This window comes from Chenopodium quinoa, unplaced genomic scaffold (assembly GCF_001683475.1).
Source record: "Chenopodium quinoa cultivar QQ74 unplaced genomic scaffold, ASM168347v1, whole genome shotgun sequence".
Lineage (NCBI taxonomy): Eukaryota > Viridiplantae > Streptophyta > Magnoliopsida > Caryophyllales > Amaranthaceae > Chenopodium > Chenopodium quinoa.
The window spans coordinates 2355197-2425183 of NW_018743033.1; the positions used below are offsets into that span (position 1 = coordinate 2355197).

The window sequence follows — 69987 nt, forward strand, 5'->3', positions numbered from 1 at the left end:
CGCCTTGGTTTAAGTATAGAATTTCGGATCAAGTATGGACTCTTTGAAGTGCTTAAGGGAAGAATTATGAGAGAATAGGGTGGCTAGTGTTTAGGCTAAAGAGAGAAGAGAATAATTGTTGGTGCCTGGAGAAAGAGAATGATTGTTGGTGCCTCCTAACTGGAGAAATCAGGTTCGTATTTATAGAGAAAATGTGGGGTGAAACACAGAACCCTAGAAGTGAAAAGGCGCCACGGAGAAACCCTAGAAAAAAGCCGCGTCACGGCATGTATATCGCGTAACGGCATGTGTGCCGCGACACGGTGAAATACCGTGACACGGCGCAAAATACCGCGACATGGCGCAGAACACCGTGAAGCGGCATATCTGCCGTGACACGGTGCACGTGTTTTCCTGAAAACCGTCTAGATTCATTTTATTCTTTGCTTAATGACTAAGAACGTGATATTTTACGCACCGTTTTAGCTGTTCCGGATTAATTTCAGGCTTAGGGTTTTTACTATTTATTAATCGGGCTTAATTAATAAATAACATGAAATGAATTAAAAGGGTCTAGGCTAGGATATGAGTTGGACCGAGTTTGAATAAATGATTTGACTGATTTGTTGACTTAATATGTTTGACTGAACATGGATTTTAAGCACTCCCGAGATTAAATACTCGACCAGACCAATAATGACGGTGAAAGGTTGTTCATCATCGAGTTTGGTTTTGGAGAGACATTTTTAGGTGTCTACAACTACAAACTGAAACAACATGCTTTCAAGCAATATGGAGTAAGGAACAAGGACTTGAAAGGCTAAAAGTAAACGAGGACTCTACAAATATTGTAGCATTCTTTTGCAACATGATAAAGACATCAATTGACATCACAAATACACTTACCAAGATTAGAGAAGAGGCGAAAAATAGGAAAAGTTGTATCCTTTTGACAGCCTTGCCCCTTGCCATTCAAGATTCTCTTATAAACTCAGAGTATATTTCAATTACACCTGAGTTGGAAGTCTTTTGACAACTCCACCACCAGGCTACTAGGGGGCATGGACACTTAACCCGCTTAACATAGTCGTGTCGGACACATGATCTAGATACATGATACTTGTAAGAGATTAAGTTGATACAAAAATTAAACGATCACTTAAAATGTCATCTTAAAAATATTCATCTGTGTACAATGATTTTTATTTGAATTCTTTTTTTTTTCTTTTTTTTTTTTTGGTAATAGTAAAATTATTTCCTGAATACAAAGTAATGTGACATGAATTTTATTTGAATTATTTTCTTTTTAGTAAAGTTAATTCGTTGATAAAAAAAAGAAAAAAAAGAAAGAAAAGAAAGTCATATAAAATCTAAAAAAGGAATTCGTTGTCTTTTGAGTTTTTACTTATTAAAAATAAAAAATAGTAATGATAGTGAAACACCTCTATTTTGTAAAAAATATCTATTTTACCAGTACATTGGTTGTTAAATTACCATATTTTTTTTTCAAAAAAAAAATTACCATAATTTTGATCAAAATTATCCTGATATACCTCAAAAAAAAAAAAAAAAAAAAAAAAGGAGTTATCTTAGATGTTTTTTTTTTTGTTTATTTCAATTACACCCAAAGGGGGGAACCCACACTTTCTCGGCAATTTTTCTTTTTTTAAAAGGAACCCTCTCCGGCACTTGGGCAGTTTGAGCACCATCGAATAGCTTCACCGTCTTTTCGCACACACACTGACAGGAGTAACGTCCAAGGTACTCTCTTCTCTCTTTCGCTCTCATCAATTTTTTTGTGTGTCAATCTTTTTCAACTCATGTGTTATATGATTTCCTATATCCTCATCTGCGTTTTCTTATTTGATCATGAATTCATTATATTTTTGTTCTGAATTCTTCATATTTTCGACCTTTTTAATTGTCAAGTTATAATTTTTGTTCAACATTCTACTTGGGTTTTCCTTAACATGTAATTTGATTGTCATATTTGTATTTATCTGGATATTTAATAATGTTTTTGGGTATTTTGTGGCATAGTGCTGACTATTGCAGAGTGTAGCAAGAATTACATAGAGAATCTGGACTTTATTTCTCCTTATTGATTTGAGTTGTTGTTTAACCTAATCTTGTCTTCAATTGATTAAGCTTTGTGCTCGTGACCGGTAACTGAAATTTTAGAATTTCTTATACTTGTTACTTAAACAACCTCTTGCCTTCAAAATTTTGGAGGTAAGCCAAAGAAATATAGCAAATTGGGTACTTAAGTACTGTATGGATGGTGCATTGGGGAGATAGTATATGATAGTTGAATGATATTTAAATTGAAATTCAAATCGATGGTTAAGCCGAAGCATTAAGGCGAATTGGGGACCTAATTACTTATGGGGGGTGAGTTTTGGAGAGAGTGTATATGATAGTTGAATGGCCTCTTACTCCCTGAAGTAGTCTTTCTATTGAATTTCAGTTTGAAATTCAAGCTGAAGCATTAAGGCGAATTGGGGACCTGAGTGCTGCTGTGAGAGTATATGATAGCTTTGTCAAACCAATATGTTCCTTCAAATACTAAAACTTTAGGGAGCTATTAATCAGTGAACTTCTAAGTCTGCCCAAACTTTCTTACAAATGGTGGCTTTAGGTCACCGCTCTCCTAGGTGGCTTCAGGCCACTACTCTCCGGATTACCAAAAAATACCTAATGAGCCAATCCCTACTTCCCCTTTTTGTATGTGCACAACCCTATTACAATCAGCAAAAAGCCAGCTAGGCTAGCACAAAAAGCCAAGCTCTGCTACAAGTCTACCTAACCCCCTGCAGCAGTCATTTCGTTAGTGAGTGACTGCCACCAAGGTTGGTGTGCTGCTGATGCCCCACTCCCCTCTTGCCCCAATGGTCTGCAGTCCTTTCTTGTGTCTCCTCTCATAGGTGATGATACCATGGGGGTGCACCTTAGGAGTTGTTACATCTACCCTCCCAAGAAGACGCACCTTGTCCTCAAGGTGGAACTCAGGGAAGCACTCTGTGATGGCAGCAGGGTCTTCCCAAGTTGCTTCCATAGCAGGCAGATTCTGCCACTTAATGAGGATTTCTGTGGTCGATTTCTGATTGATGCAGGTGGATCGAATATCAAGAACCTCCTCAAGTTCTGCTAGTAACTCCAACTCTTTGGTCAGGTGTGTGGGAATGGTGTGACTTGTACATGGTTGCCAAGAGCCTGCTTGAGTTGAGATACATAGAATACTGGGTGGATACGGCAAGTGTTGGGAAGATCCAACTTGTATGCAACTTTGCCTACTCGTTGAGTTACCTGAAAAGGACCATAAAACCTTGGAGCTAGCTTCTCATACGGTCTTCGAGCTAGAGTTTGCTACTGGTACAGTTGCAACTTAAGATAGACCTTATCTCCCACCCAAAATTCTTCCTCCCTCCTCCTTTTATCAGCCTGATCTTTCATCTTCTGTTGGGCCCTCAAAAAATTCACTTGAAGATCCTCCAACATCCGATCTCTTTCCTGTAACCATTCTTCCAAGCTCTGAACTGGGGTTTGGCCTTTTCCAATCTTTAGCAACTTCGGGGCTCTCTGCCATAAACAACCTAGAAGGGTGAGAATCCGGTTGTAGCATGGACTGAAGTATTATATGAGAACTCATCCCAATGAAGCCCAAGTTTTCGGAATAAAGCAATGCAAATAAGTTTCAAGCGTCTTGTTAACATTCTCCGTCTGCCCATCGGTTTGGGGATGGTAGGCTGTACTTCGTTTGAGTATTGTACCCTGAACAATTCTCTCCAAAATATACTCATAAAAATATGATCCCGATCCGAGACTATAGAGACCGGAAACCCATGAAGGCGGACTATCTCCTTGATGAACACTTCAGCGACTGTTTTGGCATTAAAAGGGTGCTTAAGTCCCACAAAATGCACATACTTGGAGAGTCGATCGATCACAACCAAAATGCAGTCCACACCGAATGAACATGGAAGACCCTCAATGAAGTCCATAGCCATATCATCCCATATTGCCTCGGGTATAGGAAGTGGCTGTAACAACCCAACCGGTTGTTGTTGGGAATATTTACTTCGCTGACACAGTGCACATTCTCTAACATACTCACTGATATCTCGTTTCATACCCCACCAATACCACTCGGCAGCCATCCTAAGATAAGTTTTAGTCTCTCCTTGGTGCCCCCCGATTGGAGAGTCATGATACACCTTCATCAAATTCGGAATAAGAGCTGATGCGGCTTAAATTACTACCCTCCCTTTGAACTTCATTTGACCTCCTTCAATTACGAAGCCTTGGTAGTCTCCCTGTCCATTCATAAGGCCTTGTTTTATCTTCCTCAAGCTGGAATCCTCCTCTATCTCCCTTTCTACCATCTCCCAGTCCACCTCAAACCAAGTGGTTAAGGCATTTAGGTGACTATCTCCTTCTCCCCGCCGTGATAGAGCATCGGCCACCCGATTACTAGCACCCGACTTGTATCTAATCTCAAAATCGAACCCTATTAACTTCTTGACCCATCTTTGATATTCTGCTCCAATTTCACGTTGCTCCATAAGTATTTCAGACTTTGTTGATCCGTACTCACAATGAAATGTCTCCCAAGCAAGTAATGCTTCCATTTTTATGGCCAAGCAAAAGCCATTAATTCTTTTTCGTATATCAACTTAGCTTGTAGTTTGCTGTAAAAAGCAATTGGGCGGCCTTCCTGCATGTAAAAAGCAATTGGGCGGCCTTCCTGCATTAGTACGATCCCTAGACCGTAGCCGGAAGCATTAAAGTCAGGCATAGAGAGTATAGAGAGTACAGGGGCTCTGGTCATGGCTGTTTTCAGCTTTTCAAAAGCAGCAGTGGCTTCAGCACTCCACCCGAAATTATCTTTCTTGAGTTGCTCTGTGAGTGGCCTTGCAATTTGAGCATAACCGAGTATAAATTTTTTGTAATACCTGGTTAAACCCAAAAATCCTCGTAATTCACACAAATTGCGGGGCTTCGGCCAATCCACCATTGCTCTCACCTTATCCAAGTCTATCTCCACCTAAATATGCGACTTTTTGCTTGCCAAATTCACACTTCTTGAATTTAGCCTTCAATTGGAATTCGGCCAACTTAGACAGAACCACCCTCATTTGCTCTAGATGCGCCTCCTCACCAGTACTATAGACGAGTATATCGTCGAAAAATACGAGCGCAAACCTTCTTAGGAAAGGGCGAAAAATCCCGTTCATAAGGGCTTGGAATGTGGCCGGAGCGTTAGTTAAGAAGAACGGCATAACTAGAAATTCATAATGGCCTTCGTGCGTATGGAAGGCTGTTTTGTGTGTGTCTTCCTCCTTGACTCTAATCATGTGGTATCCTGACTTGAGGTCGAGTTTAGAAAAAACAGTAGCCCCATGTAGCTCATCGAGGAGCTCGTCTATCACTGGTATAGGGTATTTATCCGGGATGGTTTCTCGGTTCAACGCCCTATAGTCAACACAGAACCTCCTGTAACCGTCCTTTTTGACGAGTAGCACCGGCTGGAAAAGGGGCTGGTAGATGGTTTGATTAACATCTCTCTAATCAGCTTTTCAATCTCAATTTTCTGAAATTGCGAATACCGGTACGGCCTTATGCTTACCGGATTGCTACCCTCCTTGACGTGGATCGCATGTTCGTGTCCTCTCAAGGGTGGCAGGTGGCCTTAAAACCCCAGCAAACTCCCGCACTAACCTACACATCCACTTTGGCACCTCAGTCTGTCCTTCACCCTCTTTTTCCCTTCCTGCCTTCTCTTCTACCTTGTTCAACTCTAACCACAGTCCCCCTCCCTCATGTCTCAAGGTCTTGATCATGGCCTTCAGTGAAATTTGAGTATGCTCAAGGTGCGGATCCCCTACTAACGTCACAACCCTTTCCCCATATTAAAACTTCATCACATGAGTTCGCACCACTGCACTCCCAAGATTAAGTCAGCGTTGCCTAGCCGCAACGGTAAGAAGTCATCCTCCACCACATAGCCCCCTTTGAGAAATGCTCTCACGCCCCTGTATACCCCTTTTTTCGCAAACTGACTCCCCGTTCCCAAGTGACACGCCGAACTCCCTCTCACCAGAAGCTTTCACCCCCACTTTTCCCATCACCATGGTGGAGATGAATTTATGTGTGGCTCCCAGGTTCACCATAACTATCACCCCCGTATCCCCAATTTTCCCCTCAATTTTCATCGTTCTAGGGTTTGACAACCCAACCACCGAACACAAGGAGATTTCCGGCGCCACTTCTTCTGCCTCTCCGCCATGGCCACTACACTCTCCGACCTCATAATCCTCCGATTCTACCCTACCCAGCAAGAGAACGCTTAGTTCTTTGTTCTTACACCAGTGACCGATTTCCCATCGTTCATCGCACCTGAAGCATAGGCCCTTGGCCTTCTTTTCTTGGATTTCTGCGTCCTTCAACCGCCGCGGCCCATCTTCCTCCTTCAACCCGCTTATGAAGTGGCCCATCTTCAAGCTTTCTGGGACATCTTCCACTTGTGAGGCTGTTTCAATAAATTTCTTTCGGTACTCCATGACGGTGGTTTCTTGTTTCACCGCTAACCACTACTCGTGAAGAGAGCCGTGGTGGGCTGGCCGGAATTGTTTCAGCACCCGAGTTTTGAGATTGTCCCAACTCAGCACCGGTCGCCGCCTATTTTCCCATTGGAACCTCTTCAGAGTATCGCCGTCCATCGCTACTACGGCGGCCTCCATTATCTGCTTCTCATTTAACTGGTAGAACTCAAAGTATTTCTCACCACGGAGAATCCAGCCATCAGGGTCCTCACCCTCAAAGGCTGGCCACCACCACCGTCAAACTGCTGGCGGTTGTGGTTGTGGTTGTTTGCACTGTTGCCGTCGTTTTCACCATGGTTGCGTGGCTGGTTGTTGTTGGCCACCAAGACTCGAAGTTCCTTGAAGAACTTCGCCTAATTGTTGTTGTTGATAGTCATCTGATCTTCATAGTTCTTTCGGAACTGGTCGATTCGACCGTCGAGCTTGGCCACCGTCTCCTCAAGACTCTTAGAGATGAGGTTGTTGAGATTTTCCTCCTCAGACTTCATTCTCTCAGTTAATTCTCATATCCTCTGCCAACCCCTGTCATCCTTTCTTATAGCTGGTCCAACGCTGTGTTACTGTCATATTTTTTTATTTTTTTTAACGGTGGTCGTTAGTGCCGGAAAACACCAGAACCGGTGCTCTAATACCACTTGTGACGCTCGGCTACTACTCTCAGTCTATATTTCACACTAACTTTAGGAGAAACAGATCAAAATGAACAAATAGAAATGAGGGAAGTTGGGCTGCTTCTTGATTAATAAAGATGATAACTTTCTTACAAATGGTGGCTTTAGGTCACCGCTCTCCTAGGTGGCTTCAGGCCACTTCAGAATACCAAAAAATACCTAATGACCCAATCCCTACTTCCCCTTTTTTATATGTACACAACCCTATTACAATCAGCAAAAAGCCAGCTAGGCTAGCACAAAAAGCCAAGCTCTGCTACAAGTCTACCTAACCCCCTGCAGCAGTCACTTGGTTAGTGAGTGACTGCCCACCAAGGTTGGTGTGCTGCTGATGCCCCAACAGTTTGCAGTCCTTTCTTGTGTCTCCTCTCATAGGTGATGATACCATGGGGGTGCACCTTAGGAGTCGTTACATACTAGTATTATTCCTTACTTCTACTGTGAGGATTGTATTTTCTGTATACAATAATGTATCCTCATTTACTTTCTCTTGCATTATAAAGTTTCCGTTTCATTTCAACGCGCCAGCAAGGGAAGGTGTAACCAGTATGAGATGATTAAAACATCATATTCTCGAGGTCCTTCCCTGAATATTTTTAGTAACAAAGTAAACCCTTGTGTTGGACCTTTGTGGTTTTGTAATTGCTTACTTTTCTGCTAGATGCCAGTTTACTGTATTCCATGCCTCTTCCATCTTGCTCTTTTCTTTCCTTTTTTAAAGATTTTGGTGGTTGGTGTTTCTCTGTTTTTGTTCCAGTATGGCGACATAGATCAGTAGGTTTCAGTGGAATATTGTGGTCAATTATAGAGAATATTTAGAGTGTAAGCTTGTCTCTTAGTGTTTGTGCTGTACTTGGTTTGATATCCTTCTTTTCTAGTCAAAGAACGGCATAATTGAGTTATAGAATCTCTGTTTTAACATGTTTACATGTATGTTAGATGGATGAATTGAGCATTGAGTACAAGCTGCAAATGGAGGAGAATAATATTATCAAACGATAGTTTGTTGCACAAGCTTTGCTTGGCTTGAATGAGACCAGTGTTGTTGCTCTGAAACTAACTTAGAGGCAGTATTAAACATATTTTTCCATTTGATGTGGTTTTAATAATTTGGAGGAAATGATCTTGGAAGGATTTTGACTATAGCATCTTCAGATTTTGAAATATACCTGAGGCCAAATAATATCGTTTCCTCAGTATATACTATGTATTAAGCTTTTGGATTTATCTTGTATCGTTCTTAGTATTTGATTGTATATAATGGATATTGTTGAAGACATCAAAATGGCCTATTGACTAAGAAGATTCTGCAGTCTTTATATTGCAGAAGAACTTTGCGTAAGATTCTGCAGTATTTGATTTATCTTCATTCTTAGTATTTATGTTTCAGAACTTTGTGTAAGAACTTTCAGTCTTTTGAGCTTTTCCAGATTTTTTTCCCCTGATAATTTATCTTCTGCACATATTTGTATAAATCAGTTCTCTCTTTGGGACTAATCATCTTTAAGACCACTGAAGCAAGATGACATATATGCTATGATGAGGAAGAAGTGAAGCTGCTGAATTTTTCTTACTTATCTTAAACACTATTTAAGCGAATAACAGATGCACATATTCCTGTATTGATTGAGTGTTTATTGCTTGTTAGCTGATGTTGCATCTTACATGTTCCCGAGAATGGCTTGAATTTTGCTAATGTTGTGGAAGAGCTGCTGTTTTGACTTCTTCGGATATCTTTCTCAACATATCTGTCTTCTTTCCTAACTTGTTAGGTTGTTAAAAAGCATCACCTGCTTTCATATAATGACGGAAGCCATTAGCTCTGACATTAGCTCTGACAATAGCTCTGAAGTACATCCTGATGAGGAAACTAAGCTGATTTATCGCTGTAAGAAATGCCGTCAAATTGTTGCTTCACAAGAGAGTATAGTTTCACATGAGCAAGGTAAGGGAGAGGAAAGCTTTGGATGGAGAAAAAAGAAGGGTGAGTCCAATTCATTGCCTGAATGCTCTGCCATATTTGTCGAGCCTTTGAAGTGGATGCAAACAGGTAAGGCCGTAAGAGTATTGGCTTAAGTTTTGTCTTATTTTTTTCAATACAGTAATCATGAATCCCAAATTTATGAAGATCCTAAATAATTTTTACACCAGTTCAAGAAGGATATGTTTGGGAGAAGCTCTATTGCATGGGATGCAAGTCTCGATTAGGTTCTTTCAACTGGGCTGGCATGCAATGTAGCTGTGGTGCTTGGGTTAATCCTGCTTTTCAGATTCTAAAAAGCCGAATAGATGAATGCCGAATATGAGTTGTGTTCATGAACTATGTAGTTGATACTTTGATTTAGTTGAACATAATTGCTTTGAAGCATGTTTTGATGTGCCTGTTGGATATGCTTCGTATATATGTGTAAGGCTTTCACTGATGCGTTCTGGTGATATGATGTTAATGCTACCACTACTGTTTCTTATATATTTATCTTAGTACTAACAACTTTACAAGCTTCAAAATCCGCGATTCTACTTCCTATTAGTCGTGCTCATTTTTTGGGTGATGACTGGGACGACATATTGAGACAGTGCCTATGGTAACTCCCAGCAAAAATGGAAAAAAGGTTGCAACAAACCATTTGTGTCATGACCTTTAAGTCTTTTATACTTTTACTTCTAACACCATCTTCATTAATTTTAACCATGAACTTTATTAAAACCAAAATAAAAGGGATAAAATCGTGACCTATTAAACAATGCCTAATCTGTACACCTGGGTGTACCATGCATATGGTACAGCCGGGTAAATAAAAAAAAAAAAAGGCAGAAAAAACATCTTGTGTTTCACAAAGAACATATATGTGTTGGACAAAGAACATGTTTGTATTTGACAAAAACATGCATACCAAAGAACATAAAGATATAACAAAAAGAACTTGATAAAAACGTTATTAAAATTTCATGAAAAATTACATATTAACGGAAAAAATCTTTACCAATATCATTGCCCCCAAAAATAGTTTCCTCTCTCTCCAATAATTCAACTTCTCATAATAATTTTAGTTCTTTACCAATATCATTCAAATATTATTTTCTACTAAAAATAATTCAAGCTTAAAAAAAAGAGAAAAAAAAAATCAAGATTTCATTTTCAAATTTCAAAATAAAAATAACATAATTTATAATGTAAAGAACATATAGTTCATACCCAAAAAATACACTGATCAAACTCAAAGAACAGACGATAATAAAAGTAATTTAAATATTACATATGATAATAAAAATAAAATTTGTGCGTCACTATCTCAAAGAACATATGAGCCGAATTCGAAGAACATAATTTGTATTATTGAAACCCAAAAAACATGTATGTTTGATCAACATATATTAAATAACATAAGTTATAATATAAAGAACATATATTTATACCCAAATAACGCATTGATCACACTCAAAGAACATATTAAAGGTATGTTTATTGTCAAACACACGTATGTTCTTTTATCAAACACTGTATATTCTTTCCGCCTTTTTTTTTTGTTTACTAGGGTGCACCATGCGCATGGTGCACCGAGGTGTATTATCCTTTTTTCAATTTTCAAAGCCATATCATTTTCAAAGCCAATGGAATAGTGAGGTTTTTTTTTTACATACAGGTACAGTCTAGAATAGACTCGGTGCACAATAACTTGTTGTGCACCCAACCATCTTGTATATCATACGAAATGTGATTATATCATTACAAAAGTGATTAATTATATAATCCAAAATTGATTATGTAAATATATCATTCAAAAAGTGAATTTATCAATAAAAAAAGTATTAAACAGTAATTAAATCATTCGAAAAATAATTATATCATCCAAAAGATAATTATATCATCTCACTAAATTATTTAAAATATGATTATATCATTCAAATTATGACTCACAACAAGATAATTATATCATCCAAAAAAGTGATTATACCATTAAGAATATGACTATTTGAGAGTGTTAAATTTAAGGTCTACAATAATTTATTATAGACCGGATCCATACAAGACCTGTTGTACAAGTTATGTGTATTAATTGTTAATAATCCTAATAAGTTTACTTTTTTTTTTAGGAACTAACTAGTTAGTGACCTGGACGATGTCTTGGGGTTTTTTAGATGATTGTGGATATAGTGATTGAAACTTATGAGTTTTATTATCATTCCTCCGTATTACAGAGATTAAAAGAATCAAAAATTGAATATGACCATAAAAATCAAATCCACATTGTTCTTCTCGAGATTATTTGATAATTTAAAGAACCATATGTTTTTGTAAATCATATGTAGAAGAACATTATATTCCTAAATCGCAAAACTAATAGTTAGGCCCTCTTCAGTTCACCTTAAAAAAAATATTAAGTAAAAATAATTTCAGTTCAGCAAAAATAAGTTCAGTTTAGTAAAAATAATTCAACCTTAAGAAAAAAAAAATCAAGATTTCATTTTCAAATTTCAAAATAACATATGTTAAAATAATATAATTTATAATGTAAAGAACATATAGTTCATACCCAAAGAATACACTAATCAAACTCAAAGAACATATGATAATAAAAGTAATTTAAATATGACATATGATAATAAAAATAGAATTTGTGCATCACTATCTTAAAGAACATACAAGCCAAATTCGAAAAACATAATTTGTATTATTGAAACCCAAAAAACATGTATGTTTAATCAACATATGTTAAATAACATAAGTTATAATGTAAAGAACATATATTTATACCCAAAGAATACAGTGATCACACTCAAAGAACATATTAAAGGTATGTTCTTTGTCAAACACAAGTATATTTTTTATCAAACACTGTATGTTCTTTATCAAACACTGTATGTTCTTTCCGCCTTTTTTTTTTGTTTACCCGGGTACACCATGCATTATCCTATTTTCAATTTTCAAAGCCAATGCAATAGTGATTTTTTTTTTATTTTTTTTATTTTTTTTTTACATACAAGTTAGGTAAAGTGTATTAATTGTTAATAATCCTAACGCTTTTGTCAAAAAAAAAAAATCCTAATAAGTTTACTTTTTTTTTAGGAACTAACTAGTTAGTGACCCGGACGATGTCTCGGGGTTTTTTAGATGATTGTGGATATAGTGATTGAAATTTATGAGTTTTATTATCATTACTCCGTATTACACAGATTAAAAGAATCATTAATTGAATATGACCATAAAAATCAAATCCACAATGTTCTTCTGGAGATTATTTGATAATTTAAAGAACCATATGTTTTTGTAAATCATATGTAGAAGAACACTATATTCCTAAAATCGCAAAACTAATAGTTAGAGGGAGTAAATAAAAATATCGTTTGGACTCTTATCCTGCTACATGCACCATCTTTTTTTACTCCCTCCTTATTTGTCTCACACTCTCCCTACCCTACTAATACTCACTTTCTTTTTTTTTTTTTTTTTTTTTTACATCAGCAAAGTAACAGTTAAAGAACTAAATTAGAGAGAGTACAACGGCACGTATTTGCGATATCATTAGCCCGTTGCACTTGCTCCCTTGTAACCTTAATTATAGAGCATTTTCTGAAATTAAGAGCGATTACCCTAATATCTTCAATTAGCCAAGCTATCGAAATTTCCTTCCCTTGGTTACTTCTTAGATTTTCAAGCAGTAACACTGAATCGGAGAGAACAAGAACCTCCTCCTTTCCTTGCCTATTAGCCCACTTTAGAGCTTCAAGGCATGCCCATGCCTCACACTGTAGCGCCGAGAAAGCGGTCCCATACTTCCCTCCTCCATCGTTGGTGTCTGCTTGATTAGGGCAAATAAAAGCCCAGCCAATGCCCGCTCTAGTAGAAGCTTTATCCCAAGAGCCATCGACCTACAAAACAAAGTCAGCAAAACTGGTTTTCTGTATTCCTAGGTGTACATGGTTGAAACCAGGAGGTAAGGTGGGTTCTCTTCTCGCTTCTATTCCACCCATATCCCGGGTCTTATCCTCTTCATTGAACACCTCATGATCCTTGAGTGCTAAATTAACCAGTTCTACAACTGTTGCCGTTGTGACCCCAATTCCTTTAAACACTTTCGTGTTTCTTGCCGTCCATAGGCCCCATAAATTTTCAATGAACCAGATAATACGGGTACTATGTCTGCCATCCTCGCTATAAAACAGCAGGATAAAGTGCTGGATCCAACTTCGCAGGGACTGGAATCCAGTAATATCACAGCAAACAGTCATAGGACTATTATCCCAGACATACTTTGCCAGAGAGCAGAAACGGAACAAGTGTTGACTATCTTCCAACTCTAAACCACAAACATCACAGGTAGCATCTACTGCTATGCCCCTGTTAACAAGGTTTACCTTTACTGCTATGCCATCATAAAGGAGTTTCCATAGGAAGATCTTCCATTTTGGTTGAATGTTCAAACTCCAAATGAGTTTTGCAAATCTCTCATCCTTTGTAGAGAGGGGAGAGTCGTTCATCATTTGGTTTCTGGATAGAAAGTAGTATCCAGTTTTTACACTGTATCTCCCAGAAGGATGGTACTTCCAATATAGGAAATCATCCTTTAGATTCGAAGGTAATTCCATAGAGAGGATATTTCTTGAGCTATTCCAGTCAAAACACTGTCTAACCTTGCCCGGGTCCCAAGAGACACTGTCCCTGTTGATGAGGTCGCTTACCATCCATCTCAAAGAGGCCCCAAGAGTTTGGCTTGAGTTGGCAGTTGGGATCTTTCCTTTTACTCAGGGCATGCTAATAGCCTTTATGTTTTCTCCATTTCCGACCTTCCAGACAAACCCCTCTTTAAACACATCCACCACCTTTTGTAGCCCTGAACGTCCCATAGAGGGGATTCCGGCCCTTTTGAAGGCCCTAGAGGTGTTACAAATTCTACATGGTTGGAAGCTAGTATGTACCCTAGAGATGAGGAGCTGAGGGTTAAGGTGCATCCTCGAGGCTTGTTTGAAGAGTAGAGAATCGTTGAGTTTCGAGGTGCTTCTAATGCCTAGTCCCCCCATACTCTTAGGAAGTTGAATCACTTCCTTCCTTACCCAGTGCATTCCCTTGTCTCCATTGTTCGCCCACCAGAACCTAGCGATGAGGGAATCGATTTTATTTGTTATGCTTTGGGGAAGCTTGAGGCATTTCATGACATGGGCCGAAATACTAACCAAAATTGTATTAATGAGGACTAACTTTGCTGACTGTGAGAGATGCAAGGGAACCCAAGAGACAATTTTTTCAGTTACATTGTCGACGAGGTATTGGAAGGAAAGCTTTTTCTTACCTTGTATATCAATTGGTGCCCCCAGGTGTAGACCCACATTCTGGGTTTCGGGCATAGAAAGAATCCTTTTGAGAGAGTATTTAATCCCTTCCGGCATTCCCTGAGGAAACTTAACAAAAGATTTTTGGAGGTTTAACCTTTGTCCCGAAGCTTTACCAAATCTCTGGAGAATATCACTTACAGCCAAACATGAGTTTTCAGTAGCCTTGAAGAAAAGCATGGCATCATCCGCAAAGAAGAGATGATAGATAGCCGGTGATCTCCTTGAAACCTTCAGGCCTTTTATTTGGTTTATATCCTCAGCCAGGGTAAGCATTCTAGATAAAATGTCCATATTAAAGAGAAAGAGATAAGGGGAGAGGGGATCTCCCTGTCTTAATCCACACTTAGGGAGGAACGGGTTGGATGTGCACCTGTTAATGACTGTTTTGTAGCATACTGTTGAAACGCACTGAGAGATTAATCTTATCCACTTATTTGAAAACCCGTACAATTAAAGAACCTTAGTGAGAAAAGTCCAGTCAACCCTGTCGTAAGCCTTAGACATGTCAATCTTGACTGTTGTAAAGTTCGAGTTTTTCCTGGAATTTATTAGATGCATGAGCTCATGACTCAAAAGAATATTGTCTTCCATATATCTCCCTGGGATGAAAGCATGCTGGTAGTCCGAAATTATGCCAGGGAGGATTCTTTTGAGCCGGTTAACCAGGCACTTAGAAATACACTTGTAGACTGTATTGCAGAGACTTATCGGTCTAAACTGACTAGCAATTTCTGGAACCTTAACCTTTGGAATGAGGACGAGAAGTGTTTGGTTCCATTCTTTAAGCATATTACCCGATTTCATGAATTGTTGTACGCTTTCAACTACAAGTTGGCCCACTTCTTCCCAGTAGAGCTAGAAAAAATCAGCGGTAAACCCGTCCGGACCTAGAGATTTTGTTTTATGCAAATCGAACATAGCTTTCCTTATTTCTTGGGTAGTGAAGGGCCTGTCAAGCCAATCACTATCCGTCTTGTCTATAGGCTGGATATGAAGTTGCCGAAGTAATAAGTCCACATTCTCCTCGTGATTATCCTCCACCTTGGGATTGAAGATCTCTTTAACCGAGTTGAGAACCACTTCCTCCACTTCATTCTGCCCTTCGATCCAAACCTCTTCACTATTCTTTAAGGTAAGGATTTCCTTTTGCAGTTGCTTTTGTTTTGCCCTTCTATACATAAGACGAGTGGGGCAATCACCAAATTTGATCCACTTAGATTTCATTCGTTGTTTCCAATACTCAAAACTTACTTTGCATTCTGGGATGATGGAATTAATTTGGTCGATGTAGTATCTCCCTCCTTGTAGGGACTCAATGTTGTCTCCCACCATACCCAAATCCTTTAGAAATATTTCTCCAGTTTATGCCCCAAATTTTTTTGTTATCTAAACACCAACGTTGAAGGTACATTCTTACCTTACCTAGCTTTGTTGTGAGCCTGTACATAGGAGAACCCTGGACCTCTCTTCTCCAACAATCTTGAACAATTCCTTTAACTTCCGAGTAATGGAGACACCAATTCTCGATTTGGTACGGTCTGTTAGCTTTCCTAGACATAGGGTTGGAATAGTAGGTGATTGCAGTGTGATCTGAAACGAGAATTGGCTCATGAATTGGGAGAAAAAACTTTTATTATTATTATTATTATTATTATTATTATTATTATTATTATTATTATTATTATTATTAATCCAAAACAGACAAAGTCATACAATCTACAAAAAATTAGTGGGAAGTCGAGATACAATCTGGGCCCCCACTCCTCTAGCTATAGCAAATCCTTTATTATTTGGTTCGAATCTTGCTACAAACACTTTTCTAATAAATGATACATTATTAACATGTAATTGCTTATGTGGAAAGTTTATAAGTTTTCGATCAAGATGTTTCTCGTGTCCCTCGTTCGGGCTCTCGCTCAAATCGGAATCTTTATGCCTTGGTAGGCTTTCGACTCAATCTAATAGCCTACCTATCAAGCGAAAAAAAAAGAAAAAGTTTTCGCATGGGCTCATCATCTGATGCAGAACCGATGCGAGAAGGATAAGAAATATGGGGAAGAGGAGATTTTAAGCTTTCAAAAACCAGTAGAAAGGGGCGTAGCGAGTCGCTAAAGCGAAGTTTTTGGAAAGAATGCGGGGAAAAACTCTTTCCAAAGACAGTAATTAGTTTGAGTTAGCATAAAAGATTTGATTGAATGAATGCCATCCTTGGTTCTTTTCAAACAAATCCAATGTTGAGCCAAGCCTTTCCAGCCGGTAGTAGCCGAAGGCGAAGGCAATGAAATTGACTTGCTCTTTAGAGTAAGGTAATGCCAATTCACTTACTTGGAACAAGTCAGGAAAAAAAGACTTTTTTTAGAAGAAAGGAAAGAAGGAAGAGAAGAAGGATTAGTAGTTGCCTAGCCGAGGAACTTGAGGCCGACATACAGGATGCGATCCCAAAGTTCAAGACGCTGTCTAGGTTAAGTCTGGAGAGAGGGCTTGATGAACACCACCTCCTGGTTAGTAATTGGGCACACGTTTATGGCATCGGCTTCTTTTTTTGACGTATCAGATTGGGCTTTTCTTCTACACCCGAAGTTTCCATTTATGCAAGTATGTTCACATCAATACCCAAAGTGGCCCTATACATTTAATGATAACCGAACCCAAGCAAGGAGCTTCAATCTTGTCTATTTCCAAAAGCATAGCTTTAGCTATTACAACCCTTAAATGGTCGGGTATGGCGTGCAAAGGAGATGCTACCCCTAAGGGGTTGATATGGCCCTAATTGACACTCTTTGCTACTAGGATGTCTTTTTGTTTCGCCGCGAAGCGGCATTATGACCTCGAAAATAGTGGTGGAGGCTGAGATGAAGACAGGAAGAGAAGACAGTTGTTGAGGAAGGAAGGTGTGATGACGAAGACAGAGATGGTGGTGGTGGTGGCAAGGACTTCGTGTTGATCGGAGGGAAGATGGTGGTTGTGATGGTGGTGGAAGCCATTTTAGATCTGAGCTTTTATGTTGATAAAACTGAAGTATTTCAGATTTTTATGTCTTTCAATTCATTGATATGGTTAATAGACATTTTTCTCAAACCATCAAAATTGTTCAAAGTGATAATGGTACTGAGTTCAATTGTTTGTTTGATTATTATATGGCCACTGGACAAAGGAAAGGCAATGCTTCCAATTTAATTTCAACAAGCACAATCTTCCCAGCTTTAGAAACTGTGTTAGCAGACCAATTATTCATTTCATGTTAAGCTTTAATGATTAATTGTTGACGATTGTGGTTCATAAAAGATCTAAAGTTAAACAGCGTAACACATAAATCTTTCCAAAAAGAACTTAGGTACATGTCAAAAAAAAAAGTTGACTGCCTCTTTCTCATAATAGGATCGTCTTAGAGAAGACAAATGAAGACTTATGAAAATTAATCAGTTGGCTAGAAATTAATTTTACTGAACTGAAATTATTTTTTCTGAACTGAAATTATTTTTACTGATTTTCTATTATATATATTCTATTTAATTTTACTAAACTAAACTTATTTTTATTGAACTAAATTTATTTTTACTAAACTAAATTTTTTTTTTAAGAAAATAATGGTTAACCCCCAGCGGATGGGGTGATTATGGGGTTTGGGTGAAAAGCGACATCGTTTTATTCATAGAGGTTAGAAACACAAAACCTATAAATTCTCAACTTCAACCTAAAATCAGTAAACCCTAAAAGATATTCTCTCACCTCAATTTTCCATCAATGGCAGCTTGCCGAAGCTGCAAATCCAAGGCACTCGTCACCGATTCCGTCACCGGCGGAACAGTATGCTCATCTTGCGGTATTGTCCAAGATTTCGACGACTACCAGCATACTTTCGGCGGTGTTTCCGGCCCTCAAGGCACCTTTGTTCGTGTCGGAACTTCCGGTACCGGTACCGATTACTCTTACAAGGAAAGAAAGCTCTATGAATCCAATCAGATGATTGAGGACATCACATTTCGCCTCAGCTTCGGCGATACCCGAACCCGGGAAGTCAAATCCATGATTGAGAAGGTAACTGATGGTGAATTTGGATTAGGTAATTGGTTTTCTGTTCTTATTGGTGCTTGTTGTTACATTGTTATGCGTCAGAATAATAAAGCATTGCCAATTTCCGAGGTTATTGGGGCTGTGGGTTGTGAATTGTATGAAATGGGGAAAATGGTGAACAGGGTAGTTGATTTTTTAGGGTTAGAATTGAAGGAATTTGATTTGGTGGGTTTGTTGGAGAAGATGATTAAAGGGTTTTCTGGGTTTAGTGGGGTTGAGGAGGAGAAGATTGATTTGATGGCGAAACAGGGGATTTTTGTGATACAATGTGCTATTAAGTGGTTTTTGAGTACGGGCCGGAGGCCGGGGCCTGTTGCTGTGGCGGTGTTGGTTTTTGTGGCAGCGGTGAATGGGATTGAGGTTCGGATTGAGGATGTGGCGAAGGAGATGAATGTGGCTATTAGGACTTGTAAGTTAAGGTATAAGGAGCTTTTGGAAGCAATGGTGGAGGTTGCACAAAAGTTGCCTTGGGGGAGTGATGTGAATGTTAAGAATATTGTGAAGAATGCACCTTTTGTATTGAAGTATATGGAGATGAAGTCGATGGAGGATCGAGGTAGAGAGAAATCAAAGTTTTCGGATGGGAATTCGGGGTTTGATTTGGGTGATGTAGTTGAAGAGTGTTTGAGTAAGGAAGTTGAGTATAAAGGGATTGATGGTGGTGATAGTGCTGTTGATAATGGTTTGGGATGTTTAAATGGAACAGAAGGATTGGAGAATTTGAAGGTTTCACATGGAGAATTGGCTAAAGTTTACTCAAAGTTCAAGGCTGAGTTTTTGAATCGTAATTTAACGAATAAGAATGATACATTTGACTATGGAGATAGACTAAGTGGGTTAGATGTTGAACTTTTTGATGAGTGGTGGAGTGGGAGGTCAGATATGTGTGAAAAGCTTTTGCTGGAGCAGTTGTTGGAGAAAGATGTTGGATTGGATGCTCTTCCACCGTCTTATATTCGTGGTTGTAATGCAGTTAAAAAGAGGCGGGAAAAGATAAGAGAAGCTAAGAGGCGCATCAATAGTATTATTAATCCCCCGATTGTTAAATCCAGTAATGCTATCGTGCATAATGGGTTGGATGCTCAATCATGTAGTACTGTTGATATAAGCACTGTAGAACATGTTAATAGTCGAAAGAAGAGGAAGAAAGATCCTGATACTATTGATTGGGAAGATTTTATCATTGAGTCACTCCTCTTGCATCAGGTGAAAGAGGAAGAAATTGAGAAGGGCCATTACAATGCCTTGTTAGGATTGTATGTGTTTAAATCTGGTCTCGTCTAAAACAATTTGTTTAGATTCATTCAGGCACTTAATTATGATCGGCTTAAGAAGGTGAAATTTTCTTATTACAGTTAATACTAATAGGCCATTTTTGGGGTAAATTGTATAGCAACTAGTATAGTATAAGATTTTGTATGTGGTGTAGGGTAAGTTTTCTGACAAACTAAGCTTTCATATCCAATATATAAACGAAGTAAGATTGTCAATATTTTTCTGTACAATACGTTCATGTTTCTTGGTATATCTTATGACTCCTTGCAACTTCTTACTGCTGTTATGTATCAGCCAGTCAGCCTTTTTCTCACTGATTACACAACATATAATACACAAAATATGGCACATATAATATCACTATCAAAGGTATTACTGGAAATATAATGCATTTCACTCAAAACTCATGAACACACAGACATTAAGCATGTATCATGATTTTAGTATGGCTTTTCCCCTACATAATTTCCTGTAGGATAGTACTCGCAGGTAATGATTGAATCCCCGCTGTCACATTTAACCTTTGAGCATCCAACCAATTTGGTTTGCTTCCATACAACCTGGGTGTAGTGCCCACAGGCATATCCACTACTACAACTGTTGTTACCGTAGTTATACCATTGCTTCTCTGCCACCCATGCTGCGACTGCATCCTTTGCCATCCACCGTTTCCCTGAACCCCAGAATAGATTTTCCCCGAATGGACTGGAAGAATGAATCAGTTTGCAGTCGTGTCGCCTCTGCCTTGAGTATATCTTTGCATATTTAGCAAGCAAATTTTCCCACTTCAGAGGCGACACCCCCACTGCTTGTCTGGCAGCATTATGCCCTTCTAGGACCTCGTTTATGAATTCTGTCTGGTTATACTTTGCTTTAGCAGGTGTGACTTGGATCAAGATGATTAGTATTGAGATAAATAGAAAGAGTGGGGTTAAGATCTTCAAAGGTTTTGCCATTTTAAGCTTTTGACTACAGAAATCTTAGTAGGATATTGAATTTAAAGATAGTTTGAATTACTGTATTTAATTGTAGATTGAAGTTGTTTGCTGAGCAATGTGCAAGAGAATTCCCGTTTATATAATAGCTAGACATTGAATCATCGCACATGGATTTTCCATTAGTTGATTGTAGCTTAAGCTGCTACTAGCAAGACTTAGACAAGTTTAAACAAATATTACGCAAGATTTAGAGTTTATGTTAAGGAAAATACCACGATTTTCTTCAACCTTTCGGGCTATCAAACAATAAACAGTCTTTGTGTGATGCATCACACCCGCAATTTATGGTGTGAAATATTTGTCCTCCCATTACCAATTTACCAGTAATTTTGTTTCACAAATACCTAAAAAATGGACATGAGTCAGGTTGGTACGAGGGCATATATTGTAGTCATAATAATCCTTTTTCATCTTTCTCAATTATGGGTATTGGATAACCTTAATTTTCTTACTTTGGTACACGATATGTCTTATATGTTTTGAAAAGTCATCAACTTAAAGATCTTTAATTTCAAATGTGTTCTTCACTTTAGATTTAATTCGGAGTAGAAATGATGAGGCCACATACGTAACAATAATAAAAATACACTAGGACGTACTAACTTAAATTTGGATTAGTAAGTTAACTTTATGGTAAAGAAAAACTTGTGTTGACATTCATTAGAAGAGTTGCGCATTGCTTTTACAGAAGCATATGAACCATAAACTTTCACGCATTCATTCATTCAACAAACACTTACGCATTGCTTACATAGAATGACACAAGCTAGCATTGCATCTTTTCAACTCCCTCGATCTGTTTTTAAATTGTTTAATTCCATAATTGTCTAGCAAGCTAGATTAAAATAACTAAGATACTAGCCTAACTAAGATATTATCTCTTATAGAAACTAAATAACCCTTGGTTGATGGATTATTAACATTTAACAACAATCGTTGCATTACCGCCTTCTATTAACATATTCACATATGTAAATTTCACCATTATTTCCTTTTTTTTTTATATTATGCAAAATGACACTGGATTTGTGTTAAAATATATATCTTCATAATATTAACTTTTTTATAATTTATAAATAAGATATTTAATGTTAATAATTATCATATTAACGTGTCAATTCTAAGAAGAATAATAAGAAAAGAAATTAAAATGTCACAGACTACATTACTAATTTAAACTTTTGGCAAGATTTGACTTTCTAGCTTAATTGCTTGACTAAACTTGTTCAAAGTCTATAGCACTTTTTCCATGTAATTTCCAATAAGGCTACTATAACTTCAACTTGTTATTTGAAAACAAACATAAAATTAAATAAATCATGATACTGATACTAGCTTCCAGAAAAAGAAAAATAAATGACAGGGATACTACTTATCTAAATGATCTTATATTTTTGGTCGGTATTACGACATTACGAGTGTTATATATTAGCTATTAACTACGTCATTTTCTTGTTCTAGGAAGAAATGTGTGAAAATGTCATGTAATGTACTACTATATAAGCTTATATATGCTTTCTTATGCATTACTCAAATAACTTGCTTCTGAAAAATCATACTTGAGTTGAAACTTGATTTGGTAGACGTGCAAATGTCATCGGTAAGTTCAAATTGCCTTTCTCTCACCTTTTTTTCGTCTCTCATATTCGTGTAGTAGGCTTGTTTTAGTTGTGTGGTTAAACATATGAACCTATATATTTCTAACTCTACAAAATAACTTTTGCTACCAAGAAATGAATTCCAGAGTCTATTAGTAAAGAATTTGTTAAAAATAACCCACGAGTAAGTTTAAATACGAAGTAGTTGTTCCATATTGAAGAAATAGAAGGTGTTTGATTAATAGATTATTGGAGGATTATCTTATCTATCACCTTTTAGTTTTAGCATGCATGAACTTGAGCTTGTATTTGACTAGACTTTCATGCATTGATGCATGTTCTTATAAACCTCTTTGTAAAACATGTGTTCTTTTATCTCTTTTACATCAGATCGTGGAGTTTCGCGTTGGTATTGATTGCTCAGGATGCGAGAACAAATTGAGGAAAGTTCTCTTTAAGCTAGATGGTATGATCCCTCCCTTAAACTACTTTTGCTTTTTTTTTTTTTTTTTTTTTTTTTTTTTTTATACTTTTACTTAACAAAATGTAAACTGCAGCCATAACATACCGAATAATATATACTACAGTACATTTTTTTTTTAAATGGTATTCGAAAATTTCAGGAGTTAACAATGTTGAAATCGACATACCTATGCAAAAAGTGACTGTCACAGGGTGGGCTGAACAAAAGAAAATACATAAAGCGATCATGAAAACAGGACTTAGAGCTGAGCCATGGACAATGCCTTATAATCCTCAATTTCAAGATTTCAATAAGTTCTATGAACAACACAGGTCATTCATTTACCGGCCTAATCCTACCTCACACCACAAGAATGGTAACATCGTCCATGAACGTACTTCTGATCCTCTTCCTTTAGTCGATAATGGCGATGATGCATTCATCATGTTCAATGATGATAACCCTAGCGGATGTTCAGTGATGTAGTAAAGATTATCCAAAGGGTGTAAAAAGTTGTTCAAAATATGGGAACATCAAAGGATTTTTATTGTTTTTTTTTTCCTGTAATCAATACCTAATACATTTATTAAAATTATTCAAAAGAAAATTCAATTAAAAAGAACACAATCATCATTAAATGGCAATCGACTTCCAATTGAGCTAAAATAGTACAGCCTTTACATAAATGTCAACCAGTAATAAACAATTTACATCGAGAGTTCACAATTGCCTAATCAAGGCAATCAAATAATTGTATCACAAGTAGGCATTCCACGACGAAGGAAAATGTGGATAAGAATATATTGGGAGAGGGGAAGACATAACCAAGCATTCTTCCTATATTTCCCAGAGGATTTTACATCAATCGTATAGGTACATTTCAATCTCGATTATATAAGAATCGCTTAACTCCATTCTTCATTTTAGGCTCAAAAGATGTTAAAAAGCTAGCACCGTAGCACACGTGTTACTGCACACTTTGAACTGCAAGAGCAAGAGAGTGCTAGTTACTTGAATAGCTCATGTTCTGTACTAAATTTTTCCTAACAGCCAGCCATTCACAGGCTTATGGAAAGAAATTATCTCATAATAGGTTTGTGATACAAATGGTAGATTTCATCATATGGTTGAATGCAAACAGTGACATAACCACAAAAAATTACAAATGCACATAACAGCCCACTCAAGAAGGAAAATCACATAGATTAGAGCAAGAGTAGCACCAAATTAGCATATGTCCAATACTCGGTTGTGATTAGAGGTGTGATTAGAACCAGAGACAAGATGGAGACAATGTCCATCGAATACCATGAACCTCACCCTGCAACTCTGCAATTTACACAGATGTAGTAGGCCTAGTAGCCAACAAGCTAAATGCAAAGGATGCAAGTCTACATTTATTTTATTTTTAAGATAAGATGAAGGACCCTACTTAACCGGCACCTCTCATAGGTTTAGCCGGCCAGCTCCGCAGGTCATCGCTTGAGAGTAGAGGGGGAGGTAAGGGAATCTCCTACTCCCAAGCATTTTGTAGTTAGTGGGACTCGAAAACTCGTGACCTCAAAGTCACAAGGTGAGTTCTCCACCAACTCCACCAAGCTTTGCTTGGTATGCAAGTCTACATAGACCTACTTCTAATTAGAATCCATACGGGTAAAGTAAGAAATCCCACATTCCCACTATATTGGTCTTGAGTCGGCTTTGAAGGGCACTTAGGGTACTTACAATTCTCGGTATTATAAGTTGGCAGTGAGATATGAAGATTCTTGCTGCTTCAGGCTGTCAGCAACATGTTTTACAACACCAGTACCAGCATTATGAAACCATTCGTTTTTTACCTGAACAAAACAATAGGAAATTGTAACACAGCAGAAATAGGAATTGGTCACCAAACATACATGATCAGAATTGAAGTAATTGATGCTAGTACATGTATATTGTTATGAGCAAAGAAGGGCCACACTGCAGAATGAAAGCTGACATCAACTTTCTTCCATCCCACTCTCTGTAAGCCACGTACCATTTCCTCTGCACAGACAAACAGACTACTCATACATATTAACGTACACAAACAGTTACAACTATGAATGCATAATCCAATAAGAAAATTTTCATCAATGAATACAATTCATTCAATGAAAGATTATTTAATTTACTCCTTTCAAGAAAATATAATTTCCACTGATTTACCTTCCACAAGTTCATGGTATTCAACAGTATTTTGAGTGCTAGGTTCAGTCTGTGCAGCCTCCTTTGCTTTGGCAACTTCTGGAGCAAATTGGGGACCCTCAGACGAAACTGGGGGACAATACTCAACATCTACAACATGCTTGTAACCATCCAAAGATCGCTGAGGAGGCTGGAAAAGGAATAACAGTACACCGAGGTTGAACCAGGGGAAAAGGACAATGTATACAAGCAAGCAGCTAGATGTTAAGTGAAAGACTAACTGGATACGTAAAAGGATTTCCTCAATCTACACATCTCACTGACCAAAATAAGTTGAGCGTATCATCTCTCTTGTAAGTAAACAAATGGAAAGAACCATTAAAAAAATAAAAACGAAAAAGAAAGGTTCCTCCAGAAAAGCTCTTCCCAAATTTCAATTATTTTCTATGAGCAGCTAAAAGCAACTAAAACAGTTAGCTAAATGTTGATTAATTATGGTTTACAATTTTTGACAATAGCAACTACAATATTTTTTTTTACATGTACGACTTCAAAGACTTTAAAGAACCAATAAAATAGGATACCATTTAAGCACAGATGTGACTTGAATAAAGAGGGGTGATAACAAAAATCCCCTGTACTAATTGCATCCCATATTTGAGCATTGGTTGTATATGGTTAAACAATTGGTCAACATCTTATCCAAGGTTCAAACACTATGTCAGGTTCCATTTACATACTTTCCCTGTTCACAAAATCAATAGATATATTGATCTCTGGCAATTACAATCTAATAGACAGAAGCACAGAACATTAAGTCACAGAATTAAATGTTGCAGAGGCGAATAGAGCGACAAAAAGAAAAAAAAAAATCTTCTACCCAAGTTCCTGATACATATACCATAATAGTTGCAAACTTCCAGGCTAAACGCCAAAGTTTAGCAGCTATATAAACAACATCGTAATTTCCAGGTTTGCAAGTCATGACAAGATCACATGCAAGAGTCAAGAAAGAAATAAACACATTAAATTACCTTGGGAAGTTCATCTTCTCTCCTAACTGAAGATGTGCGCCAGCCAACCATATCTAGAAAACGTTAAGGAAATTTTCCTTATCAAAGAAAGAGAGACAGCACAGTTTAATAATTTTATAAAATACTTGTAGTAGGATACGATCAAAAGACACATTTGCATATAGAATGCGACATTTAAATGCACCAAGGGCAGATCTGCAAGATAGATGGAAGGAAGTTAGAAAGATATTGCATAGTTTGACAAAAGGCAAGATCAACAATTTTTTTAAAAAAAATATTTACAAAAAAAAAAAAAAAAAAAAAAAAAATTGCCTTAGTACACAAGAAATATAGAGATCATAATTGGAAATTTCATTGACATATTAATTCCCCCTTGAAAAGGAATAATTTTGATTTCAAGCATTAGAATGTAAAGCAAAACCTGCAAGACAGGGAGGAGGGGGGAATACCATAGAATATTTAAGGACAAATTCATAACCTTGTTCAAGAATTTTTCTAACTCTTATTTTCTCACTTACAAAAATAAAGTAGCTAATAGTCCCCCAATATCAAAAAAAATTAAATCAATATATATAAAACTTCAGAATTTATTAATTTTTTTTTTTTTTTTCACATTAAGCCTTTTTTTTTAAGATTAATCTCAGGTTTTCTCTTTACCCCTCCCCCCATTCTACCATAGCCGTGTGTATAAAAGGAGGAATTGACTCATATTGGAGCAGTTACAATAAATTATTGTCCTCATTATCTTCTCTTTAAATTATTAAACCAAAAATAGTACTTGAATCATATTGTACTTGAATTAAACATGTAAATATAAAGGTGTTAAAGCATCAAATAATAGGACACATTAGTTGCTTTTGTTGTCAAATCTAGTCAATTTCAATGTTTTAATCATGATTTGTCATCTCATGTCCAAATATAAAGTATAGAATAAATCACAATAGTTGCATGGAATTCTTCCAGCATTTTAACTTACATAAATTTACAGTCTTCACAATCTGTTGCCATCTTCAGAAGAAGTGGGGGTCTATTTGGTTTACCATCAGTAAGAAAGAGCTGACTACCAGTTCGACCAACAAAAACTGATGCAAAGGATGGGGCAAGTTTCTCCAAGAAATGAAGTCCCAAAAGGAATGGCAGCTGAAATAAATAATAAGAGAACCACAGAGTTCAATTTCAACGACATATAATAAGTATAACATGATCAGATAGTCAGTTAATAGAACTGTTAGCATCTGCAGCACTTATTATTCACACCACCATTACTTACAGTGCAGGTAAAAAGGGAAACATTAATTAACACCAAAACTCACATGTTAAGAGCAGATTAGAAATCATGAATTTTTGGGGGCATGTTTCCATTCAACGGTATATTATCAGATTGCAAATCAATTATGTCGAATTAACAAAGCCAAGCAAGATAACATACAAAGAGCAGGTGAATGCTTTACACGAAGACCTATACAAGGACTTAGGACCACAACACAATCTTTTACATGGACTTAATTAAAATGTATCCAAGATAACACCTAGAATTCAATATAAATTTCTGAACAAGCAGTGGTTTTGGTACAGGGTATATGAAAACAACTACAGAAATGTACAATATGAAAAAAGAACGGAAATGTACTATATGAAAACAATTCAAATTCACATGTCTATTCATATGTTAATATATTACTGACATATGCTTCCTTGGTTTCAGTTTTCTTCAAAACACTTGCCTTTGGTTATTCCAGCTGTACTTCTCTCTTATTTTTCTTTTTTTTTTTTTAAAACCATCACTCCTGTGTATATACTGGTCATTGCTAACACATAATCTAGAATACTTTTTAAATGCAAAGGTTGTTCACCACATATGCATTTTTACTCTTTTTTTCAGGTTTCTTCCCATCAGCCTTCACGTACCTGATTCATCACATATGCATCTTTAAGTCTCTTGGAGTGATGCTGACCAATAGTTTCTAATAAAGGTATACCATTAAATGTTTTTATTTTTTTCATTTTTCTTCCGTTTGTCTTCACGTTTCTGAGTAATCACATACGCAATTTTAAGACAATATTTAACTCTCTAGCTGGTCGGTAATCTTGAAGAAAGGTGCATTTGGATTATCTGAGAAGGCCTTTACAGCTTAAGACAGTATATAAGTCTACTTCTGATTGGTAATCTCTAGGAGAGGTGTAGTTTTGGCTGTCTGAGAGGGCCTCTACAGACCTCTTCTAGACTAAAAGAGTCATATGTCAGATGAATGGTCCATAAGGCAAATTTATTATGAAATTTATCATACTAGCCACACTGATCCCTAAAGAGCTCAAAAGTCATTAACAACAACAACAACAACAATAATAATAAAGATAATTTCGTATTAAATAAAGCTTATAAAAATTAATCTCACACACACACATCATGTATCCTCTGCCTCCTATTCATGGAAAAGAACCAAAGCAATCAGTGTCTTCCAATAAAGTATGGAAAACATCTCTGCCATTGCAGATATGAGATTTGTGCTTTGCTCCCTCACCCCCTTACAATAAAAAACGACAAGCAATTTATAACAATATGATAGTGTATCAAAGACTCTTTTATGCAATTAACATTTGTTTTCCAATTCAATATCTATGACAACTGACCAAGGCAAGCAATGTCCCTATAGCATAAGCAACTTGCTTAATGACATGCTTGCCACATTCAGCCTTCACATGAAATCGAATCTATCCAGTAAAACGAACTATAGCATAAGCTGTTAAAGAACTATCGAAAACATGAACATATGGTACAAAACAGAGTCACAAAAATTGCTAGCTTTCAAGGGGAGGACTGACCTGATTCCTCCCTCTTACTCCAAGATGTGGACTAGCTAGTGTAATAAAATTGATAGGTTCCAGTCCAGCAACCAAACCATGCTTTGTTGAGCGGCCTGCTATTGAAGCATCATTTAGATCTCCATCACCCAAGTTATTTGGTGTGTAAAGGACAGCAACAGCATATCGAGCAAACAAGCCACCAAGAGAATGGGCTAAAAAGGAAATTTTCTTTAGACTCTCTGTCCTGTGTACAATTTGTCTGACCTGTTAAGCATAATGAACTAGTTTCAAGGAAAATATTTATGTAAAGCTACAAACATAGCAAGAGATGTATTCAAAGCTCACCTCCTCAGCCAAACGTTTCCCAGCCCCGTCAATACCGCCAAAGGTTTTAGTGAAGGTATTTGATGAACTTGCTGAAAATATTAGAAAGAGAAAGCACTTTAAGCATCCAAACTAAGAATAATGAATAATAATAAATGGGCTCCAGAAAAACAAACTGTTTGACCACAGCACCTATAAAAATTATCAGGGATTTATTTAAATGAAAATTTAAATATCAAAGATTGCTCCATAAAATAGCGCAAAATAAAATCAGAGAACAAGTTGGACAAAGGATGATAACACTGAAGCGACTAGGGTATTACAGAAGCACAAAGCATGTTTTTTTTTTTTTTTACAGCAAACAACTACTTAATATTCTTTGACAAAACTGAAGTGGCACATCACATTCTAATTAAAGTAATTCTCTTCATATTTGCATCCTAGCAGATCCTTCTAGTACTTTAAAACATATTACTTCGTAAATCCCAACATAGAAATTATATAAACATAAGGTCAAGCAGTGCAGGAGGGTAAATCAAACATAAGAATTCTGCTATACCTAATTAAAGTTGTACCTGCAATACACCTAGCAAAGATGCAATTTTAGCAATCATCCCAAAACTAGAGGGTAAAGATTTAAGAGGCTCTTCACAGTTCACAATAAAGTAGATTGCAACCCAAAAAAAAAAAAAAAAAAAAAAAAAATTATAAAGTGGCATACAAGGTAAGAGAAGTAGATAAAACACACCATAAATCAAGAAATTTCTTCCCAATCGCTTCTTCAATTCCGCTTCAAAATATGTCCAATCACTTGGGCTGTTCTAAGAACAAAAGTAAAATGTCATCCTAAGGGGTTGGTAGCTAAAATTTTGGCATGAATCATATACAAACACAAATTCCCACAATAATAACAAATTTGTAGTTCTAAGAAACTTAATTAAGGAACAGATTAACATTCTTGATTGCTAAGCCGCACCACAAGGATAAAAGTAAAACTATTTATCTAAGCATGAACTTCTTGATCATTGAGACAGTAGAATTAGAGTCACATACTGAGAAAAAAATTGAGCAGAAAAAGTCAAGACCGCAAAGTTTAAACCTCCTAAAATATTTAAAAGAATCCAATAACATATACCTAGCCATGATGCCATGGACAAGTACAAGAAGATGATCAGGCCCGAGTTCTCCATTGACTGTTGAAGACGGTTTATTTACAGCTGTAGTACTCATTGCATGAGACTCAAACCTTTGATTTTGCCAGCAATCATTCACCCCTGAAAACAGAATCTTGATCAATAAGCCAAAGCTTTGAAAGACCAAGGAGATAAAGAGGATAAGGTGTATTACAGATTTACAGTTAATTTCTACTTCATTATTTTCTAAGATAAGCAATTCCAGCATTTAGATACAGATAAAAACATGCAAAATCGATCCTTCAAGAAATTTCAATATTGTAATAGTTGTCATCAAGACAATGCACTTAAAAATTAATGCTCTTCATATCTCCTTATAGCAAAAATAAATGATAGCATCATCAACGAAAATACTGTGTTGATTTGATTTAACAGTAATTTCTGAGCTTCCATTACAGATTTACAGTCATCAGTATTATCATCAATATCTGCTACTCTCTCTTAATTGGAGTGCACATCATTACAAAAAATAGTGAAACCAATATCAACATCCCAAGTTTAAAAATATAAAGACTAGAGAGCTAAAGAATCCGAAGAAGATCAAGCATAACAAGGATCTAACTGGATCAAAATATGCTTTATCTTCCCCTTTTTACTCAGTGGAAATGCATCACTCCTGCAAAAATCTTTCATAGCAAGATAGTAATACATAAAACATATGACGCTTCTCCCTCATACATGAGATAAAATCCACTACAAAAAAGTAATCCGATACTTAACAAAGGCTAGATTTCTAATTTGGTATAGAGAGAATCACAAAAGGAAAATGATGTTAGTGGAGTTCAACCCTAGGTCTTGAGAACCACACCCCCATACTTTAACCAACAAAGCTAGTTGGCATCCATTAGTTAAGGGTTAGATGCATACTGCACAATTCACACTCCACTACCACAAGGGCAGAATTGTACAATCAACAGTTTCTTCATAAAAATCTCTTGAAAATACCACCTTTGGCAGCAGCCTTCCCCCTTTGCCTCTCATTCTGCCAACATAAAAAGTCACATCTTAAGCACCAAAGAGACAACCCAAACTCTGCTTCTCCAAGCAACTGCAACCCAGAAAAGTTTCCAATTTCTCAAGTTACTACTATAGACAACATCCATTAGACTAAATTAAGAAGAAAAAAACAAAGGGTTCGACACATAATGTCTTGGAGGGAACACAATTTGTACAAAACAAACAATGAGGAAATAGGCAACTGAGAACATTTGAACCAACTATACATGATAAGAATGAATTACTTGATCTACTAATGAACAAACCTATACCGGGCCTCAGCCCCCTTGTTAAAACAACTTCTTTCTAAGCATAAAGGACCGGCAAAGAAAGACAAGGAGATCACTCTCTAGCTATGGAGATCACTCTCTAGCAATCTCTTACACAACAAATTCTAAGAAACCAGAGACATTAAACAGTGTCTTCATATTCAAATAAGAACCTATTATATGTCATTCCATAACACTCATCATCTTCTTTGTACAGTTCATGTATAAAAATAAAATCTTCTCCTTCAGTGGAACAAAAGAGAAAGTATCACACACAAAGCTACAAACCTTAAACCCACATGCCATTATTACAATAGAATATGCATGATACTAACTTCTTCAGTAATTCCATATATTATATATACGAACATATCCCACTGATTTCTCCACATATATTTATTAACTAGTTAACTTCATACTGCAAACTGCCAACCATCAAATTATGCTCTCTAAATTCCACTTTTTTAATCCACCCTTAACCTTTCTAAATACACAAACATAAAATAACATACCATTTAAAAGACAACTAACACAATACCTACCCCATGTTCTTTTAATACTCCTCTCATATTCTATCTATACTAATAACCTCGTGCTTTCCTCAATCACCGGCAAAAGCTTCGAAAAGCAGGAGCACTAGCAGCTGCCCTCACAGAATAAGAGATAAATGAAGATCAACCAGCTTTGAGAATATGACCAATAATTCTTAGCATCTCTATACCCAAAATTCTAATCCAACAAGTTGTCACAAATACTTCAATCAAAAGTCTCTCACCATAAACTCCAACAATGGCAATCATAATTCATAAGTTTCTACAATTCAAGCAACTGTAATTCCTATTTCTCAAAAATGAACTGAAACCCGAAATTTAATTCCCCTCCTCAATTCCATCAAAATTTGTTCAATCAACACCCCCCCCCCCTTTTCATTTTTCTACCTACAGTTTACAATTCCAACATTTGCCCAAAACCCAGAAACCAACCTACCAATAGAATAACACATAAAATAATCACTCAATTGCAAACTCAAATTCAATAATATAAGCAACAAAACAAAAAATCCCAAATAAAATATTCAATAAAAATAACAATATATTACAAAAATAAATTAAAAAATTACCAGAGAAATTACATGAACTATTCGACGAACAAAAATGCGAAGAAGACGACGATGACGAAGACGACAACGATGAAGATGATGAAGAAGGAAGAGAACCACCACCAAGTTTAAGAGAGAAAACAGGAGAACTAACACAATTGTTGCGCGCGTATAATAAACTCACCGACGCAGCAGCAGCTGATGCTGAAGGTGATGCTGCCATGTATATAATCTGTCTTCAAAAATCAATCTTTAATTTTAATTTTTGTTGGGTATCCAAGAATAGATAATAATCGAATATTCTAATAGAAATTAATTCATTTTTAATCATAAAAAAATGGGATTTCGTTGAAAATACGAAATGCCCATACTTTATGGAAATGGGTTATGAAATGGAAAGATTAAAAAATGGGTGGGTTTAATTTGCAGCCATAATGTTGGATAATTCTGGGTTTTTCTCTCTCTTGAAAGAAGCGGATTTGGTGGGGTAAGTGCAAAGGAAGAGGAGTTGAGTTTTTTGGTGTTAATGGAGATATAGTAGTGGATAGATTTAGGGCGTTGAAGTTGGATTTTTTAGCAGGATAATTTGTGGATCGTTGGGTCGTTGACTCGTTGATGGCATTTCATTCGCAGGTTGACCGTGTACAATTAATTAACATTACGTTTTTTTTTTTTAGCCAAGGAGAAAGACTCTATTAACTACCCTCTCAAAAAAAAAAAAAAGACTTTATTAATTACTAGATCGGAATCTCTCACAGATAACTTGTTTCGAATTAGCGAGTTAGGTCCTTTGAGAACGAGGGAAAGGTATGTGAATTCACCCCTTAAAGTGTTTCAAGTGGATATATGTTACGTATGGTTAAGAAAATCAGTGAAAGTATTTAGAAAAACATGTTTTTTTTCGATTAAGAGGACTCATCTAAGCCCATACTTGTTCAATGGATTGCTAGGATAAAGGTGTATTTAAGATGCAATTAACTAAATGTAAAATACTTTGGCTAAGTTGGTTTCATTCATGCTCAGAGCCCATTCAATGATTGGTTCCGAAATCAAAACCATTTATAATCTTTTCTTTTTATTCTTTGTTGTAGTACTCTAAAATGAGGTTAATTTATGAATAAGCTTTTAGAGATCAAGATATGGTCTAGTTTATATTTTAGATCCTAAATCCGTCTTACCATATATAATACTGAAAAGAGGCAACAAATAGGTGGTAATGGATATCCGGCCTTTAAGTAATGATAATAGTTTTGATAATAAAAACGGTTAATTAATTTCACTTGCAACTCTTAAAAACATTGTATCAAACATGCTCTAATTAAAATTTACCTAAAATAAACACATATCAACTAAACAGAAATTTTCCAAAAAGTACTATGAGAATACATACATACGTCAATTAAGTTCAAATGAAAAACTGAAATCGTATATTACATTGAACTATTGAAGGGGGAAATCCAAGTTTATCTCTGAAATAAACATGAAAATATATCTTTTCTCACAGTTTATTGTTTTTCTTTTATTTTCTAAATAATAAAAGTGAAATAGAATAGTGGCATAGAAATAAATGTATAAAGTTGTAAGAGTAGATTAACTTAGAACGTTAATCTTAGATTTTAACCTGGGCTTTAGCATGTTTCCTAAAATAAAAATAATACTTGTAGATATTTAGGATTAATTTAAAAACTACATGACCTAGTCAACAAGACTACGTATCCTACAAGTAATACAATCTCTAACTTATCTAGACGTAGACTACTTTCCTAAGATAAGTAAATAATCAAGATTATTTTTGTACGAAAAAATAGCTATATATATATTAGAATTACCGTGCCCTTTCTTTCACTTTTCAATTCTTCCTCATACACTACCTCAAAATATTCAACCCCTCGCTAAACCTTCACGAGTAGCTAATTCTCTTGAGTCTTGATCTCTCCGATCCTCTCATGGCTTCTTCGAGCGAACGTTACAACATCATCTACCTCGCTAAGCTAGCCGCCCAAGCCGAACGCTATGATGGTATGCTCTTCCTCATCACTTTCAATTCTTTCACGTAGGAGTTTCAACTCCCAAAAGCTCCAATTTTAGTTTGGATTTGAGTTCCTTCTGATTTACTTCTACGTTCTTTGCAAAAACACAAAGTTCTACCCATGTTACATTATCTTTGACTATTTTTTTTTGATTTCAAAGTGTATGTTAAGATAATAATATTATTAATTTATTAAGTGTAATCTTGTTAATACATCTCAATTAAAACTTTATATCACTTTTACGTACTAAATTAAAAATATTATCGTTGTTTTAAGATATTTAATTATTTATGATATAATACTCTACCACGTGTACAGTAAGTTATGCGTTACGTTGTCAAGCATGAAACTATTAAGATATAACTATTGATTTCATATATTAAATTTTGCAGATATGATCGATGCAATGAAGAAATTGGTGAAGTTTAACATTGATTTAACTGCTGAAGAGCGTAATCTCCTTTCAACAGCGTACAAGAAAGTTACCGAGCCAAAGAGAGAATCATGGAAACTTCTCTCAACAACTGAACAGAAGGAAGATACAATATACAAAAATGAGACGTACATGAAGTGTATTCAAGATTATCGTAATATAGTCGAGTCGGACCTTGCTAACATTTGCTACGACGTTATAACTCTAATTGATGATCATCTCCTTCCTTTTGCGTCTAGCACTGAATCCTCCGTCTTCTACTTAAAGATGCGAGTATAAATTTTTTTAAAAAGTATTTTGTATATTGCTTCGTATTAAACTTAATTAAGTATTTTTAGCAATTGATTGATCTTAAATTTTTTTTTTTTTTTTAAGATTATCATCCGTATTAGTGTTCTTTAATATCTTTGATCATTATTTCTTTAAGTTAAGAATTGGTTTGTTTAATTAACGGAGAGCTATGTGATGCAGGAAAGCAGATCATTACCGATATATGGCCGAAATCAAAACTGGTGATGCAAAATCATTAGTGGCGGAAGAGTCTTTAAAAACATATAAGGTAAATAAATGCTCGATTCTATTTCTATTACTCCATTTTTTGTTCTTGCAATTTTTTGTGTATACTTAGTTAAATTCATGAATTTTAATTTGCTATATTTCTAAGTGCCGTTTTAATTTATCTTCCTTTCATATAAATTCTCACCTATATATTTAGAATTATCTTTCTTCGTATATAGAATACGAATATTACTAATGTTGCATTTTTGTTAGAAAATGACTAGACTACTTATACGTGTGGTTTTCTAATTATGTGATTAGCCGAATTGAAGTTAAAAGTGTTTGTCATTAACTTTGTAGTTAATATTATTTTGTATATCAGGAAGCAATGGCCGTAGCAATGGTTCAATTTTCACCTATACATCCAACACGCTTAGGCTTGGCATTAAATTTTGCCGTTTTCTACTACGAGGTTTCAAATTCTTATCAAAGGTACTTACATAATAAATTTATAATTTTACAATTTCACTATGATCATGTTTGTTATAATTTCATTGTAACTTGTGCGTATTTTTTATATTTTAGGGCATATCAGTTGGCGAAGGAAGCTTTTGAAGAGGCTATGTTAGCGTTGGATGATTTAGGCGGCAAGGATTCCTCGAAAGACAGCAAGGTTATCCTGAATCTTTTGAGGGATAACCTTACACTATGGAAGGCGGAGAATGATGAAAGGAACCTTTGAAACATTCACTTCGTATTACAGTAGCTTGAGAAAAATGCATGAAAGGAACATGACAAACATTCAATTTATATTACAATAGCTTGAGAATAGTAGATGAAAGGAACATTAAAACATTCAATTTGTATTACAATATATAGCTTAGTTTGAGAAAGAATATTGAGAATACTATCTTAAACATCTCTGATTTTATAATATGTATTTACTAGTTGAACTTAACTTTACACATGTATATATTTTAATAGTGCTTTGTTTAGAAAATAAAATAAAATTGAGTAGGAATTTGAGTCGAATTTAGGAAAATCATGATCAAAGTTGGATTACAAGCCTAATTATAAATTAAGCACAAGACAAATATTGCAGCATCCGATTCGAATCCTGCCCGTTTCTTCACTCACCAAGTCACCTCCTTTCCATCAAAGTAATCCAACTAACTTTTTTATTCTATCATTAATGCAAGGCTAACTAATATAGAAACAAGTAGTTCAAAAGAATTCACAAACCAAAGCCAAAGTTTTTTAAAGTTTCAATTTTATACTGTAGTTCTCATCTTAGTCATAACAGAGCTAGAAAGAACTACATGTGCAACTTAAAAATGATCATTTACCATTATAAGTTAAACATAAAGTCATTATGCATATGATTTTAGACAGGATAAGAGGCATCAAACCTTAGGAGTTGTGACAATGCTCAACACAACAACTTTTGACTGCACCATCAGGGCCTGATGGACGACATAGCAAAATCGATGAGGTACGACCATAATTTGTTTGTCAAAAATGCATATCAGATAGACTAATAGATACAACACTTTGAAAAACACTCTAATATCCAAAGTCCAAAATCTTTGCATACTTTTTAACTGAAAAATTCAGCTGATAAACTTCTGTAGCAGGTCCTTGTTTGAGTCGCTGAAGTTATCAGAAGACAAGAGGCCAACAAAAAATGAGAAAGTGTCTGCATCAGCTTCAAACCCTTTTCCAACCATAAGATCACAATAGTAGAATGCATTTGATAATTCATTATTGAGTATATAACCTCTGATTATCGTATTATAGGTTTGATCATTAGGGGGGCAACCATTTTCCTCCATTATCCTCAACACTTGAGCAGCTTCACTCATGAGCCCTTTCTTGCAGAAGCCTTTAACCAGTATACTGTATGTTTTCACATTAGGTTGCAGACCTTTTGTTACAAGATCTGAAAAGAACTTTGCTGCATCTTCAAGTTGTCCAGCCTCACACAAGTTGTCTATTAGGATACTATAGATGACAATATCTGGCTTGACACCATTGTCCTCCATATCTTCAAGTAACATCACTGCCTCGTCAAGCCGAGCACTTTTGCAAAGGCTATCAAGCAAGGAGGCATAGGTGACAACATCTGGTGTAATTTCCGCAGCCAACATTTCCTTGAACAACTTATGTGCAATTGGGATTCTATTGGCTTTGCACAGTTCATCCATAAGAGTGTTGTGGGATATAACATTAGGGGTTATTCCTTTCTGAAACATCTCATGGAATATGGTTAGGCTTTGTCAATGTTTTTAGCCTCGCAATATCCATTAATCATAGTATTGGAACTTAAAAGATCAGGCTCACAACCATTATTAGCCATGAGATCAAGCAGGTCCTCTGCATCTTCCATCTGACCACGTAAACAATAACCATCAATTGCACTATAACTAAGGATATTTGGAGCCACACCGCACTCAATCATATGGTGTAGAATGGACTGTGCTTGATCAACACACCCATCTTTACAAAACATGTCAACCAGCATGCTGTAGGTCTGAACATTCGGTGCTATGTTGCTCTCTAACATCTCAGCCAACACACGCTGAGCCTCATCTCCACAGCCGGAATTGTAGAGGCCTCGAACCAAGGAAGTGTAAGTGACAACATTGGGGTTTAATGCTCTCAGTTTTCATGGACGAGAACAGGTCTAGGGCCTCTTGTAACAACCTGTCCGTACAAAGACTGTCGATAATTGTGCTGTATACAACAATGTTAGGCTTAAAACGACATTCAGATTGCATTTTCTTTAGAAAAGCGAGAGCAGACACATTGTTGCCTATTCAGATTGCATTTTCTGGTAACAACGGAAGGTTGGAAACCAAGCTTGACAACTTTATTTAACAAATCAGCAGCTTGGGGCAGCTTATCAGAGTGGATATAACCATTAATCAAGGTGTTAAAAATGACAGAATTAAGGGGATAACCAAGCTTAAGTCTTTTACCCAAAAGAGAAAACCCGAAACCGATACGATCTAAATGACAGTAGCAATTAGCAAGAATACCAATAGAATGCATATCGAATTTAATACCATACAATTCAACTATTCAAGCTGCCTGAAGAGAGAGATAATGGTGGAATGAGGTTGAAGTTGTTTCAATTTGGCAATAGCAGTAAATAACTGATTGAAATAGATAACAGAAGGAAGAGGGCGCAAATTAATCATTTGATTATATAGAAAAATGGGGGATTTGAGATCGGAAAACCCTAATTTGGATTGTTCTGTAACTGAACTTAGAAACAATTGACGATCTTGGAAAGAAGAGAAAGTTCGAAAAGAAGGGGAAAGAGAATTACCGCCATTAAAGAAGAAAGCAGAAGCTTTAAAAGAAATCATCATCCTTGAGTTTCTCCCAACGTTCAATCTCCTTCTGCACTTGTTGCTTTGACAGCGTCTGGTACCCGTACCGTTAGTATTTAGGAAAGCGTTTTCCCTTTTCAGCGAAGTACGTGTAAGTAGGGGTGAGCATGAGACAGGTACCCGTACCGTTAGTATTAACGGTTCAAGTAATCGATAACCAATATCATTAAAAGTGCTATCCATAAACCAAACCGATAAGTTCGGGAACCCGAATTTTGAATACCCAGATTTTCTGATCGGTTATCGAGTATCCAATAGGATATCCAATAATGATAATTAAACTTAGTAATGGAGTCATTATGATATCATTTAATACTAATTAACAAAAATACCACATGATCTTGACCAAATTATTAATAATATTACTAATAATTGATATTATAAAGTGATTATGAAGTGAAGTAAAGAGTTTAGATTTTGGAAAAATAAATTTAAGTAGGAAAAAAAACAAAAAAACTGCTTATCGGATTAGATTGGGTAACCGTTAATTTTAAAATGATACTCAATAACCATACCCGATAACAAATTATCGAAACTGATACCCGAACCGTTATAGTTATCAGATCGGGTATCCTAATTTTCGGAACGTTACGGATTGGATTTCGGGTTTTCGATTTTTCGGGTTGTTTGGCTCAGCCCTACGTGTAAGTGCATTCTTACCATATCTACAAAAAATAAGTTTATCTCTAAAATAGACAAAAATTTGTTTATCGCATCTCATTTTCGTACGGTAATAAAATGAACATAATGTGCACAATTTATGTCTTCTAGATTCAAAATTTATATTACTTCGTATAATATATTGGGTAAGTTAAAAGACTTATCCTACTCCCCCCGTGTTTTAGTAAATGTTACACTTTGACCAAATACACATGATGAGACATGACTTTTACCATTAATTTATCTAATTGGAAAAAGCTACCATTAAATTTTGCAGATATGATCAATGCAATGAAGAAATTGGTGAAGTAGCAATTTGTTAGAAATATGATTAGACTACTTATATGTGTGGTTTTCTAATTATGTAATTAGCCTTGAAGTCAGAAGTGTTTGTCATTAACTTTGTGGTTAATATTATTTTGTATATCATTCAATTTTCTTTATCATATTACAAGTGAATAATTGCAATTAAATTTTGTTGTCGGAAGCAATGGCCATAGCAGTGATTCAATTTTCGCCTATTCATCCGACACCTTTAGGCTTGGCATTAAATTTTTCCGTTTCTACTATGAGGTGTCAAATTCTTATCAAAGGTACTTGTATAGTACATTTTTAGGCTTACAAATCATGTTTGTTATAATTGCGTTGTTACTTACTTATACGTTTTTTTTTTTTTGTATCTTTAGGGCATATCACACAGCGAAGGAAGCTTTTGATGAGGCTATGTTAGAGTTAGGTATATATAATAGACCTAGGGTATAGGTTCACCAATAAATAATATTTTAGGGTAAAACATAACAATCAATCATCAATGCATAAATTAATCAGATTATAAAGGGCTTTCGCTACGTATTATAATCACAAAATTAATCTACCGGTATTAAATCGCATCTCTCGAATCTTGACTTAACCATTTATAGATTAACATGCTATTGAAACTAAGCCTAAACATCAATTCTCATCTCTCGAATCTCGAATCAATATTGCATAACTCATACAATTAAATCTGGTCAAATCTAATTGCATAGCATTAAATCAATCAATAGGAAATCAATCAATCATTAACAATTAACAATAATAATTTACCCCTTCATATTATTCATGGATCCCCACAAACCCTAGAAATAAATCTACTCACTCATAATCAAATCTAAGCTAAACAAAATAATTAAACAAAACATAATTAACCAAAGCAATTAAATTACTAAAAATAAAAAGGAAAGTAATCGTTACCAAATTAAATGGAAAGGATGAATTGCATAAATCAAAGAATGTAGAGTGAACAAGAGTATCAAGAACAAAGCTTAAGTAAAAATCTGGAAATTAATCTAATGAAAAACGTAATCATCGGTCTAAAAAACGTGCTACTACCATTTTAGCAACCGAAGGTATTTATACTAAGCTCCTAAAACTAATTAAAGAAAAAGCTAAAACAAATAAAAATTCCTAAAGAAAACACGCGCCCGGTCAGGCGCGCCTTTTTTCTCTCTAATGCTTCGCTCGCGCCCGGTCGGGAGCACGTCCGGGCGAAGCTCGCCCTTTACTATCTCCCTCGCCCAGTCGGGCGCGCCTTTGGGCGAAGCCCTGCCCGATCGGGTGAGTGCTCGGGCAAGGACTCTTCTTCAAATTCTTTGGGCTTGCACTTCTTGGCCCAATATACATTCCTTAACGGATCCAATGCCCGAGCTCCTCTTCTCTTCACCGAGCCCTTAATCACCGGATTGACTTATCAAATACGGTCCTGGGCTTCGGAATACAATCATAGGAATGCGTTCCCGCTCCAATGCTCGCGGTGGCTAAACTAAGTACGGGGAAATACTCCAATTCTGCAATTTTCTGTAAAATAATGCCACAACTACGAAAACACTAGAAAACACATATTAGTAATAAAAGTGGCTCTAAAAAGCCAAAAATACTCCTAACTATGACCACGGGACGGGGATAAAATACTACATAAAATGAACACAGCACCCTAATCTCTTATAGGGCCTAGTCAAATTACATATCCCACAAGGTTGAAAACCTCTATGCACTCTTGAGAGAAAAAGCTGTGGGTTTAAGTGCATCCTTGTTCCTTATTTAAACAGGAGGGCATCATTGAGAGTTGACGTACCTCGAATGCCTAGACCTCCCATACTCTTGAGGAGTTCAATTGTCGCTCTACTCACCCAGTGCATACCCTTATTCCCATTGTTGGACCAATAAAACCTTATGATAAGGGAGTTAATTTTTTTTGCAATGCTTTGCGGAAGTTTCAGACATTTCATGACATGAGCCGAAATACTTACTAATACTGTGTTGATTAGAATTAGTTTTGTTGCTTAGGATATACGCAGGGAGGCCCAAGAGATAACCTTTTATGACACCTTGTCAACCAGGAATTGTAACGAAGAGCTTTTCTTCCCTTGAATATCAATTGGTGCTCCTAGATGAATCCCCATATTGTCAGTCTCAGCCATGGCCAGAATCCTTTTTAGAGATAACCGTGTACTAGTGTCGACTCCTGGCGAGAATTTCACAAAGGACTTCTAGAGATTCAGTTGTTGGCCATAAGCTTTATTAAACCTGTGAAGAATGTCTCCGATGCATAAACATGATTCCTCAGTTGCTCTAAAGAAAAGCATGGCACCATCTGCGAAGAATAAGTGTGAAATCGAAAGAGATCTTCTTGACACTTTTAAACCTTTGAATTGATTTATATCCTCTGCCAGGGTCATCATTCTGGAGAGGATATCCATACTGAAGATACACAGATACGGGGATAAAGGATCCCCTTGGCGAAGACCACAGTTAGGAAAGAAGTGATATGTGGTTTTCCTGTTAATGACCGCCTTGAAACTCACCGTTGAGATACATTGTGAAATCATTCTGATCCAGTGATTCGAAAACCCATAAGCCTACATTACTTTAAGGATAAAGAGCTAGTCTACTCTGTCATATGCTTTTGACATATCAATCTTAACTGCAATGTAGTTCGAACCTTTTCTTGAGTTAATAAGATGCATAAGTTCATGGCTTAGAAGAACATTTTCTTCCATATATCTCCCTAGAATAAAAGCATGTTGATAACCAATGATAAGTTTTGGGAGGATTACCTTAATCCTATTGATGAGGCATTTCGATATGCACTTATACACTGTGTTGCATAAATGATTAGCCATTTCTAGAACCTTGACCTTTGGTATTAACACCAGAAGGGATTGATTCCGCTCCTTTAGCATGTTTCCTGTTTTTAAAAATTGGTGGACACTGTCTATCACCAATTGCCCTACATCTTTCCAGTAGATATGGAAAAAGTCGGCAATAAACCCATCTGGCACTGGCGATTTTGACCTGTGCATATTAAACATCGCATTTTTTATTTCTTGATCTGTGAAGGGCTTGTCAAGCCAATTCCGATCTTCTGTTGAGAGGGAAGGAATCTCCATTTGCCTTAATAATAGATCGACCTCTTCCCCATGGCTGTCTTGAATGACTGGATTATAGATGCATTTGATTGAAGACAGGATCACATCCTCCACCTCTTGTTGACCTTCCACCCAGGTATCATTCTCATTCCGTAAGGTCAAAATCTCGTTGTTCAACTGCCTTTGCTTCACCTTCCTATACATCAAAGGAGTAGGGAAGCTAAGTCACCAAACCTAACCCAATTGGATTTCATTATTTGTTTCCAGAAATCGAAACTGAGTTAATTTTTTGAAATTAGGCGGTTTATATGTAGAATATAACTGTCGCCTTCTTGAACCGAACTAACGTTCATCCCCGTACTATACAAATCTTTTGTCAATTTCCTCCAATTAATCCCTCAAATTTTCTTATTTTCCAAACACCAATACTGAAGATTTGTTCTTACTGTATTTAATTTCTTAGCAAGCTGAAACATGTACGATCCACAAACCTTATCCTACCAAGTGCTTTCCACAATTTCTTTAATTTTCGAAAAATTGAGGCATCAACTTTCAATTTGGTATGGCCTATTCGAAGTAGAAGTGCAAGGAAGAGCGTGATACGTAATTGTTGCATGGTTCGAGCAAATAATTGGTTCATGAATTATTCTCCCGTCCGGGGAATGATGGAACCGTTCCTCCGTGATGTAGGCTTAATCAAGCCTTTCAAGAATAAGATCATTTCCCTCCCTTTTATTACTCCAAGTAAACCTTGGCCCTGAGAAAGGGACCTTTGTGACATTGCTACTAAACCTCCAATCTAGAAAGGCATCAATTCCTCTTATAAGAATCGAGCCCACTAGTTTGTCACTTCCACTCTCCACTTGGTTAAAATCACCTATCACTAGCACATTTTTAAACTCCTCCAATAACCATTGGAGTTTTTCCCATACTATTCTCCTATTCTCTACCCGAGGATCGCCATAAAAAACAGTACATAATTGAAACTTCCATTGATTCATTGATCTTACAAAGGATAAAGTTTTTTGAAGAGTACACACATTCTACTACATCATTAGAACAGATTAAAACTAAAAAGGCCTCCACTACTTCCTTCCGAATCCCAACCAAAAATCGAAGTAGGGCGCAAAATATCTAACTTACTAGCCGCACTAACAAAGTCCATTTTAGTTTCCGAAATAAACATAAACATAGGAAGCTTAGAATGATAGAGCCACACTAGTTAGGGAATTGCAAGAGAGTGTGGATCATTAAGACCCCTGCAATTCCACGCCACGATATTCATATCCCTTTTGGGGGTTGACTTGGAGCAGCCACCTCACCCCCGGAAGAGATTCTAATGGAATCAAGAATCATCATTTGCAATTCGATATCCATGTCATCCCTAATTTCCCTTAGAGTCGAAGTCACCTCTTCACTTTTTTGACTTTTGTATGACCTAGACGAGGAAGATGATATGTCTTGGTGCCTTTTGTTTTTTCCCCTTTTTCCAATATCATCATCAATCTCGACCCCAATCTCTAAAGCCATGTCCGAGTCCGAAATAGCCTTAGAAGCAAACTTACAACCTCCATTGTCATCTTTGATCCAAATAGAGAACCCCCCTTTTTCAGACCACTTGTGAAGCCGTTTGAGCCTTTTGCGCTCAACCCAAGAATAGTTTGTCTCACTATAACCGAGTCACCATAGCAAGAATGAGGTAAGTGATCTATTGCTTCCCTTATGCGCTTTTTTGTATTAGCACTGTCATCATAATTAAATAAATTAGTGAAATTGAAAAAACTAAAATGTGATACCAGAGAGTTTAATTTGGTGGATCAAATTCCGTGAGTGGGAGGTTTATCATCCCCCCCAACTCCGACTGAGATAACCGCAGAAAAGGCGGCGAAGTTTCCCTTGCACTTTGATGTATCGCTTGAATTTCGGTGCTTCTAGCATTTCGAATTCCCAAAGTTAAGAGGTGCTTGCTTCTATTATTTGTGCATACTCTTCATCTGTAAGATGTTCCTTTCCCATTCGAGTAGTTTTCATGACTGGTGAACTCAGCACCCCGTACAGTGAAGTCAGATTTGTTGGCGAGTTTTCCCCTTGAAGCTGCACTGCCCTGTTTCCCAAACTTGTCGCATGGTTTCTTCAAATTCAGCTGAAGAAATAGCCAACTCTGAGATGCCAAGAGTGTGAAAGATCATTCCTGGGCCTTCCCCACAACGATTCGTCTGTTGTGCAAAAGAGGAAACACCTACTTCAAACATTGAGCCCATGAAATTGGGTCTTGGTGAGGGATGAAATTTGCTGAGAGATTGCACCGGTAAAGCCCGTGCTACATCCGGCCTACCACTGCTCGAGTTTGGGCTTCTTTGAGGATTAAACCCTTGAGAAAAATTTTGTGATTGCATTCTATCACTTCTTGTAGCGCTACCCAGAATAGGGTTAGAATGTCGCGGCTGTGTGAATTCCAGGATCTTCACCCAAACCCAATCTTCGACCAGAAGAAAGGGATAAATATGGTTGCACCTGTATTTCTTCCATTTTAATGATTTCAGATTCATCATTTGACAGGTTCTCCTCTCCTGTGTAATAGCGTTCGTTATCTTCACTCTCTGGCGAAGACAAGGGCTGTTTATACGGATGACCCTTCCCGAATTCCAAGTCTTCTCTTTGAACCCTTCGAAACATAGCATTCTTTCCTTGAACATCATGGATCCTCATATCCACACTTGTATTGTGAAACCTATATCTGTTCGACAAACCATGAATATAATTAGAATAAAATAGGTATTCAGCAGGGCCATACAACACCCGAATTCCATCAGCTTCTACTTGGTCGAGTCTGCGCCTCACCCTTCTTCTTGCTGTCCTTGGGTGGAGTAAATAACGAGCATGTATCATGCCCTACACACCCACACAATTTGAAAAACCTAAAGATACCCTCGTATCTCAAATACACCCAAATCACCCTATTCCCTTCCAGTGGTATGGAGTACCCTAGAATTAGAGGGATTGAAAGATCCATCATCACACAAGCCCTAAGCTCTGCGTGTAGCGGTAGATAGTCCCCTGTATGGTCTATTTCTTCTACGTACCCAACATGGTAAAGATCTGTCTCACCCACCCCGTAGTGAGGTAGGCTAGTGGTAGCCCATACACCCTCACCCTAATTCTCGTCAATGTGAAATTCATTTGGTGAGGTACGAAATCCCTTTGATACCTTCTAAAATTTATGATTCTTCCATCAATAATGGTTGTATTTACTCAAATCAAGCTTTCTAGATCCTGATCATTCCTACATTCAAACAAGAAGTAGGCTCCAGACCTATGGACCCGAATTTCTCCACTCCGAATCCATCTTGAATTGACAATGTGTTGCACAAATTCCTCTGGAGGAGGATGTGGTCCAATAAAGACCCCTATAACACAGGAGTTGAAATTAATGGTGCAATCATCCAAGTCAAAGTCTGGCGGAGGAGGGATAAGAGGTCCCCCTCGCAGATCTAGATTATCATGCTCTTATGAGCGTTAGGAGAGTTGTTATTATTATTCATGAATTCGGCAAGAAGAATGAAGAAGTAAAGAGAAGTTAAAGAGTTTAGCAGAAGAAGAATAATAAGAGGAGATAAGTTGAGTTTAAACCCTGAAAATTCCTTCACATTTATAGCCAAACTTTCTTGAAAGTTGTAGTAGAATGAGCGTGGGGAGCAAGAACGGGTGCAAATTTAATTATCCGACCTTGTAGCTAGCCGGCTCTAGCTATAGAATCACTGGACCAGTAGTTGAAGAGAGCAATAACTGATGTAATTATATTGGTTGCATGTCCCAACAAGAAGGCGCTCAGAGAATTGAATGTAGGTTGGAGCTAGAGAAAGGTGTAAGCCTTTCCTGGAAGCCGAGGCGTTTATGCATGAACGAGAAAATTTCTTGAATGGCGAAAAAGCTGTATTGATAATCCACAGATAGAAGACAACAAAGATTAAGATCCTATTTTACCTAAAATAAGCTATGATAAAGTACCACTCACAGCCACTGGATAAAGATTTTAGGGAAGAAAATGTTGATGCATGCAGATTCTCAAAACTTGGAGAATGAAACCTAGCTGAGCTAAGAAAAACTCACGTTTAGTGAGAGATGCTCTCAACTTAGAGAGAGAAAGAACCCTTTTGTTACTTTAATTTGATTAATCCAAAAATCTAGGAAGTAATTATGTCAGAATCTCTAATGTATCAAGAATTTACCTAAGACAAATCTAAGAGTAAATATCCTAGAAAATTAGGATTTCGTTGAAAATACGAAATGCCCATACTTTTTAAAAATTGGTATGAAATGGAAAGACCAAAAAATGGGTGGGTTTTTTTTTTTTTAATTTTTTTTAGGAGATAATGGGTGGGTTTAATTTTGCAGCTATAATGTATGGATAATTCCAGGGTTTTCTCTCTCTCGAAAGAAGTGGATTTGGTGGGGAAGTGCATAGGAAGAGGAGTTGAGTTTTTTGGTGTTATAAATGGAGAGAAAATGGTGGATAGATTTGGGGTGTTGAAGTTGGGTTTTTTTGGCAAGATATATAATTTGTGGTTCGTTGGGTCGTTAATGGCTTTTCATTCACAAGACATTGTTATTATACACCTGAGTGCACCGTAGTCCGTAGGTGTACGGTGCACCCGGGTGTATATAATAAATTCCATTCATTCATAGGTTGACCATGTCCAATTAATTAACACTACATTTTGGGAAGGCAAGGAGAAGCTAAGGGCTTTATTAGATCGGAACCTCTTATAGATCAACTTGGTTCGTTAATGAGTAAGGTCCTTTGGGAATGAGGAAAAGGTAAGTGACTTCTTACCTCAAATTTTTTTAACTTTCAAGTAAAATTTGATTCCACTACCTTTAATTGTAAAATTAAACTTTTCCACTGGTCAAATCTATGTCTTTTTTTTTTTTTTTTTTTTTTATGGTATAATACGTATGGATAAGAAGTTAGTGAAAGTATTTAGAACATGTTTTTTTGGGTTAAAAGGACTCATCTAGGTCCATTCTTGGTCAATGATTTGCTAGGATAAAGGTTTGAAAGAATAGCTCCTACAGGCCAGGTTCAATATACTTCTATATTATTCGAAGAACATATGTTTCGAGCACAATGGTGATGAGTGGTGGTTAAAATTTATGGTCAAAATTTTATGGTTTTGTTAGATTTTATGTCATTATTGTGTTTTCCAATCTTAGTGTTGTCTTAAATGATTTGTTCAACCACTATTTAGAAGTATTAGATCCAGTAAGTTAAAGATAAGACAAAATAAGAAATAAACTTTGTGAGTGCATATTTGTTATGATCTACTCCCTCATCCCTAAATTAGAAGCCTATTTCTCTTTATTATGTAAGTAATAAATATTAGAAATAGGTTTCTAATAAAGGAACGAAGGGAGTACTAGAAAAGAAAATGGAACAAATAAGATGAGGAAAGACCAATATTAAATGTTACCATTATTAATTGTATGGCTTTCTTAAGAAAATAAATCGCTGGTATCAAATTGAGGATGTTGGAGGCACCTATCTAGCTTAGGGGTGGCAAGCCAGGCCATGATTTAGAAAACTATATATATAAGTATATAAGTTGCAATAATCTAAATGTAAAATACTTTTGCTAAGTTGGTTCCATACTTCCGTTTGCTCTAGAGCCCATTCATTAATTGGTTCCGAGATCAAAACCATACTTATAATCTTTTCTTTTATTCTTTGTTGTAGTAATTTAAAATGGAAAATTTAACAAGAATAATCCAACCTTTGCCCCATTCTCCGAAAATAAGCCAACCTTTCGATTAACCCTGAATAAGCCTAAGTTTACTGCTTATTCTCTCATAGCAACCCTGGCCTAGCCGGTCATCCCACCCATAATCACTGGTTACCAATCCACGTGTCAATTAATTGGTTGATTTTTTTAATTTAGAAAAGTAAAATTAAAATTAAAAAACAATTCCTCCTCTTCCTCTCATTTCCCCTTTCTGCTTCTTTCTCTCTCCTCTACATCCATGGTCTTCCTCCATAACCACCTCACCTCCTTCTCATCCACATGCAATAACTCACACCAAGATGATATCACCACCACCATGAATCACAAACTACCATCACCACAAACCACCGCAAACCACTCTCTCACCGTACTAGGCCACCAATGACCACATCCCACAAATCTCACCAAAACCACCACGACACACACTCCAAATCACCCACAAATTTAAAAACCCAAACTGGCAAGGTTGACAATGGGCTAGTGGTAATTGTTTCAAGGAGGAGAGAGAAATTGAATTGAGAAAGAATAGGATGTATGGTTTTGTGAAAAGGAGGGGTAGTGGTTTCGGTGTTGGGGTGGGAGAGAGTGATGGTTTCGGAGGTAGGGGTATGGTGGGAGGAAATGGTGGTTTTAGGGGTGGGGAAAGGAGGGAATGGTAGGGCTGCACCGCTACAGGGGCTGCACGGAGGAATGGTGGGTCATTTGTGGTTGGTGGGGAGGGGTGGGGGGAGCGGCGGTAGGAGGTGGGCGAGTGGAGTTGTGGGGTGGTGGTGTTTAAAGGATGGTGGGTAAGGATGTCAATGGGGCGGGTCGGGGCGGATGTTGGCTTTCCCATCCCCATCCCTACCTAAAACTTTCATCCCCATCCCCGCGGCGGGTCCAAAATTCATCCCCATCCCCGCTCTGGCTGGTAAAATTCCAAAATCATCCCCGCCCTACCCCCACTTGGATATCCACCTCCACCTAATCCCCACCCAAGACCCGCCTAATCCCCGCTTCACATATACACAATCCTACATAAAAAAATCAATGTCAATATTACATACCTTTTTGTTTTAATGTAAGTGTATTACAAAGTATTATATTTACTATCTAACATTTTTTTTTATAAAATAGTATAAAAGTATATAATTTTGTTTTAAAATTATATAGATGTGGGTATGGGGTGGGGATGGGGCGGGTACAACCTAAAATCCACCCCCACCCCATCACCCATGGCGGGTATGGTTTTTATCCCCATCCCCGCCCCACTACCCACCAAACCGAGACCCATCTCCGCCTCATTGGGGCGGAGATGGGGCAGGTCTCCTAACTTGACCTGCCCCACTAACATCTCTAATGGTGGGTTAGGGCTCTCATGATAAATTCATCTTCCATTGATGTCAGTTAGAGGTCTTAGAACAACGAAGGAAGGAGGGAAGAATAGGAGAAAAAAAATAAATTAATTAATATTGACTTATTCAACCGGTTACTGGTAAAATAGGTTTGCTAAAAGAGAATAATACTACCTCTGAATATTATTAGTTGCAACTTTTACTTTTTTTGGATGATTGGTTTTAGTTGCAACTTTCCCAAATATTTCCCTTTTTAGTAAATTTTTTTGTTAAAAATGTCAATATTGCCCTTACTTAAAAAATTAAACATTCACTTAAATAAATTAATTCATTACATTAAAAACTTAATCTGATTTCATTAATCTAACCACTCCCACCAAAAATTAAATTCATTAAATCATATTCCTACCTACCTATTTCCTTTAATTAAATTCATCAGATCTTCATTAATTCATCAGATCTAATGATTTTCAAACCCTATCTAGTTCTTGGACATTCTTTTCATCTTCCTCCCTCATCTTTTTCTCTCTCCTCTTAAATGCTTTCTCCTTCCCTCTCCTCTTTGATTTCTTCCTCTCAATCTTTCTCCTCTTTCAAATCTGGTAATTCATCCCTAAAAAAACCCATTAAGTCCCTTCAATATGGATCTTTCTCCACTTCATGAAGCTTTGTTTGCCGGTGATGATGAAATTGAGAGGGGGTTAATAGATTCGCTTATCGAAGCCTTTGAACAACGAGCATCTTGGCCTAAAAGTTCTATATTTCCAACAAGGGTAGTGATATTTTGAGCCACCGAACTTTCATCGCTTTCGGTAAAGATCTTAGATCTATCGAAGATGAAGAAGCGGCCAAAAAATCAGACCACGGTTCTGTGGGGAAACGTGGTTAATTCTGATGTTGGGTGTCGTTGCTGACCTGGGTGTGCAATTTGGGTCTAGGTCATCCAAACAGCCTAGATCTAAGTCCCGTAAAAAACCCAGACCTAAGAAGGTTGTGAAATGAAATCCTAAGGTCTCTGCTACTACTATGAGAAGAATTCATGGTGGCACTAAGATCTGTCCTATCTGGGACGATAATGAGAAACCTGAGTCCCCCCCCCCCAAGCTGCTGCTGGTGATGAGTATGCTGAGTTCCTGCAAATTCCTATTAGGTTCCCCGACGAGGAGCTTGAGTGTGGGAGTAAGAGGGTGAAACCTGGTCATCCTGTTGATGAGTCAGAGTTTGATCCAAACTTCCTACTCTTTTTGAAGGAGTACCATCCTAAATTCACTCCTAGTGATTAAAGTGGTTTGGGTAACATTTTCTGATCCCTAGTTTTTCGCTTTATATGTTGTTGTAGATTGTTGTGTGGTGGAGGTTTATTGAATGACAATGGTTCCCAGCAATAGGCCAAGGTGGATGTTGTTGTTGGTTGTTGTGGTTGAAAATGTTCCCAAGTTCTTATAGTTTCCTGTTGCTTATTATTGTTGTTGTTGCCTACATGTTGCTTAATGTTGTTATAAATGTAATGAGTTCTTGTTTCCTGTTTTTCAATGCTTGTTGCTTATTGTAGTTGTTGTTGCCTGGATGTTGCTTATTGTTGTTATAATTGTAATGAGTCCCTGTCGCCTATTTTTCAATGCTTGTTGCCTATTGCCTAGTGGGGTTCCCCTATTGCCTTTTTTTCAATGATTGTTGGCTGATGGTTGTTGTCTATGACCTGGTGCATGTTGGTGCTTAATCACTCATAGCATTTTAGGGACTATTATTGATAAATGATGAATATGAGCAACACATAATGATGTTCTCAATAACAATATTTGAGAGAACAGGTTGGGTTACAGTCATTTTGTACCGCACTGAGTCCCATGGTTGGTTTTGAGGCCTTGTTTTAATGAGTCCCTTGTTGTAATTGTCATACCCTTACCTATCCAAATGTTGAAGGGATTCAATTGATTTCAACAATCCAAATTCTGATTTTGCTCCATCTAAAGTGTTTTACACTTGTTGTAGAGGTAACATAATTTATGATGTTTTGTGACAAAAAAAAAAAAAAAAAAAAAAAAAAAAACCCTCTGATGGTTTATTTTTTAGTTACTTTGTGGTTGTTAAGTGACAAGTGACCTAGAAAGACTTTGACATAGAAATTAGCTAAAAATGTAAGGTAACATTGAAATCTAAGTAAGCTGCACAGACTTCATTACATTGTAAATTCAGTACCAATATGAGTCCCATTACAAAATGTGTGCTTTCATGACTTCCTAAGTGCTAAAAATTCAAAGGAAACTTCAAAATAAAAGTAAGTTACACATACTTCAATCCATTGTAAAATGAGTACCAATATGAGTCCCTTAACAAATTAAAATGTCTGCTTCAATGACTGCCTAAGACAAAAAATTGCAAAATACTTCCTCTGTTCTTTTTTACTTGACCTGTTGCTTTTATCACGCTTGCCAATGCAAAATTTTAACAATTAATAACTTTAATTCCCCATAAGTAAAAATTATAACAGTTATATATAATGATAGTACTTATTGAGACGAATTCAAAAAGATACTACATGAATATGTTTTTCTTTACATATTATTCACAAAAGACGGTCAAAGGAGGGATGATGAATAGTGTAAAAGTCAAAACGAGTCAAGTAAAAAAGAACGGAGGAAGTAGAAAAGAACACATGACCAAAATGGATAAACACTTACAATCCCATTATAAACACAAAATGTTGATTATGTGTGGCAACCACTGTTTTTTTTAGTAGCCCTTTGATCTCTAATCTGCATCAACTTCAAAATGGGTCCTTCTCTCTTATTGATTTGTTTCTATGAAAATGGTGTTGAGGTAGTTGACGACTATGTTTATCCAGTGTTGACTGACCTCCAATTGATCTAGTAACAACCCAAGTCTTTGAAGTTTTGCCTTACCCATATGTGGAATCTTATATTTGTTCCTTCCCTCTACTTTGAGTATTTCCACCATACATGATTGCAATGTTATCCATGGGTACTTGTTCACATGTGGTGGAAATTCATCAATGCTTCCCTCACCTTCTCTATCATCTCTTCCAAGTTTTTTTTGGAAAAGATTGATATTGTAGAGACTGAATAACTCAAAACAAACCCAAATATACCACATTTAAATCAAGAGATTGTGCTGGTTGGAAAACAAATATGATGTTGAACCCCCCTTGAGTAGTGGCTTCAATGAAATCATCATCTCTGGCCTGGGCACTTGATGTGGCCGAGCATTATCCTATTGGATAACCATATCCGGCCTTTTGCATGTTAGCTAACCATTTGCTTACTAAGGCTAGTATGACATTGTTAAGCAACATGTCCCTAATTGCATCTCTGTTTATGTGCTCCACTACTTTTTTTTTTATCTATTGTTCCAGCTTCCCTGTTTTTGCTCTTCTTCTTAGCCACTTGCTCAACAACAAAGGGAAATATCCCATATTTTCCATCATGAATCAAATTCCCTCGTGTATCCTACAATGGCTTTCCAATCATTCCCATAAACATTGCTTTTATCTTAAACCTTCTAGGTTGTTGACATCTATATGGGTCTTCTTCCTTGGACAAAAGGTAGAATCTTTTGGTTTCCAGGTTTAAATAAAACCACTTTTCATCAATATGAATCACGTTGCTCATTTCTTCAAATGTTGGGTTGTAGTTGCTGTACCAAGTAGTATGTGTGATAAAACCCTTGGCTTGTTGGTGCTTGTATGTGTTCTGAGAATGCTTTTTTTTTCAATTGATGGAGGCTTCCCTAAGAAATTTCAAGTGCGGATGCATAAGATCTCTCAGTTGTTCTGAGGTATAACGTTACTGACTGTAACCATTCTTCTGTGTACTGTCTTGCTTTTGGACCACACTTGCCTAACTTCTTGCTCCTGATGTCAATAATAGTCCCTTCGACCATTTACTTGTATATTTCCCTGAATAATCTTGTTTGTAGAATTGTGAACCCCATAGTGTCTTGCAAATCGTGCCAAAGAACCTCTTGGTAATGAACCATTATGCATGAGAGTTAACATTACATCTACAATCTCTCTTTTCTTTGCCATTGTCAATTCAGGTTTGCGTTTTCTCACCTTTTCGTCATGATGCAGTTTCATCAACTCATCAAGTTCTGCATTTTATGCTGATTCTTCCATTAATTCCTCATCTAGTAGTTGTTCAATGTTAAAAAATCCATCATCAAATTCTGCTTCTATGTCTTTTTTTTTTTCTCCTGTCCCCCCCCCCAAATTTCAGGTGCAAATGAAAGGGCTTTTTTTCTTGTGTTGTAATGGAGGATTCAAGTGAAACTGAAATGAAAAGAAGTTTTTATTTTTTTTATTTATTTTTTATTTTTTATTTTTTTAAGTAGGAAGTGAAAACAATGGTCTGTAATATTTTGGAAACATGGCTTGTATATTTGGCTCAATGTTAGAACTTAAAAGGAGGGAAATAATGAATAGGTTGGCTTTATTTATATGCCCCTTTAGTAATACTGTACTTTTGTTGGAAGGAAACTTTAAATTTCCAAAAATGTTAAAAAATTTGAAAATTTTAAAGACCATCAGATTTTTTAGGAGGAAAAACAAGTCCCTCCAAAAATCAGAAAGTTGCCCACCTTTTTTCCCCCTTAAATCGGTCCCCCTTGTTCTCTCTCCACTTAATCACATGCATAACATTTTACTAAATACCATTTAGAAATTTTGCCTTGAAGTCCGTGTGCACCCCCAAAGTTGCAACTAATTATATTCGGAGGTAGTAGCAAACTTAGAATTTTTCAGGATTAATCGAAAGGTTCGATTATTTTTGAGAGAATGGGGCAAAGGTTAGATTATTCCTGTTAAATTTTCTATTTAAAATTAGGTCAATTTATAAACAAGCTTTAGAGATCAAGATATGGTCTAGTCTCCATGTTAATTCATGGATTGAATCCGTCTTACCATATATAGTGTTGAAAAGAGTTGCCCTTTTTTTTTTTTTTTTAATGCATCAATTGGTGAGGGCGCGGAGTTTTAGGAGAGTAATACTTCGTATATTATTGTGAGTGAATGAATAATTTATTATAGTAAAAGTAAGATGGGATCATGAAAGAGAAATTATGTGAGAGTAGATATTTTTTAGCGGGGACCATAGAAGTGAGAAAAATGATAAAATAATTTAAGTTGGGGAGGGGGGGGGGGAGGGGGGTTTGAATAGATTTAAGTGGGATTTAAGGTAAGAGATAAATGATAAAATATACTGCCTGCGTATTTTATTACTTGCTCCACTTTCCTATTGTGGCCGTATTTTATTATTTGCTCAATATCTTTTTTTGAAAACTTTTAACAATATTTTACTATTTCCCTCCCAACTAGTGATCCCCTTATATCATATTTTAAAATTTTCATATTTTCTCTCCTCCTCACCTATACGACTATACTCACTTTTGCTTCTTTTTTTTTTAGATTTTTTTTTTGTCAACCAACCAACCCCACTTTCATCATATTTTATTACTTCCTACTATTCCTCCTAAAATTCAGCGCATGGAAAAATGGAATAGGCAATAAAATAGGGAGGGAGTAGTATAAAGTTACCAAATATGAAAGTGATACATTTGAAAAAAAAATCTATAAAAAGGAAGTGATGCATTATATATATAAAAAAAAAATAAAAAAAAAAAACCAGAGGGAGTAACTAATTGGTGATAATGAGTACATGGCCATTAAGTATTGGTAATAGTTTGATAATAAAAACGGTTAATTAATTTCACTTACACCTGTTAAAAATATTGTACTAAACATGCTCTATAATTTACCATAATTAAACACATGTTAATTAAATGGAAAATTTCCAAAAAGTAATAGGAGTATACTTCAACTAATTTCAAATGAAAAACTAAAATCGTATATTACATTGAACAGTTGAAGTAGCATGTTTTCTAAAATAAAAATACTCCTAGATATTTAGGATTATTTTACTCCGTAAAAACTACAAGACTACGGTCACTACGTATCCTACAAGTAACACATCTCCTAAGTCATCTAGACATAAGCTATACTCGTACTTTCCTATGATAAATAAAATAATTAAGATTTTTTTTTTAATGGAAAAAAAAGCTAAAAATATCAATATTACCGTGCCTTTTCTTTCACTTTTCAATTCTTCCTCGTACACTTTACCTCAAAATTTATTTTCAAACCCTGTCAAAGCCTTCACGAGTACTACCGGCCTAGCTCTTTCTCTTGATCTCTCCTCTCATGGCTTCTTCGAGCGAACGTTACAACATCATCTACCTCGCTAAGCTAGCCGCCCAAGCTGAACGCTATGATGGTATGCTCTTCCTCATCACTTTCTTTCACGTAGGAGTTTCAACTCACTAAAGCTTCAATTTTAGTTTGGATTTGAGTTCCTTTTTTACTACGTTCTTTTCAAAACACAACGTTATGCCAATATTACACTACTTACATAATCTTAGATTATTTTTTGTGATTTCAAAGTGTAAATTAAGAAAAATAATATTATCGCGTGGAATCTTGTTTTCACGACTAAATTAAAATTTTATACTAATTTTATTACGTACTAAAAAATTATTTTTGTTGAAGGAAATTTATAATAAACAACTTAAGTTGTGCGTTTTTAAGAATGAAACTATATATATATATATATGTTAAAATATAACTAATGATTTCATATCTTAAATTTTTGCAGATATGATCAATGCAATGAAGAAATTGGTGAAGTTTAACATCGATTTAACAGCCGAAGAGCTTAATCTCCTTTCAACAGCATACAAGAAAGTGATCGAGCCAAAGAGAGAATCATGGAAACTTCTCTCAAAAACTGAGCAGGAAGAGGATACAATATACAAAGACGAGACGTACATAAAGTGTATTCAAGATTATCGTAATATAGTCGAGTCGGACCTTGCTAACATTTGCTACAACGTTATAACTCTAATTGATGATCATCTCCTTCCTTTCGCGTCTAGCACTGAATCCTCCGTCTTTTACTTAAAGATGTGAGTATAATTTTAAAGTATTTTGCATATTCTTGAACTTAATTAAGTGTTTATTTTAGCAATTAATTACTTGTGTATTATTATTCTTTAAGTAAAGAGTTGGTTGGTTTAATTAACGAAGAGCATTATGATGCAGGAAAGCGGATTATTACCGATATATGGCCGAAATCAAAACTGGTGATGAAAAAACATTAGTCGCTGAAGAATCGTTGAAAACATATAAGGTAAATATTTGCTCGATTTTATTGTATATTTGTATTTGTATTACTCAATTTTTGTTTCTTGCATTTTTTGGTGTATAAATTCATGAATTTTGCTATATTTTTAAGTGCCAAATTTATACTCTTCATTAATATAAATTCTTGCCTATATTTTAGAATAATTATCTATTTTGTCTATATACGAGTATAGAATATGATGATACCAATGTTGCATTTTTTTAGAATATGAATATATTATTACTTATGTAGCATTTTTGTTAGAAATATGACTAGACTACTTATATAGTTATATGTGTGGTTTTCTAATTATGTGATTAGACGAAGTTTTGGAAGAATGATTAGCCGAAGTTAGAAGTGTTTGTCATTAACTTTGTGGTTAAAATTATTTTGTATATCATTTGATTTTCTTTTCGTTTTACAAGTGATTAATTGCAATTAAATTTTGTTGTAGGAAGCAATGGCCATAGCAGGAGTTCAATTTTCACCTATTCATCCAACACGTCTAGGCTTGGCATTAAATTTTGCCGTTTTCAACTACGAGGTTTTAAATTCTTACCAAAGGTACTTGTATAGTACATTTATAAGCTTACAATTTCTCTATGATCATGTATGTTATAATTGCATTGTTACTTACTTGTACGTAAATTTTTATTTCTTTAGGGCATATCAATTGGCGAAGAATGCTTTTGATGATGCTATGTTAGAGCTGGATGATTTAGGCAGCAAGGCTTATTCGAAAGACATCAAGGTTATCCTGAACCTTTTGAGGGATAACTTTACACTATGGAAGAGCGAGAATGATCGATGAAAGAAACCTTTGGAGCATTCACTTCGTATTATAGATTGAGAATATATAATGAAATGAACAGTGAAACATTCCATTTGTAGTACAATAGCTTAGTTTGAGAAAGAAAATTTAGAATGATATCTTAAAGATTTTATCAAATGTATTTATTTAAAGATTAGTATTATCATCAATTAACCAAAAGTTTAGAATGAATCGATTGTTTTAAGGCTTAAAAGTATTCTATCGGATTAATTTGGAGTTATTAAAGTTCAAATTTAATAAAAGCAATTACTCTGTAATTTAACTTTGTTCAAAGTGTAACTCTATGGAACATGCAATGTATATAACAATGTATGTCATAAACCACATCTCTTATATTAAAAGTGACTTATGAGTGTAATGGTATCTTAAGCCGATTGTATCAGTAAACAAAACAGTGTAATAACGGACTTATACGGTATAATTGCATCACAAGTTAGAGACATATATATCCTGTATCCATTTTGCTGAACAACAAAAATTCGTTACAGAAAATTCTTTACGTAATCGAATGGCTTATCACATACAAAAGGGGGGCTAATAAGGACAGCATCCATCCGCTGAGGCTTTTATGTAACAATATATATTTTTTTTTTTTATAAAAGTAGCATTTTTTAGCCTTGGAATACATTAGTCCTAGAACCATAGTCTATATAGTACGGTAGTACTTTATGGCCTGAATATTTCCTATACGGAAAACATTAGTCTTATAACCATAGTCTGTTGTACGGGTAGTACTTTATGATTTGAATATATCCTATATGAGGAAAAACATTAATGTGAGCTGAGTTCTTGTTGATTTGTCATTTGGTAATTAATCAATAAAACAACTTAATTGTTTGACAAGTGTGGTTTTGGTTCAATGTCATATGATTCGGGTTTAACAGGTTGTAACAATAGAGTTTTACGCATTTTATGAAAGAGGGTCCATATGGTAGTCAATAATTCGTCCAAATTGATCTAGAGAAATACATACACTTTTAAAATTTGTGTTGATTGGCTGGAGTTTTGAAATTAAAGTCTGTTAATTTGTAACCTTCAATTTTACTAAATTTGGATTTGACAAAAAACATAAAATTAAAATTCTTTGTGAACCTCCTTGTTTTAAGATAACTAAGACATCAAAATAACCATTCAAATTAAAGATGCATCAATATTTCCAAATTTAGTAAAAATGACCAAAAACTACATTCTCCACAATAAGCCAGCTTTATCATCTAAAAAAAGCCATCTAATTCCCTTCTTTATAAACTAAAAATCATCCTCACCTATTTCCTTAAGCTTCGTCCTTGAATTTTACAATTCATCATACAAGGAAGATCAATTTTGTCCATAATAAGTGTACACGAAATGGCGAAGTGTCAAGCTGTATTTCTTTTGGTTGGCGCTCTCTGCGTCCTGTCTTTGGCCGGTGTCGCCAATGCCGCTGAGAACCATTTCAAAGTCCAGGGCATGGTGTACTGTGACACTTGCCGTATCCAATTTATGACCCGCGTTAGTACAATAATGGAAGGTACGTTAACTTTGATCAATCAATATATGATCGCAAATTTTAGTATGAGACAGTCTATTGTCACAACAAAATAAATGTCACGTAAGAATTATTCTTATGTTACGTGATCAAATGGAAATAAACTTGCACATGTATTGTTTAAATTTCTGTTATGTCAATTTTTAACAACGATTTAATTATAAAAGTGGATATCTATCTCGACTATAGTATATAATTATATCCTAATAATATGAATATATGATGCCTAAATTTTGAAATTTTGGTAAAAACAGGGGCAACTGTGAAGTTGGAATGCAGGAACATTACAGCAGGAACTCAGACTTTCAAGGCTGAAGCTGTAACAGACAAGGTAGGACAGTACAGCATCCCTGTTGATGGAGATTTCGAAGACGATATCTGTGAAATCGAGTTGGTTAAGAGCCCGAACAGCGAATGCTCTGAGGTTTCACATGATGTTTATGCCAAGCAAACTGCTAAGGTTAGCCTAACATCTAACAATGGTGAAGCTTCGGATATTCGCAGTGCTAACGCTCTCGGTTTCATGAGGAAGGAGCCCCTTAAAGAGTGCCCTGAGGTTCTCAAGGAGTTGGATCTTTATGATGTTAAAGCTAATTAAGTAATTATACAAAATGTACAATTTTTTTTACCAGTTTGAATGTAATACCAGAATAAGCATATGACATTTTTTTTTTTCCAAAAAAAAAGGGGGTGCAAGAACAAAAAGTTTTAGTTATATAGAGGTATAATTTATTCATCAATTTTAAGAAAATTTAATTGTAGCCTTGTAATGGGAGTTTATTGATTTTTCTTGCACCCTTTGTGAGTTTGGTGTTGAGGTTTTAACATGTAATGTCATTTTGCTCATTTTGGATTGATGTGGATGTAAGCTTTTGTATTTTCTCTCTATATTTTTTCTTTAATTCCCTTTTTAAAAATTTGTCTAACACATATAAAGAAAAATTTTACACAAATATTGTGTCATGCAAATATTATATATACCTTAATAAAAAAAAAAATCAAAAATATTACTACATGTAAATGCTCACTTTTATGTGCTTAAATTTTTTATTTATTGTTTATTTTATGTACTGGTATTTATATACTTGCTTGTTGAAAATCAAAGAAAGAAGGTCCATTTTTTTTTTCCCACATAGTTCGCCAACAATTTTATTCTCAAAGTAAAAGAAAGATTTTTTCTAGTTAGACTCCTATCAATGTAACGAAAGAATCACCCCTTCCTATATCTTTATCTTGTCAAATGAGACCCCAAAGAGCCCCCTCTTTACCACATTAGGGGGGGGGGGTTGTGGGTGAAGGGGTGGTTTACATACGATTGAGGCAAAGTGCTTTATGATTGAATCTCAAAGGCATTTTTTTTTTATTTGGTAGATCCAAGTCCATGGCCTATTTTAGGCTCACTCGGAGCGTAACTTTGGCAATGACCGTAGGAGATGTGAAGTACATGAATGCACTCGTTTCAAATTTTCAAGGGGCCGGGGTGCAACACTTAAAAAATGGGAATATCTTCTACAAGTAACTTTAATTATATGCAAGATAAAGAGAAAAAAAATGCTTATTAAAAAATGGGGATATCTTCTGTTTTGGATAAAAACAATGGGGCCTTCGGCAAGCTCTTTCGAGGTGGAGAAGACTGGTCTCGGTCCAAAGAATGCTGGAGCCGAGGATTTCCTACACAACAAAGAACACCTAAACTGGCCTCGGGGGTTGTGTCGAGGAAGGCCCCTCCGATGCCGAAGTCAATACGGTGTTTAAAAGAGAGAGAATATGCTATGCAAGAGATTTTATGCTTGAGGCTGATTGTGGATGATCTGTGAAGTGAAGAAAAGGCTAGCTTTTATACCTTTGCTTAAATGAGGGGCTTGGGCCCTTGGGGTCAAGTGGGCTTGCCACTTGGACCGAACCTTTAACTGATTTTGACATTGGGCCGGAGAGTTAAACATTGCTTTTGGGCTTTGGATTGTATCATTTGTGGACTAGGCCCAATTGAAGATAAATTGGACCCAAACAACTTGCCCCCCAGACCCGATTTGGAAGAATAACGAATCGGGTTTTGATCGACTTGCAAAATTGGAGGGAAGCAAATGATGACAACTTTAATTAGGAGAAGTTGAGAGGTTACTAATACTAATAACCGCTAACTTGAGAATAATTGGAAGTAATGGGGAAGTGGAGTAGATTAGTGGGCCATTAATTGGAGGAGAATACGAACAGTTATTGAGTAAAGTGGGATTAATGGGGTTATTAGTGGCGTGAACCTCGAAAAACTTGTTTCCAGAAGATATTTAAGCCACTCACACCTTAATCCTTGCTCAACTTACTCATATTCGCACAAACAACCCAGCAATCTTATGACGAATTTCACCTAAAAGCCTCGGATTGTTGGATATGAATGCTGCGCCCTACTCTTGGTGGATTGAGAATAATGCCCAGTACCATTTTGCCGAACAACTAGAGATCTATTACGGCATCATGGAAGAGGATGGTTATTGGTGCCGAATGCCCAGTGCCAATGAGAGGATTCACCGACCCCCGCCTGGGTATATCAGGGTTTACACTCGGCACCTACAATACGGGCTTCGGTTTCCCGTTTACTCTTTCGTCATAAAATTGCTGAACGAATACAACATATCCTTGTCCCAGCTGACCCAGTGAATGTCTGAAGGATTATGACCTATCTTTGGGTTTGTCTATTTTATGGGTTTGAGCCGAGCATTCACTGTTTTTGCTGCATTCACAAACTCATGCCGAACACCAAATCTAATAAGTGGCATGGCCCTGGGTGGTGGCAGATAGAGGATGAGAAGGGATTTCTTTCGTCTTATCCGAATGACACTTCGGATAAGGATTGGAGGGGGAAATGGATTTGGATCCGAGCACCCTCAGATGAAGCTCACCCGAACTATTTCGGCGCTCCCTGATATCTAAGGAAACCAAATCCCAAAATGTCAAGCATCGGCCCTAATGAGTTCACCGATATTGATCATCGCCAAATGGAGCTGTTTGGCCGAAACAAAATGACTAGGGCTACTGGCCGAATGGCGAATGTGCCGAGTACCTGGTTGCCTTGTTGCCATTACATCTTCCAAGAGAAGATGCTCGTTGTTGTCGGCCTCAGCCGAAGATACCAAGGCGGTAAGGGATTCGGATGGGGCCGAAGTCTTTTTAATTTTTTATTGCTCACTGATTTGTGAACTTAACTCTTTCAGCTGAACTCATCCTTATTTTCTTTGATTTTCCAGAGCTGTACGAAGGGAACTCAAGAATTAACTACGAAGTGCTTGGGATTAGCGAGGAAAGGGTTCCTCTCACTAACACGCCGAAGATCACCGAATCCAAGGATCGACCCCTTTCCCTACATCCGAGAAAACTTCAAGTTGTCAGCGTCCTTGAGTACCAAAGGCAGAAGCCTTGGTACAGGAAGGTTGATCCCTTTTTTCTTCATTCAGCTGAAGAAGTTGCCACTGCTACTACTGTTGTTGCGGTCCCTCAGAACGAAGCAGAGCCTTCTACCCCAGCTGCTGAACCGAGGGGATCGCAGAGAAGTAGCCGAAGAAGAAGAGGACTCCAAAGACGAACGTCTGTTGGCGACTTTGCTTAAGTATAAAACTTCGTCTACTTTGCTTTTTTTACTTAAACGTTTCAACTTGTGAAAATTGTCTAAGTATAGAACTTCGTCTGCCTTGCTCCTTCTACTTTAAACTTTTCAACTTGTGAAAATTGTCTAAGTACTAAGCTTCGGCTTGAATTTATATATATTTTTTTTTTGCTTGTACCTTTTGATGTTTATACTGGTCCTTGCCCTCCTTTTTCTATTCTGCTGCAGTCTGACGAAGAAGAGGAGAAACAAGTAGACCCAACCCAGGCATTTCCTGTCCCTGAATATTCTTCAGACGAAGGAATGGTGGGTGAAAGGAGGAAGAGACAACTTGTCCGACCTGAGCAGTTCAGGGCCCCAACTCTTCCTAAAAAAAGGCCTCGGCTCGAGGAGGTTCAGCAAGAGGAGCCTAAGGAGACCACTTCTCCACACTACTAGAAATAGGTCGTTTTCCGAGGGAATCGTTCCGACGGACCTAAATTCCGTCGGAAAATCCGAACTTTCCGACGGAATTAGGGACTGTCGGAACATTCCGTCGAAAAAGTTTCGTTACGACGGAAAATCCGTCGGAACTCTTGCGACGGAAATTAATTCCCTCGGAATAATAGGCTTCCGACGGAATATTCCGTCGGAAAGTTAGTTTTCCTACGGAATTTAAATCCGTCGGAATTTTCCTACGGAATATTCCCTCAGAAAACCCAAATATTCCGACGGATTTTTTATCCGTCGGAACTTTCTAATATATATATATATAAAAAAAAACGGGAAACCTTAATCAGACCCACCGCCTCTTTCTTTCCCTTTTCTCCTTCTCTTTGTCTCTCCTCTCTTATTCTCTTCTCCTTCCTCTGTCCTCTTTCCTCTGTCCCCCTGTTTTCCTCTTCTCCTTCCTCGTCTCTTCTCTGTCCTTCTACCTCCCTTGTCTCTTCTCTGTCCTCTCCTTCTCACCCAAACAACTACCATAACCGACACCACCAACAACTCCTCCCTCCTCGTCCTCTCATTTTTCTTCTCACCCAAAACCACCAACACCGTCACCACCACCAACAACTCAAGCTCACCGTACGATTTTTGAAGAGCTTGAAGAACTTTTTGATGAACTTTGAAGAACAAAATAGCATTCGGGGTTTCATCGGAATTTGGAGAACTATTTTTGTAACTTTTTTGGTTTTTTTTTTTCAGATTTTGATTTTAGATTTGTATATGTTTTTGTTATTATATTTTTTTTTTCGGATTTTGTTCTTCAATTTGTGGGTTAGATCTGATTTTTTTTATTTGTATATATTCAATTTTTCTGTACATTAGATTTTTTCAATTCGACGAACTCAATTTTCCTCTCCTCCTCTCATTTTTTTAATGATTTTTTTCAGTTTTTTTTTTAAAATCTGGGTTAGGGTCTGGTTGGGTGTAGGGGTGGTGGTGGGTGGGGGTGGGGTGGTCTGGGTGGGCATGGTGGTGGGTCGGGTTGGTTGTGGGGGTGATCTAGGTGTGTGGTGGTGGGTGGGGGTGGTCTGGGTGCGTGGTGGGTATATGGGGGGGTCTGTGTGGGGAGGGTGGGTGTATGGGGGGTCTGTGTGGGGTGGGTGGGTGGTGGGTGGTGGTTTGCTGTGTATGAGGGGGTTTGTGGGGTGGTGGGTGTTTGGGGGTCTGTGTAGGGTGGGTGGGTGGTGGTTTGCTGTGTATGGGGGGCTACGGGGATCTGTGTGGGGTGGGTGGGTGGTGGGTGGTGGTCCGGTTCTGTGGGGTGGGTGGTGGTCCGGGTCTGAGGGGTGGGTTGGTGGCGGGGGTGGGTCTGGGTGGGGCTGGTGTGGGCTTTTTTTAATATTTTTTTTATTGGCTTTTCCGACGGAATTTTCCATCGGAATGTACCACCTCCTACGGGAAATTCCGTCGGAATTAACACCTTCGACGGAATATTCCGTCGGAAGGAGTTTAGCTTCCTACAGAATATTCTGTCGAAAGCTTCTCTTCTTCCTACGGAATATTCCGTCGGAAGATTATCTTCTTCCTACGGAAAAGTTTATGTCGTAAGCTTGCGACGGACTTACGATTTTAGTCAAACTAGGGTTCGACAAGATATAATCCGTCGGAAAACACTGTTCCGACGGAAATGGCCGTTTTTCCTACAAAGGGTCTTCCGACAACACGTTGCGACGGAAATTCCGTTGGAATAGTGTTTTCCGATGGAATTTTTCCGTCGGAAATGGCCTGTTTTCTAGTAGTGCCACCTCCTGAAGTCCCAGCTAAGGGGTTGATTGAACTGAGAACGCCCCCTCCCTCTCCGGGCCATGTGGCCAAAGATTTCTCCGAAGAGATTCGGAAAGAAGCTGACGCGCTGATCGTCCATGTTGAGGACGAAGCGCTTGATGTGAGCGAGGACTGTCCGAAGGAAACTGAGGTAGATACCGAAGCTGAAGCAGCTAAAATCAATGATGTGCCATCTACCTCGGCTGTTGGTTCCTTTAGGACTTTTCAGTCCTCTGAGATGGGGTTCGGCTCAGCCCCCTTGGTGCCTGTTCCTGAGCATGCTCGAAACCTTTTTGAGTCCAAGCGCAGTTCGGTGGCTGAATTCTTCGGCGACACCTCGAACTTGTCTAAGCTGGACGAGGCTAGAGCGTGGATGGTAGGCGCGACATCTGGGGCGTCTGAGCCACTGTCCAAAGTGCCGAACCCATTTTTAGAGAATCAGAGATTGCTGATGCAGGTGAACTTTCTTACTTAGTCTTTTTGAGCTTTTCTTTCATTTTAGCACCAAGTTTCTGGTTTTTGATTTTTTGGGAAAAATCTCTTAAGTGTTGAACTTCAGCTAACTTGCTTATCTCATTTCATTTTTCTCCAGGTCGTTCATAACCACTTCCTTGCAGTGGGAATGAACGACAAACTAAAGGCTAAGGTAGAGAAAGCTGAAGAGGCTGAGAGCCGAGCTCAGTCTGCCGAGCTGAAGCAGATGAATGCTGAGGGCGAGGCCTCGGCTCTAAGGGCAGATAGAAAAACAATGAATGCCAACTTCCTCACCTTTTTCCAAGGCCTAGAGCAGAATGTCTTCCCTTGGCTTGATGAAGGCCATGCTCTGATCCAGGAGTATGGGGCCGAGAGTATTGCAGACTTCAAGGCCTGCATCGAGGATAGAGTGAAAAGGGAGGTTGAGTCTCGGCGACTTTTGGTTGAAGACTAACAAAGTTAGATTGCACTCGCTGAGAAAGAAGCTAAGAAAAAGCAATCTAAGTTGGAAGCTGAAAACCAAAAGCTGAAGGACGAGCTAAAGGTCGAGAAGGATGAGACTGCCAAAGCCAAGACTGATCTTGAAGCTGCTGGAGACTCGGATATATACCGAGGAAGAATATGCTGAGGGCTTTGAGAATGGTTTCAAAACTGCTCGGCGATTGGTTTTCCACGTTGATCCTGCAATCAACTGGGATGTAGCCGAGGGCTGGTCTATGGATCCAGATGATGCCCATATGACCGAGGCCAGCCCATCCGAAGTGGCCTTCCTGGTTCATCAAGCCGAGGCTGAGGCTCGGGAAGAGAAGGACGAAGAGGCTGAGAAGCCCGAGCAAGAAGTTGTTCAGCCTGCCTCATCTTCAGCCAGAGTTGCGCCCTCTCAAGTTCCAAGTGCTGATGTTGATGCTGAAGCATAGGAACTCGGGCAGCCGTCTTCAGAATCATGCGGATCAACTTGCGCTTAATTGATAGATGTTGCGTCTGCTTTTGCCTTAGTTTTTGCTTTCAGATTGCCTTGAATTTGTGTAAACAATTATTATTTTCTACACTATGTACCTTATTCGGCAGCTGTGCTTTCCGCTTTGTGGGCGGTTGCCGATACATAGAATTTCTTCTTTGTTTTTGTCTAACATTTTGAAATCCTCATTTTATGCTTATGAAGAATTTTCTCAGCTTTCTTCTCTTATTGCCTGCTTTTAATGCTCTTTGTACTTTAGCTGCTTTTCTTGAATTTCTTCAAAATTTGGCTAAGTGTAGAACTTTGGCTTGGAGATATACTTTGCTGAGAATTTACTTTGTCTGAGAGTGCACTATCTCTGCTTGCATTCCTTTTGCCTCACTCCTTTTACTCAGATATTTCAGCTTGTGAAATTTTTTTTCCAAGTACTAAGCTTCGGCTAGGAACTTGCCAAGTAAGTGCCTCTTGGCCCCCCAGAAATCTGAAGATGACGTCTTCAGGATTCAGGGACAACTGCCTGTACTTCCTCGGCGCTGCCGAGGATCTTGCCTTGGTGAAAATTTTGCAATATTCCAACTTCAGAATTTCTGCTCATTTTTCTTTTTCTCTTCTATTTTTGTTTTCAAAAGCTCTAATTTCTTGCTCAAGAGCCCTAGACTTTGAGAGCAATACTCTTGTGACATTTTCAATTCATCTGAGGGAACAACTATCCAAAACACGATGTCGAGGCAGTGATCTATCCGAAGTGCAATGCTTCGGAAATGAAATCACCACCCGGGACTGATTCATCCAAAGTACGAGGCATCACTATGCAATACTTTGGGGCTTTATCAATTCCTATTTTTTAGGCTATGTTTCGGATGCGCCTATGGCCTCTTTGCCTAGAGAAACAGATTCATCCGACGTACAAGGCATCATTATGCAATACTTCGGGCTTTTATCTTTTATCCTCATCTTGGCAGGTTTTACGACTTGTCGAAGTACAATGCATCACTATGCAATACTTCGGACAGCGCCGAACGTAAACCTTGAATTTTTGCAAAAAATATAGAAGACAAAAAAATTAGAAATATAGCTGAAATTGGATAAATGGTGGCTCATAGGCCTTTCATTAATTTAAAGAGAACGTACTTACAATGATTATTCTTCCCCAAAGGGATTTACGCATGATATTATTAGAGTACATCGGCATTCCAGTGATTCTTCAGCTCGGTACCATCCAACTGTCAAAGTCGGTATGTGCCTGGCTGAAGCTCATCATATATTTCATAGGGTCCCTCCAAAGTTGTTGAGAGTTTACCATGAATGCGGCCTTTTTGCACAGCAGCAGCATTCCGAAGAACCAGATCTCCGACTTTGAGAAATCTTTGGTGGACTCTTCGATTGTAAAATTTGCTGATTCTCTACTTATATGCAGTCATTCTGTCTCGAGCTGAATCTTTCATGAGTCGCTCATTTTCCTCGGTTGAGAAGAGATTTACTCGTAGACTTTCTGAGCCAATTTCCACTGGAAGTACATCTTCGGATCCATACACCAACTTAAAAGGTGAATGCCCCGTTGCCTCTTTTTCTGTTGTCCGAAGTGACCAGAGGGTTCCAGGAAGCTCCTCTATCCACTTGGATTTTTGATCTTTAACCCTCTTCTTGAGAGCGTTGAGAATTTTCTTATTTGCAGCTTCGGCCTGACCATTACTCTGTGGATGACAGACTGCAGAATATGCCAGCTTAATGCCGAACTGGTCTGTGTACCGCTTCAGCAGCAGATTATCAAACTGCCTTCCATGATCAAAGACAAAAACTTTCAGAATCCCGAAACGAGTAATTATGTTTTGCCATATGAATTTCCTGACAGTTTGCTCTGTAATGTTTGAAGCAGCCTCGACTTCGATCCATTTGCTGAAGTAGTCTATACCGACTATCAACCATCTTTTTTGATAAGGAGCATCAGGAAATGGTCCCAATATATCCAATCCCCATTGGGCAAATGGAAGAGGATTCAGGATTGGCTAAAGATCTCGAGATGGTTTATGGATGACTGGTGCGAACTTTTGGCATTTCTCGCATTTTCGGACCAGATCCTTTGCATCTGCGATCATGGTTGGCCAATAGTACCCGGCCCTTAGCGCTTTGTGGGCTAAGGTTCTTCCCCCTATGTGGTTTCCGCAGATGCTGAGATGAATTTCTCGAAGGACATAGTCTGCATCTGCTGGACCCACGCATTTCAATAGTGGGGCTGAAAAGGACTTTTTTAGAAGTTCCCCTCTGAAGACAACAAATCTTGAGCTGATTCTTTTTATCTTAGAGGCTAACTTTTGGTCTTTGAGGAGTTCACCCTGAAGTTTGTAAGCTAAGATGGGATCCATCCAGCTCGGTTCATATGTAACGCAGCATGTGCTAATTACTTCGTCCACACTTCTTTCTCGGCACACCTCCACGTATACAGATCGGTTCAACTCAGTTAAAGTTGAACTTGCAAGTTTGAAGAGTGCATCGACTTGTGCATTCTGACCCCTTGGGATCAGCTCAACTTCAAAATTTCTCAACTTCGCAATAACAGTTTTGATCTTTGCGAGGTAAGCCACCATTGAAGGCTCTTTGGCTTCATACTCACCCCGGATCTGATTTGCGACGAGCGTAGAGTCTGTCTTTAAACAAACATGCTCGGCTTCCAATGCTATGCACAATTCTAAGCCACAATCGCTGCTTCATATTCGGCTTCATTGTTTGAAGCATTGAAAG

At 37.1% G+C, this 69987-nt stretch overlaps 9 protein-coding genes and 1 pseudogene across 12 annotated transcripts; 6 read left to right on the forward strand and 4 right to left on the reverse strand.

Moving 5' to 3' along the window:
- The first annotated feature begins 1541 nt into the window (after window positions 1-1541).
- On the forward strand, window positions 1542-9751 carry LOC110730587 (probable inactive dual specificity protein phosphatase-like At4g18593). 2 transcript variants are annotated; one of them, XM_021910409.1, is made up of 4 exons: window positions 1542-1740; window positions 8192-8590; window positions 9025-9302; window positions 9404-9751. In XM_021910409.1, the coding sequence occupies exons 3-4, from the start codon at window positions 9056-9058 to the stop codon at window positions 9556-9558; spliced, it is 402 nt and encodes a 133-aa protein (XP_021766101.1). In that variant the 5' UTR covers window positions 1542-1740; window positions 8192-8590; window positions 9025-9055; the 3' UTR covers window positions 9559-9751. The 2 variants fall into 2 exon arrangements, with proteins under 2 accessions (XP_021766101.1, XP_021766100.1); XM_021910408.1 differs by lacking the exon at window positions 8192-8590.
- Window positions 9752-12727: 2976 nt separating this feature from the next.
- LOC110730643 lies at window positions 12728-13936 on the reverse strand. Its single transcript, XM_021910460.1, has 2 exons — window positions 13172-13936; window positions 12728-13123 (listed from the first exon to the last, which is right to left on the reverse strand). Exons 1-2 carry the CDS (start codon window positions 13934-13936, stop codon window positions 12728-12730), a joined length of 1161 nt encoding a protein of 386 aa, XP_021766152.1.
- Window positions 13937-18263: 4327 nt separating this feature from the next.
- On the forward strand, window positions 18264-20183 carry LOC110730588 (plant-specific TFIIB-related protein PTF2-like). Its single transcript, XM_021910410.1, has one exon. The coding sequence runs from the start codon at window positions 18329-18331 to the stop codon at window positions 19940-19942; it is 1614 nt and encodes a 537-aa protein (XP_021766102.1). The 5' UTR covers window positions 18264-18328; the 3' UTR covers window positions 19943-20183.
- Window positions 20099-21092, reverse strand: LOC110730589 (pathogenesis-related protein PR-1-like). The gene has a single exon (XM_021910411.1). The coding sequence runs from the start codon at window positions 20887-20889 to the stop codon at window positions 20374-20376; it is 516 nt and encodes a 171-aa protein (XP_021766103.1). The 5' UTR covers window positions 20890-21092; the 3' UTR covers window positions 20099-20373.
- Window positions 21093-22469: 1377 nt separating this feature from the next.
- On the forward strand, window positions 22470-23529 carry LOC110730591 (heavy metal-associated isoprenylated plant protein 45-like). The gene is made up of 3 exons (XM_021910414.1): window positions 22470-22531; window positions 22920-22995; window positions 23153-23529. The coding sequence occupies exons 1-3, from the start codon at window positions 22523-22525 to the stop codon at window positions 23476-23478; spliced, it is 411 nt and encodes a 136-aa protein (XP_021766106.1). The 5' UTR covers window positions 22470-22522; the 3' UTR covers window positions 23479-23529.
- A 118-nt stretch (window positions 23530-23647) lies between these two features.
- Window positions 23648-33566, reverse strand: LOC110730590. 3 transcript variants are annotated; one of them, XR_002513102.1, is made up of 12 exons: window positions 32903-33566; window positions 30460-30598; window positions 30073-30140; window positions 29346-29416; window positions 29019-29264; window positions 27172-27335; window positions 26335-26390; window positions 26196-26248; window positions 25183-25351; window positions 24923-25037; window positions 24718-24830; window positions 23648-23976 (listed from the first exon to the last, which is right to left on the reverse strand). XR_002513102.1 is itself a non-coding variant. In XM_021910413.1 (12 exons), the coding sequence occupies exons 1-11, from the start codon at window positions 33102-33104 to the stop codon at window positions 24729-24731; spliced, it is 1356 nt and encodes a 451-aa protein (XP_021766105.1). In that variant the 5' UTR covers window positions 33105-33563; the 3' UTR covers window positions 23648-23976; window positions 24718-24728. The 3 variants fall into 3 exon arrangements, 2 of the variants coding, with proteins under 2 accessions (XP_021766105.1, XP_021766104.1); XM_021910413.1 differs by having other exon boundaries at window positions 24923-25020; window positions 32915-33563; XM_021910412.1 differs by having other exon boundaries at window positions 24923-25020; window positions 32903-33562.
- A 1050-nt stretch (window positions 33567-34616) lies between these two features.
- Window positions 34617-36761, forward strand: LOC110730476 (14-3-3 protein 9-like). The gene is made up of 5 exons (XM_021910272.1): window positions 34617-34900; window positions 35304-35613; window positions 35816-35903; window positions 36225-36334; window positions 36428-36761. The coding sequence occupies exons 1-5, from the start codon at window positions 34828-34830 to the stop codon at window positions 36582-36584; spliced, it is 738 nt and encodes a 245-aa protein (XP_021765964.1). The 5' UTR covers window positions 34617-34827; the 3' UTR covers window positions 36585-36761.
- A 403-nt stretch (window positions 36762-37164) lies between these two features.
- Window positions 37165-39284, reverse strand: LOC110730592 (annotated as a pseudogene).
- An 11775-nt stretch (window positions 39285-51059) lies between these two features.
- LOC110730441 (14-3-3 protein homolog 2-like) lies at window positions 51060-58422 on the forward strand. Its single transcript, XM_021910243.1, has 6 exons — window positions 51060-51118; window positions 51569-51693; window positions 57084-57393; window positions 57530-57617; window positions 58066-58175; window positions 58275-58422. The coding sequence occupies exons 1-6, from the start codon at window positions 51060-51062 to the stop codon at window positions 58420-58422; spliced, it is 840 nt and encodes a 279-aa protein (XP_021765935.1).
- Window positions 58423-59790: 1368 nt separating this feature from the next.
- Window positions 59791-60947, forward strand: LOC110730477 (pollen allergen Che a 1-like). Its single transcript, XM_021910273.1, has 2 exons — window positions 59791-59953; window positions 60226-60947. The coding sequence occupies exons 1-2, from the start codon at window positions 59791-59793 to the stop codon at window positions 60567-60569; spliced, it is 507 nt and encodes a 168-aa protein (XP_021765965.1). The 3' UTR covers window positions 60570-60947.
- The last annotated feature ends 9040 nt before the right edge of the window (window positions 60948-69987 follow it).

Bases quoted from the DNA above. Each gene is read 5' to 3' on its own strand.
- LOC110730441 (XM_021910243.1), top strand. From the start codon at position 51,060: ATGGATCTTTCTCCACTTCATGAAGCTTTGTTTGCCGGTGATGATGAA. The intron at 51,119-51,568 runs GTTAATAGATTC...AATTCCTATTAG, and splicing joins GATGATGAAATTGAGAGGGG to GTTCCCCGACGAGGAGCTTG. The intron at 57,394-57,529 runs GTGAGTATAATT...ATTATGATGCAG, and splicing joins TCCGTCTTTTACTTAAAGAT to GAAAGCGGATTATTACCGAT.
- LOC110730588 (XM_021910410.1), top strand. From the start codon at position 18,329: ATGGCAGCTTGCCGAAGCTGCAAATCCAAGGCACTCGTCACCGATTCC.
- LOC110730476 (XM_021910272.1), top strand. From the start codon at position 34,828: ATGGCTTCTTCGAGCGAACGTTACAACATCATCTACCTCGCTAAGCTA. The intron at 35,904-36,224 runs GTAAATAAATGC...TTTGTATATCAG, and splicing joins AGTCTTTAAAAACATATAAG to GAAGCAATGGCCGTAGCAAT. The intron at 36,335-36,427 runs GTACTTACATAA...TTTATATTTTAG, and splicing joins GTTTCAAATTCTTATCAAAG to GGCATATCAGTTGGCGAAGG.
- LOC110730643 (XM_021910460.1), bottom strand. From the start codon at position 13,936: ATGGTAAGCGACCTCATCAACAGGGACAGTGTCTCTTGGGACCCGGGC. The intron at 13,124-13,171 runs GTACACCTAGGA...TTTGTTTTGTAG, and splicing joins TACCTCCTGGTTTCAACCAT to GTCGATGGCTCTTGGGATAA.
- LOC110730590 (XM_021910412.1), bottom strand. From the start codon at position 33,104: ATGGCAGCATCACCTTCAGCATCAGCTGCTGCTGCGTCGGTGAGTTTA. The intron at 29,265-29,345 runs GTGAGCTTTGAA...TATGCTTAACAG, and splicing joins GGAAACGTTTGGCTGAGGAG to GTCAGACAAATTGTACACAG. The intron at 26,391-27,171 runs GTAAGTTAAAAT...TCTATCTTGCAG, and splicing joins TGTGAAGACTGTAAATTTAT to ATCTGCCCTTGGTGCATTTA.
- LOC110730591 (XM_021910414.1), top strand. The intron at 22,996-23,152 runs GTATGATCCCTC...CGAAAATTTCAG, and splicing joins AGTTCTCTTTAAGCTAGATG to GAGTTAACAATGTTGAAATC.
- LOC110730477 (XM_021910273.1), top strand. From the start codon at position 59,791: ATGGCGAAGTGTCAAGCTGTATTTCTTTTGGTTGGCGCTCTCTGCGTC. The intron at 59,954-60,225 runs GTACGTTAACTT...TGGTAAAAACAG, and splicing joins CGTTAGTACAATAATGGAAG to GGGCAACTGTGAAGTTGGAA.
- LOC110730589 (XM_021910411.1), bottom strand. From the start codon at position 20,889: ATGGCAAAACCTTTGAAGATCTTAACCCCACTCTTTCTATTTATCTCA.
- LOC110730587 (XM_021910409.1), top strand. From the start codon at position 9,056: ATGACGGAAGCCATTAGCTCTGACATTAGCTCTGACAATAGCTCTGAA. The intron at 9,303-9,403 runs GTAAGGCCGTAA...TTTTTACACCAG, and splicing joins TTTGAAGTGGATGCAAACAG to TTCAAGAAGGATATGTTTGG.